The sequence below is a fragment of the Aedes aegypti genome, chromosome 3 (assembly GCF_002204515.2).
Source record: "Aedes aegypti strain LVP_AGWG chromosome 3, AaegL5.0 Primary Assembly, whole genome shotgun sequence".
Lineage (NCBI taxonomy): Eukaryota > Metazoa > Arthropoda > Insecta > Diptera > Culicidae > Aedes > Aedes aegypti.
In genome coordinates this window covers 362,597,139-362,662,914 of record NC_035109.1, presented here as the reverse complement: position 1 = coordinate 362,662,914, position 65,776 = coordinate 362,597,139, and the positions used below count along the sequence as shown (strand labels likewise).

The following is a 65,776-nucleotide window of genomic DNA, read 5'->3' as shown; positions in this document are numbered from 1 at the left end:
GGAGATAGATACAATTGTTTGAAGTGGCTTTGCACACTCCATGAGTTGCTTCTCCTGGGATGGGACACTGGTATTTCTCCCTTGTGCTCTGACTAAAGCGCCTTGGCTTAAGCGCCTTTCCTTGCTCTCTGGAAAGAGATCAAGGCTAACTCATTTGCAAAAAAAAAAAATGTTAGAATAACAGAAAATCAATCGACTGCTGGTCTTTATTGAAAAAAAATCAAAGAGTTATCGGGACCAACTCACTAAATTCATCAAATTGATTTTGCTATCCAACGAATAGCAAAAGTGACTTCCTTTTTATCAATTGTCATTGCCATTTGAACGGACATAAGTTTTTGTTATGTTTTCAACACTAAGAGGAACTACAGTCAACTCTCCCTGACTTGATATTGACGGAACCATCGAGTAAGGGAGGTATCGAGATACAGAACACATATTTTTCGAATATTTAAAAAATTTTAGGAAGGAAACTCAAACAGATCGCATCGAGTTAGAGAGGTATCAACTTACAGGGAGATCAAAGTATGCTAAATTGAAGGGATCGCGCATTCCATCGAGCTAGGAGAAATATCGAGTAAGGGACTGACTGTATCTAATTTTTCTCAGCTTTTTCTAGAATTATGATTCGAATAATGTCTACTTTCAGTACAATTTGATATGAAGCACAAGTAAAAATTTGACAAGAATTCTCCCAGGGTTTTTCTCCAAGAATTTCTCCTGGGACTTTCTCCAGGAATTCCTCCGGAGATTTCCTCCAGGAGTTCCTCAAGACATTTCGTCCATGAATTCCTTTGGAGACTTCATCCAGAAATTTATTAAGATATTTTTCTATGGATTTTCCTAAAGAATTCTTTCAGAGATTAACTCAGAAAATTTATCCTGAGATTTTCTCCAGGAACTTTTCTGGGGATTTGAAACAGGATTTTTTCCGGAGATTTTCACCAGGAATTCATCCGAGTATTCCTTCCTGGAATTCCTCCGGGATTTCCTACAAGAACTCCTCCAAGGATCTTCTCCCGGAATTCGCCAGAGGATTTCCAATAGCAATTTCTGTGTGGATTTAGTTCAGGAATTCATTCGGGGGTTTTATTAGGATATTCCTTCGAGGATTTTTTTGGAGGATCACAACGAGGATTTGAAGAATTCCTCTGGGAATTTTCTCCAGGAATTCCTCTGAAGATATTTTATATAAATTTTTCCGGAGATTTCAAACTCCTCCGGAAATTTTCTCCAGGAATTCCTCAGGGGATTTTAAATAGCAATTTCTCCGGAGATTTCATCCATCCGAAAATATCCTCCAGAAACTATTCAAGTGATTTGCTCCAAGAATTAATCCAGGGGTTTCCTTTAGTTATTTCTCCGAGGATTTTCTCCACAAAATTCCTCCGAAGATATTTTCCAAGTATTCCTCCGGGGATTTTCTCCGAGAACTCCTCTTAAAGTTTTCACAAGGAATTCCACCGGAGATTTCCTTCAGAGATTCCTCAGGTAACTCCAATAGCAATTCCTATGGAGATTTCGTCCAAAAAATTTTTCCGGATTTTTCTCCAACAATTGCTCCGTAATTTTTTTTTCCAAATTCTTCAAATTTGCTTCGGGCATTCCTCCATGAGTTTCTTCAGAGTTTCTCCAGGAATTTATTTAGAGTTCTTTCAGAATTTTTGCTGGAAATTCCTTTTAAGCTCCCCCTCTTTAGGAGTTCGTCCGAGAATTGTTGCGTAGTTACAACGAGAATTCCTTCGAATTTCCTTCATGATTTCTCCAGAAATTATTTCAAAGTTCCTTCAGGGATTCCTTTGGAGATCCACCAGGATTTTCTTCAGAGTTCCTCCGGGATTTCCTCCATACTTCTTTCAGGGATTTCTCCGGACTTTCTCTAAAAAATAGTCAGCAGTTCTACCTTCCAGCATTTTTTTTTTTCAGAGTCCCTTCAGGAATTACTTTGGAGGTTCTTCAAGAAGTTTTTCACAATTTCTCGTGGATTTTATTTTGAGTTATTCATGGAATTTCTTCGGATGTCCTCCGGGAATTCCCTCGGATTTACTCTGGGATTTTTTTTTGTGGAGATCCCCTGGGAATTCCTTTGGAATTCATGCATAGTTCCTTCTGGATATTTTCTCTAGGAATTCATTAGAAATCCTCTAAGATTCCATCAGGAATTCTTCTGGAGTTACTTCGAAAAATTCCCTAGATATACACCGTGAATTCCTCCAGAGTTCCTCAGAAGCTCCACCAGGATTTTTTTTAATTACTTCCAGAAATTGTGTTGGACTTCCTCCGTCAAATTCTTCTGGATTTCCTGCAATTCCACGGAACTTCCTCCGATTTTTTTGCGGAAATTCTTCCAGAGTTCTTCCTAAAATTCATTTGGAGTTCATCTAGAGGAAATTCATCATTAATTCCTGGAAAGTTCCTTCCTTCATCGGGAATTCCTTCGAATGTCCTCCATAAATTCTCCATTAATTTCTCCGAATTTCCTCAAGCAATCACCCCGGAGTTTTTCCGGAAACACATCCAAAGTACCTCCAGGAATGGGTCTAGAGTTTCTCCAGGAATCGCTCCGGAGTATTTTATCCAAAGTTCCTCAAGGAATTCGTCCGTAAATTCCTTCAGAGTTCCTCCAGCAACTCCTTCGGAGCTTCACCGGTAATTCCTACCGAATTTCTTTCAGCACATTTTCTGGATTTTATTCAGTATTTCCTCCGAAGTTCCTCCAGAGGTCCACGGGGAGTTTCTTTGGATTTTCTTCATATTTTCTTTTGGAGTTTTGCCGTAGCTCTTCCAGGAATTTATTCAGCGTTCATCGAGCATATTTTTTTTAGATTTCCATCATGAATTCCTTCGCAGCTCCTCCAGCACTTCGCTCCAGAGTTCCTGCAGGAATTTCTCTAGGATTTTATCCGGAGTTCCTCCATGAATTCGTCCGTAAAGTCTTTCAGAGTTCCTCCAGCTCCAAAGTAGCTTCATCGGTAATTCCTTACGAGTTTCTTTCAACAAATCTTCTTCTAGATTTTATTCAGTATTTCCTCCAGGACTTCTTTAGGAGCTCCTGAAAAAATTCCTCCAGGAATTATTTCAAAATGTTTGCCGGAAATTCCTTTGGAGCTCCACCGAGAATTCCTTCGGAGTTCCTCCATGGATCTGCCAGGAATACTTTCGGACTTCCTCCAGAAATTGCTCAAAGTACCTCCAGAAAATGCTCAAAGCCCCTCCAAAAATTCTTTTGGAGATCCTCCAGATAAATCTCCAAAGTTTCTTTGAGCTTTCTACTATAGTTCTTTCAGTATTTTCTCTGGTGTTTCACTCAAAAAAAGTCCACAAATCTTTTTGAGCTCCTGCAGCAACTCTTGGTCCTCCAAAAATATCTTCAGAGTTTCTCATGTAATTTTACGGAGCTCCTTGAAGAATATGAGCTTCACCTGGAATACCTGGAGTTTTAGTTCCTCCTTTCTCCAGGAATTTTAGTTTCTCCACGAATTCTTCAGAGTTCCTCCAATATTTCCTCGGAAATCCACCGGAGTTTTACTTCTGGAGATATTCTGATAATTCCTCTAGATTTCCTCCGGGAAATCCTACAGAGTTTCTCCGAGAAATCTCCCAGAGTTTTTTTTGGGAAGTTCTAGAGAGTTTCTCCTAGAATTGCTCCGAATCTCCTTCAGAGCTTCCAAGAAATCCTATTTTTTCATAAATTCATCTAGAGTTCCTCCAGCAATTCCTCAGATCATCCAATTATTTCAACCAACATTTCCTTGGAAGTTCCTTCCGAGCTCCACCTGGAATTTCTCCGAAATGTTCCCATAAATTCCTCCGGAGTTCCTCCAGCAATTCCTCGGTAGTTCCTTTAGAGCTCCAGCGGGAATTCTTTACGATTTCCTTCATACTTTCTCCAGGAATTTCTTCGAAGTTTCTCAAGAAATCACATTAAAGTTCCTACAAGATCGCCTCAGGAGTTCCTTTAGGACTTCTCAGCTGTCCTCCAGTAACTCTTTCAGAGCTCCTCCGGAAAGTCCTTCGGAGCTCTACCGATAATTCTTCTAGATTTTTTCGTGGGTCCTCCAGCAATTCCTCGGGAGTTCCTCCAGGAATTTCTTGGCAGCTCCTCCAGGAATTCTTATGGGGTTCCTCCAAAAATGTATCTGGTAATTCCTTCAGACTTTCACCGGGAAATACTCCAGAGTTCCTCCGGAAAATCCTCCAGAGCTAATCTGGGAATTCCTCCTGGAATTCTTTCGCATTTTTTAAGGAATCCTAGGTATTTTTTATGAATATCAAAGATTTTTAAAACGCAAACGCCTGTAGGAATCGTGAGTAGAATTGTTGAAATAATTGGAGATATCTCAAAAGTAAGTTCTGGAACATATTTCAGAAAATAACTAGAGAAATGACAGTTTAAATCTCTGAATGAAACTCTAACAAAAATCTAAGAGAAATTCTTAGAGCAAATTGTTGAAGAATTTCTCAAAGGATCAAAGGAACTCAAAGAAACTTTTGGAGAAACTTCTGTACAGATTCTTGTTAAAAAAAACAGTACGAATTATCGGTGGAATTTCTAAGAAAAAAAAACCCTAAAAAAGTCACTAGATCAATCTCTTCGAGAATACATGAAACGATTTCTCACAGAAACTCTGCTGTAATTCCTGCTAGACTTCTGAAGAAATCATGAGAAGAAAAAACCGGAGCAATCGCTTGAGGCATTTTTCCAGTAATACTTTGAGGCATTTATAAAGGAATGTAAGGGAAAGACTCTGGAAGTATTGCTGGAAACGTTTCTACAGGAACCTTGAAATAATATCTGGATGAATGTTTTGAAGAAATTATATAGTTATTCACGGATGAATTTCTGATGTGAATTCTAGAGAACCCTAGGGAGGATTTATGGTAATCTTTCTTTAAACATGCACGATTGGTTACCATTTCGGATTTTTTTTCCTTGGAACAACCATTGTCTCTGGTTACTACTCATTTGAGGCAAGTGAAAACTGAAATAATATTCCATCGCTGCTGTTTTTTTTAATGCTATACTTATTCCTATGGACATCTTGGTAGTCGTCGTTTTTTTACTTAACGTTTGTCCGTTAAGCATCGTTTACGAAGCTAGGCGATCATATGGTTATTTATCCAGGGAACCCTTTAGCAGGAATTCGTTCAAGGATTCCACCACAAATTTCTACGAGAATACATCTGAAGATTCCTCAACGAAATCAACGAATTTTCACCAGAAATTCCTCAGGGGATGTTCTCCAGGAATCTTTCCGGAAATTTGCTCCAATTTTTTTTCCGAAATTGCTCCGAAAATGTCCACAAGAAATTCTTCAGAGAATCTGCTCCAGTAATTCTCACAGGAACTCATCTAGTCCTCTTGAGTTTCTCATAAGGAATTCCTCCGGGGATGTCCTTCAGAAATTCCTCCGGGAATTTTTACAAGAATTCCTCCGTAGATTTCCTCCATAGTTACTCCATAGTTCTTACAAAGTTCCTCCAGAATCACGTCGAGTTTCCTTCAAAAATTTCTCGAAGCTTCTCCAGGAATTCTTTGAAGATCCTCCAAGATTTTCTACAGAGTTCCGCTGGGATTTCCTCCATAGTTCCTTAATAACAGTTCGCACAACTACACAACTACACTCGGAAAGAAAATCAAAACGCATCAGATGCGTCAGCCTTGACAATTTTCATAGTTTAGAACCGCTTCAGCGTTTTTAGTACATTTAGAACATGCGTGCATTTGTCGCAACGTATTGACTGTTTAAAGATAAACTTGTGACGATCGACGCGCCACCATATTTCATGTAACGGAGGTTATTAGAACTAACTTGGAGGTGATGATTGTTACCTCTGAGATTGGTCCCAATATTAATTTTCTTCTTTTTCTTATGTAAATATTTATTCTTTGTTTATATTTTGTCTTTTTTGTAAATAATTATCCCCTTACTATAAAATTTGTAAATACTTATATATAACTATTCCCTAACTATAAAATTTGTATATATGAAATCTGTAAATAAAATTTGAATTCAAATTCCCTCCCATAAAACCCTACATCGTTATCCTTCCTCTTGCACTAAAATGACATGGCGCGCATTACCAACTGCGCAAAAACAAACTGCTCCCGGGAAATGTTCCGCGAACACAGATTTTTGCAGCATCATGAATTTGCTTAACGTGAAGATTTTATTTATTTCTTTATTAACGTGAAGATGCATCGAAGCCAAACCTCGAATTTTCAAGAGCACAAATCTAGAGAACCAGACAACCGTTTGTGCTGAAAATGCTACTCACTGGTCACTCGCTGGTGGTGACCAATCGATTAGATATTCAGCACGAACGGTTGTCTGGTTCTCTAGATTTGTGCTCTTGAAAATTCGAGGTTTGGCTTCGATGCATCTTCACCTTAAAAGCCAATGTTGGAGAAGGCAAAGGCCTCTTTTCGGTAACAAAGTTTGAATCGTTAAAACCGTACGTTGTCTACAACCAAGTTAATCCTCTTCGTTAGAAGTATTGTGAGACGCGAGTGGTACAAAGTTGCTGCCTTCGCGGGTTTATACCGACAGTGAGTGTGCCAATTTGTCAGCCCTGGGATACAGTGGATAAAGTATCGACGAAGCCGCTTACCACCCCTCGACCGTGCGCGACGAAAGGCCGTTCGCTACCCCTCGCCCGTCTAGAAGTGCGAAGTGCGCCCGGACACCAGCTCGAGAGTCGACATCGAAGTGAGAAATTCAGCGGGTCATCACGGAGTGTCCGAACTGCGAGTCGCCCGACAAAACCGACCGACCGGCTAACGACAAATGATCCGCCAACCGGCGCCAGGTGTAGTGCAAAACCTATTCCTATTAACCCTATTCCCCTTTCGTTGAAATTAAATAAATCTAACAATTGAATTCGAATTTTATAAGCCTTTGGTAATTATTTATTTTTGCTACGATTCCCTTATTTTCTATCTTTGTTGAATTTCATTTTGCTGAATTAGTGTGGGAAGTGTGTCCGCCCAGAAGATAAACGATTCTCCCGGATAGACCCTGAGAGGGCTTAAATGTAAATAATTCTGTAAATTTCTTAGTGTTAATTTTTATTATTGTATTTTTCTTTTTGAACTTTTTTCTTAGCTTTAATTGAATCAATTTAATCTGAATTTGAAAAGTAATGTGTGAATTAGATAATTGTCTTACATGATTTGGAGGTTATTTAGCAGTTTGGAGGTTAAAATCACCTCCAAACACTTGCCATTTTGCGGTGGGATGTTGACGTTTGATCACGAACCATTTGTGGGTTGCTTGAAAATCATTGCTTCAAACCGAGCTGTCAGTTGAAGTTGACGGACCATTGTGGCTCACGCTTTAGCCCCCCTCAGAGTTGAAGGGCTCCTCTCAAATTTTCCAAATAAACAATTTTTTAGGTGTATAACTTAACATTTTTTATAGTTTGATCATTATGGGCCATCCTAATGTAGATACTCCACATATTTGAAGGTGCCACTCACTACACTATCGGGGTGTGTGATAATTCTGGGCAAGCTTATCAGGCGAATGTCTACGGAATGGGACTCTTGGACGCACCGAGATGATAACGGGTTCCGGACCGAAAATTGCAACAGGGGATTGGTTGCGGGCGCTCGTAGGAAATGTTTGATCGACGATTGCATGTTCATATGATGGAATATGATTGCTTTTATGTCAAAGTGGATGAATGTTGAATGTTGAAGCAGAAAATAGTGTATGACTGTATGCCGCCGCATGGAAGTCATGTTGCAATTATTGGTGTGGCGCGAAATGCCGATTAGTCATAAGGCATTGGTGCATTATAAAAGTAAGTCCTTCTATTTTTGGCTTCTTGACTGATTTGAAGCGGAATTATCATTGAAAATATAGTGAATCAACTGGGACATCTCGTAGCCTTGTGATAATTTCCGCCAATGTCATGCTAAAGATGTGTGGGGCAATTCCCAAATTCAGACAAGGCAAAGAATCCTCCCATGACTTAACACAACCTACAGTATCGGACATATAAAATGCACCAAAGCCGTTTTCCCATTCAAAATGGTCAACTTCAGATAGCTATATTTCCACCGTTTCTCAGCCGATTTTTTTCTGTAATAAAAACTACATTCCTCAATTTTTTTAAACCATTTTGGCAAATTTTCTTGCTCAAAACATTAATTAAAAAAAAATGTTCCAAATTTGAACCTTGATACTTTTGATCATGTTTGTCATTCACTTTGCCTACAAATTTCCACTGGGGTTTTACTTTTTACCACTGGGGTTTTTCTAATCTGACATTAAAAAAAGGACACGAAAAACATATTACACTCAAGTTTTGAGTTGAAACAACTTTTCAGTTGGTGTGACAACATCTCAAAAACCAGAGAAAAACATATTTTGGGCAAAAACCAAATAAAAACATTTAAAAATTGAGTAGACATGTATTTCTGTCCTGAGTTGTCTTATTCTATGGAAACCTATTGACAAGTTTGTGGGAAAACTAATGAACCAAAAGTTACAGATAGGTTGAATTTCGACAAAAAATAATGCACCAAGACAAAAAGTATCCAGGCTTTTAAAAGCGCTAATGGCTGCCGCAAACAGGCTTACTTTTTGATAGGAACATGTCGATTTGACGTTTGGCTTGGGTCGTTTTCAATTGATCCACAATGATAAAATTTCGAATGAGGAATAATTTTTAAAAGGAAATAAAGCAATACGACTTTCTGCAAAAATGTTTGATTTGATAAGACAAAAGTTTTCAAAATATTTCCAAAACCAATTTATACTTTTCTTCACAAAATGGGAGATTTTAAACAACACAAAAAGTCATGTTTCAAATAAGTATTTATTTCCAGTTAATTGAAATTTGTGTTATTTCTAATCATTTTGTATAAAAAACAGTCAATGCGTACTTTATTCTGTTCAGTACTGTATATATACATAAAACTGAGCGTCAATGTCATGCTCGGAATGCAATTTGAAATGCTGCTAGGATTATTCTCCAATTAGAGTGTTCAACTCAATTGACCAAAAGTCGTGCCTTTCGACAGCTTGGTCATAAACCCCTTGAATGCCTAATTACTAGTCGAAAAAGTATACAACCAAAACGGATCGCCACAGCGTGAAACTGTGAATATATAAAATCAATTATTGATTATTTGATTATTGAATAAGTGATACTTCTGTGAATTTGAGCAGTATGATTTGATGAGCTGGAATAAAGATTGCAAATTTTTGTATACGTGCAGATGTTCAGCAAGACCATGCTGAGGGTAGGGGCCTTCATTAGCCGAGTAGCTAGTCTCCGCGGCTACAAAGCCAAGCAAAAGGGGTCTTGGTTCGATTCCCGGTCGGTCGATGATATTTTCGTAATGGAAATTTCCTTGACTTCCATGGGCATAGAGTGTCATCGTACCTGCCACAAGCTATGAAAAATGTGAAAATGGCAACTTTAGCAAAAAAAGCTCGCAGTTAATAACTGTGAAAGCTGCTCAGCTGAGAAGCAGGCTGTCCCAGTGAGGCCGTAATGTCAAGAAGAAGAAGAAAATGTTGAGGGTCATGGGCATGAATGCCACCGGTCGTAAATCTTTTTCTTATGCAGACTATCTCAACTTCTTAGACATAGAGTATTTTTGACCTCGTACATGATATACTACGGTAAAATTGTTGATTGGCAAAGAAAGCTCCCAGTTAATAACTGTGGATCCCCGTTTAAACTGAGAAAAATCCACTGCTTCATTTGGAACATAGCACCAGAAAGTAAAAGAGAAAAGGATTGCTTCATTTTTCAATATTTTAGTCCAAGGGTTTGACATCAAATATACAAGTAATCGACTTTCGCGGAAAAGAACTTATTTTTAGAAATGGGAGAATGATGCTGTCGGTTTGATAAATTCTAGCGAGGTTTTTCGTCTGGATGATTGTATGATATTTATGGTGCAAGATTCCTTATCAAACCTAATCCCCCAATCTGTCGATAACGAGAAAGCTATCCGTATGGTAGGTCAAAGCAAATATTTGGTAGGATATGTCGAATCTGTTAGAGCACTGTTTCTCAACCTTGATAACAGCGAAAAAACGGCTCGTTGAGAAACGTGGTGTTAGAGGATTAGGTGCATGCAAATATGCAAATCAGTCATCCCATTCAAAACGTCTATAATAAAGAAAATAGTTTTTTATTTTATTTTAAGTTTTTAGCCAAAAGCATAACCATCCATTTCTGAGGGCATAAGGGAATCGTATCCAAACTATCCACGCCTTCTTGTACCTACCAGATTTGCAGCGTTGCTGATCGGCATTCTTGCTGCATGCCCAGAGCATCGTATCCTTCCAGCTTCGGCTATCTTCTGGACACTAGGTTCTTCGTAGAGTTGGGCGAGCTCGTGGTTCATCCTTCGCCGCCACACACCATTTTCCTGCACACCGCCAAAGATCGTCCTAAGCACCCGAAGTTCGAAGACTCCAAGTGCTTGCAGGTCCTCCTCGAGCATCGTCCACGTTTCATGCTCGTAGAGGACTACTGGCCTTAAGAGCGCTTTGTACATGGTACATTTTGTGCGGGCGTGAATCTTTTTTGATCGCAGCTTCTTCTGGAGGCCATAGTAGGCCCGACTTCCACTGATGATGCGCCTCTGTATTTCACGGCTAACGTTATTGTCAGCTGTCGGCAAGGATCCAAGATAGACGAACTCGTCGACCTCCTTGAACGTATCCCCGTCTATCGTAACGCTGCTACCTGGGCGAGCCCTGTCGCATTTGGTCCCACCAGCTAGCATGTACTTTGTCTTAGTCGCATTCACCACCAGTCCAACTTTTGCTGCCTCGCGTTTCAGGCGGGTGTACAGATCTACTACCTTTTCAAATGTTCGGACGATACTGTCCCTCATCATCCGCGAAGCAAACAAATTGACTGGATCTCGTAAAAATCGTACCCCGGCAGTTAAGCTCGGCTCTCCGCATGACAACAGATACGGGAGTCCATGACCATGTCGTAGTTCCCGGTGAGACCCAAACGAACTGGAGTGTTCGCCTGAAGCTTTCACACAATTTTACACACCTTCCATCGTCGCTCTTATCAGTCTCGTAAGCTTCCTGGGAAAGCTGTTCTCATCCATGATTTTCCAAAGCTTTACGCGGTCGACCCTATCGTATGCCGCCTTGAAATCGATGAAAAGGTGATGCCTTGGGAACTGGTATTCACGACATTTTTGGAGGATTTGCCGTACAATAAAGATCTGGTCCGTTGTCGATCGGCCGTCAATGAAGCCGGCTCGCTAACTTCTCACGAACTCGTTCACTACAGATGACAGACGAGTGATAATGATTTTGGAAAATACTTTGTAGGCCACATTTAGCATGGTGATCGCTCGAAAGTTCTCACAGTGTTTCCCAGATTGTGCCTATCAGCCGGTGCAGACAAAAGGCCAGCCTTCCGGGCCCATCTTTATGAGTTCCTCTCCTCCAATACCATCCTTACCAGAAGGTTTCCTAGTACCCGACGTTGTTCTCGGCTGCATCGTTGATGGCTGCCTCCACTGTTCTCCAGCAGTCCTCAAGAGGGGCTTAATCCAACTCACCCTCTATCGGTAATGCAGCCACGAGTTGTTAACGACCACTATAGGTCCTGACGTCGATAGTGTTGGAGAAGTGCCGTCCTGTTCACGCACAACGCGAACAGTGTGCAACATTTCAACCCTGATCAGTTCAGTCATCGTTTTCATCATCTTGTTGATCCTTTCTATGTACAGGTATACCTCGATTTAGTGGACCCTCGATTATATAGACCCTCGATTTTATGTACTTCGATTTTATGTACATTTTACCTCGATTTTATTGACATTAACATTTCATGTTAATTTTTTTAATGTTCATCCAATTCTTAACATGCATTATGTAAACTTAAACAATGTAAGGGATTTAGGCTATGCTTTTAGAAGGGTTGGGTTATGTTTTGTTGTAAAATATTTAAAAAAAAATAATAATAAATATATAACAAAGTTTTTACAAGATGGGAGAAGCTTAAAAATGAGAAGACTTCAGTTCGACTTACTCAACCCGTTTTTTTTTGGCTTTCGAGTGCTTTTAATTTAGATTTTGGGATTTTGTCCCAACTTTTAAAATGTTGCCATTCACGACTTGCTTCAACTAAGTTTATAGTGATTTGTGCGAATTTTAATTATCAATAATAAAGTTACCTCTTGTTTTAGGTTTGTTCCAATAATCCCACAAATTGGCATTCTCATTTATACTTTTCAGAGATTGATTCAAGTGCTCTTCCAGAGTTTTATCGAAAAAGGAAGAGTTGTTAAATCAAGCAAAAATTTATCAACAAATTACTCAAACGACTATTTATTTTTTTTCAGGATTATTTAGACGAACCTGCTGAAATTATTGCAGTAGTTTCTTTTTTTCTATATGTTCGATTTGAAGCACGACAATGAGGATAGATTTTGTTCAATTATTGGTGCACGATCACTCCAATCGGTATATACGTTAAGTTTTTCAGAGGGTTCAATCAAAAGTTTTCCACAGTTCCAGGAGTTTTTTTAGGACAACAATTTCTCAATGAAGTCGTTGGAAAATTGTTGAAGAAAACTTTATAGTGATTTATCTAGAAGTTATTTGAAAATTTCAAAAATGAATTCCCTCTATTATTTTATACGTTTGTTACTTGACACACACCGAGGAAACTGGTCATACTGGAACATCTCAAAATTAAAATATGAAATTTTGCTACAAGAAAAAGTTTTGCTTACATACGATATTCCAATGAAAACCTTTCCCAGAAATAAAAGAGTTATGAGTTTACTGTTGTAATATATTTGCTTTAGGTAGAAAAATATTTTCCGTATATTTTTTGAAATAGGTATATCAAGAAAATTGTCGTTTCGCCGGTCGTTTCGTTTCTCCTCAATTCGTTCTTTTTATTGCGTAACAGGTCATCCTTGGGTCCGCTCAACGTTGATCAGCAGCAAAACCGCCAGAATATTATGCAGTTGAATGTCTAGGAAAGATAGTTAATCATTCTTACCTAAAAGATTTTAATTTTCAACCTTGTTCAAACCGCGATTTTACGGTGCAATAAAGTCAACATTAGATAGAAAACAGCGGAACTTTTTTTGTCTCATGCACCAGTTTTTTTTTATTTAGAGTTATTGCAAAAGATATTTTTACATGTTTTAGAAACGCATTGTATCTTACAATATAGAATAAACCAAGAATTTGGTGTGAAGACGGTACGCATGTTGATGATACCGATTTAATACAAATTTAATCATGCAATTCTTACCAAATCATATTGTACATGGAAGTTTAACTCTTATTCTTCATGCTAGTTGGATTAGATCACTAAAAATTTGATAAATCATACACGCGGAGAAATAGATTGTACGGTCAACGAAAAATTGGATCAAACTCTCAGGGCTAACAAACATTTTTGTTGATTTCAACCCGAAATGTTTGTTGGTTCTACAACCATGATTGTTGTCACTCAGTTTGACATGTTTGATAATCCAACAATCATTTTTGTCATGTTGACAAGTTTGTTGAACCGATAATGTTAGGTTAAGTATTGTTTTGATTCCATTTCAAAAATGTGAAAAAAAAGTTTTCGAAAAGAATTCTTCACAAATGTATTGAATAATCGTTAATATGGAAAACTCATTATGTTTTGGATCAAATAGAAGTCAAATCTTATTTCCCAGTCTCATATTCTTATAATATTAAGCAACTTTTACGACGGCGAGTTAAACGCATTTTTCTAATATACCATTTTGATTTTTTTTAATGCAATATGTCCGCTTGATAGGATGCCGTTTATGGAACCATAGCATTGGCAATAAATTCACTGGAATTTTTGAACCTATTCCTTGATTGAAATTTTACCGAGTCTCTCATCCCTTCGACACTACAACCTAGAGTACAAACGCGCGTGCACATAATATAACAAACATCAAATGTTATAAATGATTTTGCATTCAATAAAACCAATTGTATCATTTTTAAATTATGAAAATAACAATGTTTTGATTGGTATGTACAAGGTGCAGTTTTTCTAAGCGTGTAGAAAATACATCGTTTTATTAAAATAACATTGTTAATTTGAAAAACCTTGATTATTAAAGTGACATAATATAAGTGTTGTTATGACGAATTTGTGGATTTGAACACAACAGACAGTTTTGCTAATTAAACCTTGCAAAATTTTCTATGCGTGATAATTTTATTTCATGTAAACATTAATAAAACCGGTATTTTGTACAAGTTTGATGATCTGTAGCTCAAAATTGTGACATGCTGGAAAACTTCCAAGAGTGGCATCAGATTCAGCAATCCCTAGTTCACTGGAGACATATAATTTGATCCTTGAGATACGCAGAAATGTTATTTTTTTACGCTGTGTAAGGAATTGTAAATAAAATTTCAAATGAGTTTGGCTCCGTAATGCCTGATAGTGCTTGAGTCTTTTGAAAAAACAAAAAAGTATAACAGTTTTTGTCGTTTTTTTAATCATATTCTTATGAAAAACATGTATAATTTGAATTAGAATGCAATACTTCATTGACAGACTGATTTCATCAAGAATTTGTTAACTCAAGCCAACCTTGGAACATTGACCCTAGTATCGAAAATTAGTTTTTCAGCGATAATGATACATTCTAATGAAGCTTTAACTGAATAGAAAGCAAAAAATATGAAAAAGCAAAAAGCAAAAAACATAAAAATTTTTGCTTCGATTTTATGTACAATTCGATTTTATAGACAATTTTGAAATCAAAATGTCTACTAAATCGAGGTATACCTGTAATCCCTTTCGCACCTATTCCCATTCATGTAAAGCAAACACATAACTAACCTCGAGTCGCCGCGAGTATTTCGGCTACCACCACTAACAAACACCCTTTCCTACCTGAACCTCACACACACAAACTACTTTACGCAACCCTACCGACAAACTTGAGCTCTCCATCATCACATCACCCGATGCACCGCCAACTGTCTTGCGCTGATTGGATGGCGCCTCTTCCAATCACCAGTCAGACAGTAATACCAAGAAGAAAACGATCATTATAAATAGTGCACTCATTCTCGAAAAATTCATTCGTGATGTGACGCAGTGTGGCAACTGCCTCGCGCTCGGGCATGGGACCAGGAATTGCCATATGAAGCCCCGCTGTGGCAAATGTGCCGGTGCGCACGCCACTACGACCTGCCAGCCGATGGAGGGCACCGAACCGAAGTGTGCCAACTGCGATGCAAACCACGAGGGCAGCAGCCGCAACTGCCCCAAACGTGCGGAGTTTCTGGCAATCCGCCAGCAAGCGTCCGCCAAGAAGCTGGGACGGCAACGCCAGCGCCAACCACCCCCACCGCTGACTGAGGAGCACTTCCCGACGCCCCGCTACCAAGTGCCCAATCTGCCACCGCTTCAACCAACCCACCCGCTGCATACTACCCAACGTAAGCGAGCCTCAACGACGAGTCGGCAACGGCCCTGCGACAAGACATCACCAAGCTCACTCGGCGGCACGGGCGGTACATCATCGCTGGCGACCTCAACGCGAAGTACGAAGCCTGGGGGAACCCCCGAAGATATCGGAACGGAGTCATCCTGCAGCAAGGCTTGGAGGAGGGCCACTTCAACATCTTGGGCCCGGATACTCCCACCCGGTTGAGCAGATCGGGAGCCCACGCCTTCATCGACCTGTTTATCACCAACATGGTAAGCATCTCTCATCCGGTCGTCTACCAGGAACTCAGCTCGGACCACTATCCGGTGGTGGTGGAAGTTGGGTCCTCGGTCAACCGGCATCTCAAGACCCGGTGCAACTATCGACGCGTCAACTGGGACCAGTTCCGGCAGTGTGTCGACACCCACGTCGACTACGAGGTGCGACCCGAGTCAACCGATGACGTCGATCGGCAGCTGCAGGCCATCGAAGAAGCGATCTCCCAGGCCAGGGAGCAACACGTGCCGGCAACCAGTCAGGTGAGCAATAACATACCAATTTATAGACTTACTAAAGATTTGATCAGACTTCGCAACACCATCCGCAGGCAGTACCAGCGAACTGGGCTGCCTGCCCTTAAATCCGATGTCAATCGGATGAACAAAATTATCAAGGCCAGAATGTTGGACCTCAGAAATCAAAATTTTTCAAACAAAATCCGCGCTCTCCCAGACTGTGCTCAGCCGTTCTGGAAGCTCACAAAAATTTTAAAAACCAAGCCTAGACCAATTCCACAGCTGGTTCCACAAGATAACAATAGCCCCGTAGTTCGCTTGATAACGCCTGCTGAGAAGGCAGCCGAAATAGGTCGACATTTCGTCAGCTCACATAATCTTGGACACAATATCATCAGTTCGCATGAAGCTGCCGTGAATGATCATGCAAACAACCACCATCTGATTCCCAACGACTTCTCGGAGGAGTTGGAAATCACAGCTGACGAACTCTCGACCTATTTAAAACACTCCAAAAACATGAAGGCCCCAGGTTTCGACAACATCATGAACTTGGAACTCAAGCACTTAAGCGTCCAGTTCTATGATCAACTCGCAGTGATCTTCAACCAGTGCCTCCGGCTTAGCTACTTCCCATCGTCCTGGAAGTCAGCCAAAGTCGTCCCCATCAGGAAACCTGGGAAAGATCCTTCCTCGCCTAAAAGCTATCGCCCCATCAGCCTTCTCTCAGCGTTATCAAAGCTTTTCGAAAGGGCAGTTTATCGCTGACTTCTTGCTTCCGTAGAGCAAAACAACATCCTGCTCGATGAACAGTTTGGTTTTCGACGCGGTCGTTCAACCGTGCACCAACTGTCCCGAGTCACCAACATCCTCAGACGGAACAAGTCTCTATCCAAAACCTCTGCCATGGCCCTGCTCGACGTCGAAAAAGCGTTCGACAATGTCTGGCATGATGGCCTGGTGTTCAAGCTTCAACGATATAATCTTCCCAGCTACCTGGTGAAAATAGTACACAACTATCTGTCGGCGAGGACATTCCGGGTCTCACTAAACGGAGCAATTTCCGATGCGCACGACATCATCGCAGGCGTCCCCAGGGTAGTATCCTCGGGCCCCTGCTATTCAACCTGTTCACCTCCGATATGCCCGCACTCCCAGGAGGCGGCGCACTGTCTCTGTTCGCAGATGACACCTCCATCGTCTACAGTGGTAGAAGAATCAGAGCGCTCACGGCAAAACTCCAACGGGGCCTGGATGTCCTGACAGAATACCTCACCAGCTGGAAGATATGTATTAACGCGGCGAAGACCCAGGTCATCCTCTTCCCCCACTCAAGATCCCCCAGACTTGTTCCGGCTGATGATTGCGAAATCACCCTAAACGGCACAGCGGTGGAATGGTCCAACGAGGCCGATTATCTAGGCTTGACTTTGGACAGCAAGCTGATCTTTCGACAACAAGTCGACAAAACGGTCACGAGGTGCAGCACGATGCTGCGAATGTTGTATCCCCTCACAAACCGTAGGTCGACACTGTCCCAAAAGAACAAGCTTGCTGTCTACAAACAAATTATCCGTCCCGTGATCGAGTACGGCATTCCGGTCTGGGAGATCTGCGCTAAATCACACCATCTCAAACTCCAGAGGGTTCAGAACAAGTTCCTGAGAATGGCACTGAACGCCCCAAGGAGAATGCGAAACTCTGAGGTCCTCCGTCTGGCCGAGATACAAACCCTTGAAGATCGCTTTAGTGAGTCTATCGAAAGGTACAGGGCTCGTTGCCGCACGTCAGACCAGCAGGTCGTCCGCGCTATAGTCGCACCCACCTAGGTTATCAAATTTTGTTTTGCTTGTGAATATAGTAGTTAGGTTATCAAATTTTTAATAATTGTCAAACTAGAATAATCAAATTTAAATTCCACAACACCATATCAAAACGACCAAGATTGAAAGGCCCTTGGCCGACCAATTTAGATGTAAGAATAATTGTACCCCCCCAAATCGAACATGAAAATAAATATGAATTTAATCGAATCGAAAAATTCATCCGTATTTAGCCGTTGTATGGCACGCGTAATAAACCGTCATAGTTCGAAAACCGATACCCAAAGCGTTTCTCTCACCGAAGCAGCCCAGCTAGTAGTCCTTTTCAGGACTGTTGTTAGAAATCATATTCACAGTCTGAGCTATTGACAGCCCAGGCATTCCTTCAGGAGAAGGAATTGGCCGATCACCCCTGGCATTTCGAAGAGGAATTGGCCACCGAAGCAGGTATCCTCCATTCCGGAAGGATTGCCCTCGTCAACTACTGCCCGTGATCGGACACGTTTATCGATCGGAACGTGGTCGATTTGTGATTCGGTCTGCTGTGGTGAACTTCAGGTGTATCGGTATAGAAGGCTGTGCAGGAAATAGGTGCTGCGAATCTAAGACAAGACGTGACAGGTCAAAGTATAAAAACGGAACCAATTGCCTGTCAAAAAAGACTACTTCTCATTGGTGGTTTTGGCAAAGGCCTACTTTCACATCGTTGAGTTGGATTGCAACAGGGCACTTTGTTGCTAGCCCGGCCGTGGTGCTAGTTCATAAATTAGCGTTTTCATCAAAAGTTTGGAAATTTTTCATGAAATCTTTTTCTCTCAAATCTATGTATATTCGATGTTAAGTTCAAAGCATGTACTCCTACAATGACAACATAAATAAAACAATCCTAATTGAGCTGAATAACGCAGGATTTGAATTTTAACATGACATTTTAAAAATGTAGCATCCTCTGTTGCACTAGATGGATGAAGCATGCAAGAAACAATCAAATTATAAACCTTGATATTTGAATTTGTGCACCAGATTTGCTTAAAAAGGATACTGGTAACACTGGCTTTTGTATCGTCAAAGTTATCGACTGAAAAACAACGGGGCAGTCTTAGTTGAGCTGTCACGTCCTGTCCTAGCTGCGAATAGCCATGTTCTTGGAGGCGGCGAAACCAATTAGTCGTAAGCCGTTTTTGTTCGTCAGCCGGTGGGCGCTGAACTTTCCTATAGTCGGTCTGAATTCCTCCTCCTGGCCAACCTGAGCGTTTAGATCTCCTATGACGGTTTTGACGTCGTGACTTGGGCAGCTGTCGTACTCGCGTTCGAGCTGCGCTACCGGAGTGAGGGCTGTGCACGTTCATTATGATGAAGTTGGAGAACCGGCCTTTGAGCTTCAACTTGCTCATTCTCTCATTGATCGGCAACCATCCAATCGTGTGCCTCTGCATTTCACCCATTACTATGGAAGTTGTTCGCATCGTGTGATTGCCGCTGCTTGGGTAGATGGTATGGTTATCTCTAAACGTAAAGTAACGCAAGGAAAATTGTTCCAGCTTTGTTTAAGCTTCAAATAATCAAGTCTTGAATTTCTTTCTCATTAATTGATATCTAATTCACATTAACGCTTCTGTCAAATTTAATACCTCATCTAGTCGACATTAGGTTTAGTCATGCGTTAAAAGAATAACGGACTCATTCAATACTACAGCAAGAATAATACAAACAGTTCCTTTCTAAAACTACTCAAACTCGAATAAGCGTACCGTTAAAACTGGTAAACCACAACAAACTCGTATTCGGTTGTCCTTAATTACTAAATAAATACGCAGTCGATTCGCACTCCCGAGCACATGCACCTCCTTCATTGCGCCGTGTTCCTACGACTCTATCACAGCCTTCCGTTCCATGGTTCGCATCTCCCGTTCCATTTCCACCGCGTGCAGATCAATCGATCCGGAGTAGCTCCAGCACTCCCGGATGATGGTCCACTTCTTGCTGCCGCCCACGAACAGCACCCCGATGAGCATGCCCTGGAAGATAACGGCAAAGGCCGCCCCTAGCCGGAAGATGTCGTACTGACTGTCCAGCTGTTGTTCCATCGAGCTAAGCACCACCCAGCAGATGCAGGTGTAGATGGCTTCGATCGTGCAGAGTCGATTACTGGAGGGATAAAAAAGGAAGAGGGTTAAATGGGTGTTGAGGTTCGGTTTCTTCGAGCGATCATCTACTCACGTGTTCTTAACATCGTCCAAGCGTTCCTGGTTGATTCGAGGCTGAGCGTTGACCGCCTCCGTGTAGGTCAACTCGTGGTAGTTTTGCTGGGAAACGGTAAACCTGATGAATTTACTGTTCGCCAGCGTTCGTATGGCACGGTGGCTGAGGTAGAGGATTACAGCAATTGCTGCGTAGAATATGTATAAGGCGATGTGAAAGATGAGAGCATCTGCAAGAGAAAGCTTAGTTTAGCTGACGAATCATTCGTGAACAAAAGACGTTTATACTTTTCCATGGCAGGAACATAGGAATCACCGTGATGGTGTAGAGTACAGCTACGAAGAAGAACACATCTGATTTGTTTTTGGTATCGAACTCCAATCCGTTCGGAAGATAGTACGCAGCGTAGACGTAGTTGTAAACGTTCATCAAGACGAAGGCGTAAACGGACGATATCAGGAACACATGACCGAATATTGCGAGTCCATCTAGAAATAATTATTCTGTAAGACAATCTGTTTAAAATATTGGTATCACAGCAATCACTTACTAATCCCAGCGTTATGGATACAGCGATCCCCGCAAGCTGCCAGAGATATCAGTATCATTCCTACCAGGAACGAACCCGCATGCCCGACCAACAAATATCCGAACACGTCATTCAGTTTGGGAACGAACGCATAGGCCACGCAAGTCAATATCAATCCCAACGAGGCAATCGCAATGCCAACGTAGATCAAAACGGCCGTAGACCTGAGCACGATAGGTTCCACCTCATCGCAAGCTTTGGCCAGCAGCTTCCCGTGGGTGTCCACTTCGACGCAGTAATGGTCGAACACTGCCATGAACTGACCATCGGTAATCACCAGCAACGATCCGTTCTGGATGACGAACATCTCGTCGCCCTGATCTTTGCTGTACTGAAATGTCACATTGTTCGCGTAGCAGGCGTTGACCGATTCGTAGTCAAAGTGAATCAGGTGGTCTTTGTCCTCGATACACTCCGCATCACCGTAGAATACGGCGTAGATGGTTTCGATGTCCAGCTTGCGATCGCCCGGAGTGCAGCGCAGTCGACCTCCTCCCACATCCTCGAATATCTCCCCCTGAGGGCAGCACTTGTTGATGTGAGAGTCTTTGTCGTAAACCGGTTGGTGTGGAGATTTCTGAGGGAGAGAAGAGAAACAGTTCATTAGGGTTTATTCACAAATTTCATAACGCCAAAAATGGCCATTTTTGACACCCACCCACCCCCTCGTAACGCATTTTGTATGAATATTTTACAAATTTTGTATGAGCCGTAACACCACGAGGACACCCACCCACCCCCTTTAGCGTTATGAAATTTGTGAATGGGCCCTTAGTTTTTTGAAACAAAATCTCAAAGAAATGTAAAACATCAAAGATCAAATTGGCTTTAAATTCATACATGTAAATGGGGCAGGGGATTAGCTTTTCGTGACTTCTCAAATAATTCTAATGTTAACCCTCTAATACCCAACCCCGCCTTTAGACGGGGTACACTTTGGAATTTTGTGTATTTTTTCGTAGCTCGGAAATTAAAATGATTTTATTTTTGGCCTAAACCTTGACTCATAATACGCACATAAGAAAAGTTGTTTATGCTTTTTGAAACTTTTTTGTATTATTGAAAATTGTTTGAAAAATGGTATTCTTATATAACCTACAAATGCCTGGGATTCATTTAACGTGTATTATAAAAATTCGTACCTTTTATATTTTTCTACGATCAACCTATCACAGAAGAAGAGCCTGATAGCATTGAAATGATTTCAAATCTGTATTTCCGTTAGTTACACGGAAAATGAAAAATGTTCCAGAAAAAAATTAAAAAATTCATATTTTCAAAAGTATAGTAAAAACTCAAATTTTTATTATTGTCAAAAATCAGTAACCAGAAGAGGCTTCAAGAAAAAATTGAAAAGGATAGGGATGTTCAAAAATAAAAATAATAAAAATCAAAAACCAAAATTCATAAATTTGCGAAGAAAAATAAATCATTGCCCAAACCGTGTTTAGAATGATTTTAGATAACGAAAAATAATATTTAGATCGAAAACAAAAATTTGGGTTTTAGAGGGTTAAACAAGCCCATGAGCAATTCTTGACAGGCAATTACCCTTGGCCTCAGACCCTTATCTCCCCGGAACCATCTTACGGTATTTCTTCTGGGAGGTGCAGTGCATATAGCACAACACGTGTAGCAGAAGTAGCCTAGGCAAACTGCTTCTCCTAGCCGACTTAAACAATGTTACAAGGGACCAGTCTCGGCAGGGCTAATCCTTTGCAGCCAACTCTTGGTCGGCGCGCTATAGGCGCTGCAATTCTAGCATAATGAGAGTTACATCCGTAGGTAATGCACTCCAGCACTTGGCATCCGCACTCATTCTCTGGATTATATTGTCGGGGGAAGTGTACCCTCCGCATGTAGCGAGCGGTCGAAAGACAAAAGGTCGAAGGAACAAAAGGTCGAAAATGTTTTGCTTGGTGGAAAATTTTTCCTTCTTTGAAAAAAGATTTTCGACCTTTTGTCCCTTCTTTTTTGTTCTTCGACCTCTTGTCCTTTCGACCTTTTGTCTTTCGACCTTCTGTCCTTTCGACCTTTTTGTCATAGATTCGTAACGAGCATGCGATCTCTCGATCTGTTTCCTCTACACCAGCGCAATCGGGGCACGCAGGAGATTCTGAGTACCCTAACCTATGCAGGTACTGCCTATAGCAATCATATCCTGACATAAACTGCGTCAGGTGGAAGTTTCCGACCAGTGGATTACAACAAAATTGCAGCACAATTATATCCAGATTTGTTACGAATAACAACTTTTGTTTTATTTTTGTAAGTAGCTGTTTGAGTTGATGAAGGAAATTATAAGATAATTAAATCAACATAAGTTATAATAACAAATACTGTTTCAAATTTGTATCAATTCAAAACATAATTGTAACACAATTTGTTATAAAAAATGAGGACAATTGCTTCTAACAAATTTTGTTATTTTCCAGTTTTGGATAGTAACAATTTGAGTTATACCCAACTAACATTTAGTGCATTCTCTAGGCCCTCTTTATACGGCTTTATGCTGAGTAAAGGCGCTGTACATACGAACGAAAGCTTCTATGCGATCCTTTTACCTACAAATCTGGCGAATCTACTCAGCTACTTTTAAGCTGTGTTGGCAGCTTTTATTCATACAGATCATTGCTCTATCTCGACAGTTATACGACAAGTAGCTGTGTAACATATCTTCGGAAGGCGCTTTCTCAACCATTTCGCAACTGTTGAATAATTATTATACAGCTTCGCTGTATTATCGATTAAATATTATTTTCAAGCTGTTTCACAGCTTCCGGAATTCATATCATAAGTATCTGAATGTTCCCAACGTTACCTGCCACCGCTTGGAATCGAACTCACGATCTCTGCATCCACAAGTCTCGACGCTGTCCTTGTTGCCACCACAGTCTATATCGAAAGGTAAAGAAAACACACCGTTTTGTTCTACATCGAAAACGGTTCACACAATATTTTATAATGATCGTAAAAGATGCCAAAGCCGCGCTTACACCACTTCATCAGGCTGTAAAAGGGTGCGAAACGTCAAACGCAATGTTTACATTCAACAAGCTGAGTAGATGCGCCACAAGTTGTTGTTTTACAGCATACTGCTGTATGCTCGCTGTATAACTAACGACAAAGCGCTTCTTAAATATACATTGAGCAGCATAACAAATCATATTGTATAGAAGCAGCCGGATTGATGATGGCGAGTTTTATTCCACTTCATTAGGTTGCTATCTTTTACGGTGTTGAGTTACAGCTTAGTGAAAGCAGCAAAAGCGATAACTGACGAAATTTATCCAGCTAAGATTTGTAGCAGCAAAACGTTTGCGTTACAGCTGTATTAACGCTAATCGTTCTATTTTTGACAGCTTTCATTTTTTGCTGCGTTCGCTGCTTCATTTCAACTGTTATACAGCACAGAGCAAATAATCTTGGCTTATAGCGCTAAAATTGTTAGTTGGGTATTTTTGTTTGATTTGAAACATAATGAGTCACATTTTTGTTTAAATAATAACATATTTTGTTTCAATTTGGTTTAGCGTAGAGAAAATTGTGGTACAATTTTTGTTATTTTAACAACTAATAAGCCAAAATTATAGCATAATTTTTTAAAAAACGCGCTAACTAAGTAACAGAATCTGTTACAACTCGGTAATCCACTGGTCGGGTTCACATCCCCATGGTTTCGTTTTTACCAAGCCGACACATTTGGTATTAGCCGATGGGTCCATGATTTTTCAATTTTTCGACGTTGTCCAGTATTGGATGCTGTCTGGTTCTGAGGGATCTCCCCGGACATTCAGCTTCGATAATAGTCATAGTTTTGACACCACCGTGCCTCATAAACGCAAACGAAAACTCGAATCAAGTAATAAACTCTCCAAGTAATCGTTTAGTCATTTGGCGTGAAACGAACATACTTCGACAATTCCGTGTCTGTGCTATTTTGAATCATGCTAATTCAATTCGCACCAATTATTATTTCCAATCCTTAAGCTCCAAAATGTCGCAGATGACACCGGATATTCCCAGGAAATCCTGCTTTAATTCAGATCATGTCACACCGTCGCGACGGTCGAGTTCACAGCCGAAAAAATCGTGCCCCCACTTCTCAGGTAGCGCTCATTATCTGTGCCGATGATCCGTTAACTTGCAAGCTGCCTGCATTGCATGACGAAGACAACGTTGCAAAGTGGACGCAGTGCATTCAAATGATGGTCAAAAGTAGTACACATTTCATTTAAGTTGTTCGAAATTCTTAATTCATTAACAAAACATGATTTTTCACGGCAAATTTGGTGGAAGGAGCCGTTGAAGCAAAACATCTCGAAAAACAATTTCAAATCAAGTTTGACGTAGCTCCCGAAAGCAGGATTTTTGACATTGGTCGATAAAGTTCATGTGAATACGTTTTAAATTCTATTGAAGTGGGATAGAAGTTCAAGTTTTCGACTTTTTCTGTAGGGGCGCTCCTTGGCCTATTTGAGGGTGTGTTGCCATATACTGTTTCGAGCCATATATTATCTCGCGGAAAAGTTGCATATTGCACGAAATCTACAAATAACCTATAATTCCATCGACATATGCCTGATCGCACGAAAAAAAGTTCAAAATTTCACTTCTAACTTATTTTTGCTTATCTGTTATTATTTTTATCTGGCATAATTCCTGAAGAAATACATATAGGAATCCTAGTAAGAATTCCGAAAAATTTTACTTAGATTCTTGGAAAAAATCCATACTTGCTACAAACTCTGGAAAAAATCTTGAATTCATTGTTTTTGAAACCCTTGTACAGTTTTTTGGAGGACTTTTGACGGAAAGAACTCATGAACATATTCTTTAAAAACAATGAAGAAAACTGGGAAAATTCTTTGGAAAATCCTTGGCGTATACCCTGGAGAAATATTTGCAAAATTTATTTGAAGAATTCCTGAAGTAATTGTTGGAGCAATTCCTCGACGAGTTCTTAGAAAATGTCTTTCATTATTCCCTAAAGAATTGACAGAAAATGTCTCTGTATTTATTTTTCAAGAAATTACCAGAGTAATTTTTAAATGTAAATCTCTTCCAAGAAGATTACAGAGGAAATCATGTCAAGGAATCTTTTGTAGAAATACTTGAAGCCAAAAGTTCTGTAAAATATTAGGCGAATTTCTTAGAAGTTTCTTCGAGGTGAGAAATCTCGAGAGAAATTCGTTAAAACTTGATGGGTTGCCAACAAACATGTTTGCTGAATAAGAGTTTAACAAATCACTCTTAAGCTTATTTCAGTTCAAAAAACTATTGTTCCGCTACTAATGTTACTTGGGGTCCTTGGAAATGTTTTTTGTTGAATAAATTATGTAAAATAAAGAATAATCTTTGGTCGGAATTACTGTGAAAAGCTCTGGGTGTATATTTGGGACGCATTCTTGTAAGAATCCCTGAAGGAATTCCTACAATAATCAATTGAGAGTTTTTTGTTCAAAATAATAGAGGATTAAAGCTATCCTCTAGACAATTTCTGGATGAATTTCTAGAAAAACGTATAGGGTAACGGTCGTATTTTGGACCCCCTAAGGAAGTGATTTTAGTTTTTTGTCCCAATTAATTAATTGCACGGCGAAACCAAGAGAAAAAAAAAATGCCCATACGGTCATGTAGGATCCAAAAACCGTCGAAAATAATTGAATTGTGAAGCACTGTTATCCATTACTTTGGACACGCCAATACATTTTGGACCCTCGAAAGTATATATTTTGGACACCCGTTATGTTTTATCGTTTGGCAATAAAGCCCACAACACTGGTTGTATGATATGCTTGGCCAAAGTCTAATTAATCGATAGACAATGGAAAACCGAAGAAACTCTACGCTTTTAGTTCAGAAACTTGAAAAAAAATGTTCACATTTTAAAAACATCTGACGGCTCCAATTTGTTTGTGTAACGTGTTGTAGCGGTTGCATGGATGATCTGATTAAATTAAATTATTTAAAAAAAAAAACACATACTCTATGTACAAACGGTTGAAACAAATGGGGAATAGTCCTATCTTTCCAAATGGCATGCGTATTGAATTGGTCTTTCGATTTAAATTGGGAAATTTGCAGGAAAACGGCACAGGGGGTCCAAAATATGTTAATTACCCTACAATGATTCCTGAAGGATTTTTAAGAATGTTAGATTTTGTTTTTCAACACTTTCTTAGATAAAAGATTGCAGAAATTCTTGCGTGTTTTGAAAGAATTAATGAATCTTATGGAAAAAAAAATCCGTAGGCTGTTTTTTAAAGAGACCACTGGACGAATTTATTCAACAGGGAAGGGATCATTGGATAAACTCAATAAGAAAGTCCGGAAAAAACGAAAGAAATGCAGGGAGCTATTACTTGGAGAATTCATATATGAATTCTTTTAAAATCCTTAAATAAATTGCTGAAAAAGTGTCCAGTGGAATTATTAGAAATATCTGTAAAGCTCTTCTTGACGAAGTACTGCAGGAATCCCCAAAGGAGTTGAGAAATCCTTGAAGAGTTCATTGGAAAAAGTTTTTTGGGCCTACTTGTTAGAATAACAAGTCTCTTTCTAGAGATTTCCCAACAAACATTTTCACGGAATTAGAGCTGAACCAACCACTCTCAAACATATAAACTGTTATTTAGCTACTAATGTTTGTTAGGTAGGTCTCTATTTTAATGAAAGTCTCTAAATAGTCTCTATTATTAATGGAAGATCTCTAAAATCTCTATTATAACCAAAATGCTCTCTAGAGTATCTTTAATCCCTAACAGTGAATCCTGATGCAGAATTCTAAGGGTGCCAGAGAAAAAAAAAATCAAAAACTTCAATGCAGCTTTTCAGCAGGTTCTTCAAGAATTTCCTCTCACATGTCTCATGGAAAAACTTCAACAAATCTTCTAGTGATTTGTCCAAAGATTTCATCTGAAATACTTCCAGAGAATCATACTGGAATCTTTCTAGATTTTTTTTCTAGAGATTCCTCTACCAATACTCTCAGAAGGATGCTTAGGACATTCTCCAAGAAAACCTTAAGCACTCCGACGATTAGCCTCCAGTTATTTCCTCAGGGATTACTCCGATTTTTTTTCCAAAAGACTATACTAGGAGTTCCTCCAGATTTTTTTTTCACTAATCCTTCAACCGAATTCTACAATTGTTACTAAGGAAATCGTTGGAAGAATCACGTGATACAATTATGGAGGACTTAGGCGTCCCTTGAAAAATATCTAAAAGAATGTTTGTAGAAATTCCTGGGTAAATTGTATTGTTATCTTTTTTTAAAATCCAGGTTATATTTTTCAGATACCCGAAACAAATTCTTGGAGGAATTCCTTAGAAAAATTCTTGAAGGAATTCAACAGGAAATAATGACTTTATCTTCGGAATCATCTCTGAATACCCATATTCTCACGAAATTTCTAGAAAAATCATAAAAAATACATACAGTAATAAGAACTGTAGCACTGTCGTAATGGAGCATTACAAAAAAAAAGAAAAATGTCTGGACTGATTCTCTTTTCATCTGGTTCATATTAGGTTACATTTTGTTTTTTTTTTATTCCTGTTTAGTCTCTTTTTGACCCATTTTTCAAGCTAGAAATCTCTAAAGTTCCTATGAAGTTATTTAAGGAACTTGCACACTACCAGGTCTGCATTGTGATCAATAGAATAATTTTCAAAATACATATTTAATAATTAAGTCCTATTACTTGATCTGCAAATATATAAATAGTATTCGAACCTATCGTTAAACTTCGTTGAGAAAGCTTTAATTGTAGTTGGAAAACTCAAGCGAAAGGATGACACTCCACTTGTTTATCCGAATCGTTTTTGAATCTTCCTTGATCTTTGTTTGAATATTTTGTTGTAGCAATTTTACATATTAGAATTTATTTCTAGAAGTTACGCCCATTATTTCAGATTAAAAAAAAACTTTCAAATCATATGATGCGATACCGAAAATTATGTACTATTGCATTGGATTTTAATTATTCGTGAAAGTTTAACCATACATAATTTTTGTCGAGATTTTGCGGGACTATAAAATGTGGAGGCCGTTGCCGTTGCCCTCTCGGCCCCCCGTAAATGCGGCCCTGGTTTAGGGCAAAAGGGCATCTAAGAGAAACCTTTTCAGCAATTTCAAATGCTATTCCTCAAAGAATCTTTTGGGGAATTCCGATGCGAAATAACATATGTTCTCTGGATGAATTCCTGGTGGAATCCCTACAATCATTTTCATAATTTGTAACAGTTCGTAGTACCCCCTCAGCAGGTTATCGAGGTTTTGTCGCGGTTAGTGTAGTTTTCGTGTCATGTGAATGTTAATAATTCAGGAAAGTGTTTGTGTTGTGTGTTTCGCCTCTATGTTTGGTCACCCGATCGCAGCCTACCTAATGCTACCAAAAACTACAAGGCACTGACAAACAGAGGGCTCTGCACGTATCCCACTGGTAGCAACCGTTGGTAACATGGCCATGTTGAACATACGTGTTCTTGAGCTCTGCAATGGACAATATCGGCCATTTTGCCCAAGTATTCCCACCAGTGATAGAGGTGGGACAGTGAGTGTGGTGTTTGGAGGACACAGAACCTCGCGGTTATACCACAGAGCCGTGGTTTACCTCAAAATTGGGCAACAGATCCGGCCAATCGCTACAACAGGCCGAAGACCAGGAGTCAATCTGGTGGTCACCTCAGGCGCTCATCTCGTGGTCCAGCAATGGCGGCAAAGGTCGCAGGAAGGACACGAATCGAGCAGGAACAGCGAGGACATCGGAAGAGGGGCCCCAAAGGAGTAAGGAGCAAGAAAAGGTCAGAATAGTCCTTAAGAAAGTGGGTGAAGTAGAGTTGAAGATAGATAGTGAAGTTAGAGAAGGGAACAGTGAGAGAGAGAGAGAGAAGAAGTAGAAGAAGAAGAAGAATAAACAAGAGTGTGAAAAAGATAACTCAAGTGTTTTCCTGAATTCCGCGAAACAGCAAGGATAAGCGTGCCGACCCTAGAGATGAGGGAAGAATACAGAGTCTCGTTAGCCGCTGGGAAGGGTCACCTTCTGTGAACCCTCCCTAAGCTGACTGTAGCTGCCGGTGAAGAGCAGTCAGTTACAAATTATAGGAATAACTGGAGAAATAAACGAATAAACTCTTGGGGCTTATGGACAAAAGGTCCAAAGACAAAACGTCGCAAGGATAAAAGGTCGAAAGCCAAAAGGTCGAACGAACAAAAGGACGAAAATGATTTGCATGGTAAAACAGTTTTCCTTCTTTGAAAATAGATTTTCGATCTTTCGTCCCTTCAGATTCCCAGTGAAGAAATTCCTGACTTATGAAGTAACCACCGGAGTAACTCATGGAGGAGTAATTATTATAATAACTTGCGTTGCGTGGAGTATTTTGTAGATTGATTGTTAGTTACTTTACCACTCTTATTCCAATTGCTCATGAAAAAGTAAGAGGTTGTTTCCGAGATACGACCGCCAAAGTGACGTTGGATAACTTTAGCTTCTTCTATTTCCTGGCTTGAGACCGTCACGAACTTATGAAAGATTTCTAAGAGAACAGCACCAATTTTCGACACAACACTAATTTTCGACCGACCGATTTTCGATACGGTTTCGGCCTACTTTGTATGAAAATTCGAAAATTGGCACAGAATTATTGTAGGTCAAAAATAAGTGCTCTTCTAATCAATTTTCACACTATTTGTTGCATGTCAATTCTGACCTATTATGAACATTTTGTTTTATTATTTGGTTGGTTCGATTAACACTTCAACCGGTCGATGGAAGAATAAGCATGAGCGGTAACTTTTGCTCAACAAACAAATATTCCGCTTGAAGGTCCACGCATGATCCACTAAGATTGATTGCTTAAGTGGGTTCCGAAGCCTTTCGATACTCGTCGTATCCGTGGCGAACGCGCTTAAATTGCATTGAAGCACAATTTCAAACAACTGCCCTTTTCAGAGCCACAATTGATGAAATAATGTATTTAGTTATCAATTATAGTTTCGGATGATTAGTTTTCAACGGTGATAAATGGCAAACAAAGTTTAACATAGGTTCCCGTCGTTCGGATCTGTGTGCGTATTTCCATTCGATCGACAATGTCTTACCAAATCGAAACGTCAACAAAGCTGTTTCTGATTAGCTCTGTGTTCGACGAGTTGATACTGATTGCTCTAGTATCATGTAGGTACACACTCAATCACGATTGGCTTGTTCGGTAATTTTTTATACTGGGTACGAATTGTAAATCATAAAAAATACCGAACTTTCAGATTTTTGATTGAAAACTTCTGAGGTTCAGTAATAATTTTTACTTTTTACTGAACTACGGTTGCTGTCAGACCCAATTTTCCAGCATTACCGAACAGTCCGAAAAGTCAGTAAAAACAATTACCGACTATTCAGTAGTTGGTGTTTTTTACTGACTTGTCGTCAAAATCAAATCAAAACAAACAATGCGGGGAAGTGTCAAATGAGAATCTCCTGCTGTAAAATCGTCCGGCGCCGGGAGACACGGCTATGGCAACCAATCTTTTCCTGCACTTATTTTGCGCTTTCTTGTGGTAAGTAGTCGAAATTTAGTGAGAAATTCAACCATTTTAAGCAACCAAAAAGGCTCAGGACTGCTTACGTTGGTAAATTCGGTTGGTTTACATACAAGAGGTAAATTCATCAGCATCATTGAGTTTGCCTCTTGTATGCAAACCTTCCAAATAATGATTTTGTCACACATTTTTCGATTACTTCCACTGAGATATGAGCATATCGTAGATGTTTATTCGTACGAAAAATGCATGTCGATGTCCATGTTCATGTCGATTGGGTTTTAATTTGTATTGATTTCTGAAAAAACAGTATCCGGAAAAGCAAAGCATGGAGCATGAGAAACTGGAAAGCCAGTAAAAACGCTCTACAATTTTACTGACTAAGTCAGTAATTTCCATCAATCAAAACATATTGTGATTTACTGGGTTTTTTCGGTAATCCTAAAAATTACCGAAAAAACCGTAGTTCCAAAACCCAGTAAAATTTTACTGGGGTCGGTAATCTGAATTGGCTGTGTAGCGACGGCAACAACGGCATTATGCGATCATCTCTAAATGCGAAACAAACCGGGAGGGATTCTTCATTCAAGTGCCGTTCGCAATTTATCCGACTCATGCACACACTGTCGACGATTGCACCGCGCGCGCACAATGGGAAATTTATTTCCCATTTAGGGTTGATGTACCAATAGCCGCATAGCTAAGAACAAATATTCGTATAAAATCGAAAAATAACGCTAGCGTCATTATTTTTACATCATCTGAAAGCTTTTTATCTTGGTTTTGTGGGAAAAATATGAAAACTGCGAAAATTCATATGTTTGCATATATTATCACTTGTGCCACTATAGGAATACATGTGCCTATAGTAGCACTATTTCTAATTTCTGTTCCTATAGTAGCACTAGCATCACGGCGTTGGCAAAATACTAATCAAAACCGTATTTTTACAAAGCTTTTATGTTTTTCCTTCAAAGTGTGGATCAAAAGCTTCCGTTTGATGTAAAAAAAGTACTTAATTCATTAATTATTTCGTATAATAAAAAATAGTTTCCCTCAGTAGTGCTACTATAGGAACAATAGGTTAACTGTAGGCGCAAGGGAGCTCAAATTTTAAGCAAAACTAATTATTTCAATCATTTCTGAACAAAATCAAGCTGTGTATCAATGGTACTTAGATAAATAGCTCCTGACCTTCATGTCAAAAAATATTTTGAAAAGATTCATAGCAAAACGGCCGTAAAAAGCCACTAGTGCGACTATAGGGGACTGTCCACTAAGGGAACACTGACCCTATGGTTGCGTGCAAATGACTGACCAAAATCTGAATCAATCACTTATAATCATCAGTAATGTTGCTCTTCACGGTGGAAAATTCTCACAACTCTTTTAAAATGAAATTGTCGTCCTGAAAAGGACGGTTGGTGGTAGTCACCGTCGATCAAACTGGGTTTTCAGAATGACATTACCAAGACATTGTTTTGAGAATGACATTACCAAGACAATCTTGGTAGTGTCATTCTCAAAACACACCCAAGCCGTTCCCATAGGGGACGTTAGCCACAAGGAAGTGACGTTTCAAGTAATACTGTTTCATATGGAATGCCGTCTTCAACATCTAATCCAATTTCTCTCGCCGTTCCCTTACGGTACCTATCCATCTAGTATTCATTGCTTTATTTATTTATCAATTATAATTTTGGTTGATTAGTTTTCAACGGAGATAAATGGCAAACAAAGTTTTACCTAGGTTCCCGTCGCTCGGGTTGGGCGGCGGTAGCATTTTTGCAGTCTTCTCTGTGTGCGTATTTCGATTCGATCGACAATATATTACCAAATCAAAACATCAACAAAGCTGTTGCTGATTAGTTTTAGCTCTTTGTTTGACAATTTGATACTCTGATCGCTCTAGCATGCATTTACATGTAAGTAGCGACGACGACAACTGCATTATTCAAAGAGAGTAAAGTTTGTAAGGATGCTTAAAATATATCTCCCAGCCGAGCCCGATTTCATCTTCTAAACTCGTACCAAATAGCTAATACGGTTGAAATAAATAAATTTCTGTTAGATAGTATCAGGAATTTCCTTAGGAACTTGCCTACAATTAGGCGTTTATTGCATTATTAAGAATTTAGCAAGCATATTCGGACTCAGGAAGCTCATATTCATTATGTAGAGTCGTTTCAAAAAAATAACAATATTCGCATTGACAAGTGATCAGTTTCACCCCGAAATGGGATTCCCCGATTTTATATTTAAAGGATGATTTCTAGCACTAAAATTACATTTGTTAGAAAATTTTGGCACATGAGGCTGGCCGTCGTACTTGTTTTCCTGCATTCAGTTGTTTGGCATTTTCAACATTATTGAAAATAGACAAGGGAAACCATGAAAAATGATCAATTTCAAATTACGGTACATGTAAACCTCAACACGTCAAAGCCTTATAACAGCAAGAAAAATGTGCTTTTCTATGAAAGATAAGACATGCCTCGATATTTACACATTTTTCAATAGTTTAGTCATGAAAATCAATAGTTTGCCTTATTGGAGTAGATTCGTAGAAAGATTTCCAATCGATTGGTGCAAGAAGCTTGAAAATCTATGCGAGCGTTAGTAAGTTATTAACAGTCAAAATCTAACCACTTTTCGTGACGCGAGCGATTTTTCGTTTTTCGAAATTGTACCCCAGTATGTTGCCGTAAGACGTTATCCAACGTCAAAACTATTTGGGATGAAATGGCTGTCCAATCGGAGTTCAGAGATGAAAAGACATGAAAATTTCCATTGTCGGTCACGTCCATCTTCTCCGTTACTAGGAAAGGAAAGGAAAATGATGATATGACACCTACTTGAAGAGAGGCCAGCAATTTATTGTCTAGGTTTAGGATTCACTATAAGCGAATGATTTGACCGGATCGAAATTTAGAGTAGTTTAGTATATTTTTTGTAATTGGGTGTAAGTGTGAATGTAATGTTTTCATCATCGTTGGGAGTGACACAGCTAGAGTAATTATTATAATAACTTCGTGGATAGTTTTTAAAGTAATTCAAGCGACATATTCTGGAGGATTTTAAGAAATATTCTTGCGGTATTTGAGGATAAATTCTTGGAGAAATTTCATGTAGCCTCGGAAGAATCTTTGGAAGGATTCTCGATGAAATCCATTGAAGAATACCTTACGGAAATTCCTTCAGTAATGTTTTAATTTTTCCTAGAGCTTTTTGTTCAAAAAATATTATTCGCTGTCGATAGCATCGGTGTTACGTAATATGAATTGGTTATGGTGGCACACATAACCTGAAAAGTTTCCCAATAATATATCTCTCTTCAAGGTTTGAAAAATTGCGAAATTTTCTACAAGGTTTCATGATATATATTTGATAGCATTTTCAAATAGAAACATGTTAAATACAATTCAAAACATCTTTCAAACTTTTTAAAACTCTTTGAAACTTCGAAACAACCTTCACGATATATGAAAAATAAAAAGGGTAATTTCAACAGACATCTCTTTAATTCACATGGTGTAAAAAATCGAAATATACACCAGTTGATTTGAAACTTTAGAATTGTTACTAAAGAACACAAAAATATATCAGCGACAGAACTAGAAAACTTCGGTTTTTCAGCTTTTAGCCAACTTTGAACCACTGTGCGTTGGGACAATCAAAATAATACCTTTAGTAGCGCATCGAACCGACGTCATTCCCTCTGTCTCACCGAGTAGTTCGTGATTCACATGTAAAATATTCCTCGTCACGCTACACGCTTTCGCTCGGGTTGCACCCCGAGATAAAAATATTCTGCCGTACGGACTTGCAACTAGACTACACCCAGCTACTTATCACAAGTAGATATAACAGAACAACAACCGCTTAAGTCAACTCTACTCACCTCAAATTCCGAACAGTTTGGTAACTGTTCGTGGCCGGTGGAAGTGCTGACATCCGGCACAAGGTTGGGCTTCCCTGTAGTGCTGCTGCTACCTATCAGCTCTTCTTTCCTGGTAGAACTTTGGCTAGTTGTCTCAGCGATTGTCGTTGTCATCAGTTGTTCCGTTGTACTTTCCTCAGTGGTCGTCGTTGCCGCAATCACTGTTGTTACAACAATCGGCACTTCAGTCTGCGGCGCCACTTCAACGGAATTTGTCACATTCGGCAATTTCGATGACCCAGTCACATTTACACCACCAGCAGCAGCAACAACGGTATCATTAGTCAGGTCAACCGCTTCCGATTGGGTCCCGTTGACCCCGAACGCAATCAACACCACCAGCAGTTTAATTCGACCACGTGAATGCATCGTTTTCCGTCTATCGCACACCTCGTTCCTATGAATGGACGTTTTTTAAAAACACCCTCGCAACTCGCTCGGCATGCAGCCGAAGTACTCCGGTGACTGATCGCGTACCTACTGACTGCTCGCACTTTGGCTTCGGCCGGCGCTTAGACTGTCAACAAAGCTCACGAAACCGTGCAATTAAGTCACCAACACACAGGCCATCACCTTCGTAGGCCGATCGTCATTACGCGAATCGAAGTTACTAACTCACGACGACGGTATAGGTACCTATTCTAGTCACCTATAAATGAGCTGCGCGCGCGAGCGATACGAACGTTGGAACGATAGAACAAAAGATATGGCTCATCAATGCGAAACGCCCAACATCGGGACAGTGCGTCATCAAAGTTAGAGACAAGAGAGGGAGAACACGCCGCCGTGATGGTTTTACCCATTTTACCCAATGACCTGTGCAATTCGAGGTGGATGGGCGATGTGGTCGTCCGTCATAGTCATCGTCGTCGTCATAGTTGCGATTTTTATCTGTCGTTGTGGTCCCTTCATTCATAACGGAGATTCATTAGAGGTAGGCTACCTTGGACGACCTCGACGCATTAGATGGCAGTGCTGTAGATAGGCATACAAGCCCCAAGCAGCTGTAGATGCGCAAAAAATGTTATTGTATCGTGACTTTTTTGCTAATCGAACTGTTAAAAAGAAATAGTCAATTTGTTGCTTCGGTATTGAGCTTAGCATTTTCAACACATGTTTCGAACCAACTCTATATAATAATATATGGATCATTTTTGATGGCCATGTATATTAGCCAACGCTTTCGAAGAACTTCATAAAAACTCCGCCCTACACGTTTTCTTACTGAATCAGTTTGGACAAACATCGAAGTAATTGACTCCGTCATCGAAGTTACGACGGAGTAAATCACTTCGAATGATAATTTGATAAATAAATTATCGAGAACAATCAATTGAAAATTTGTGCTTATCCTGTGTATCGCGTGTAGTGAGATGAGTCATCTTAGGTGACAAAAGTTGACTTGCCTCCATTTGACGTCAGTACGTCGTATTCAACTCGCAGAATAAGATTGCAAAAGAAAAAATGGCGTCAAGAAATGTCAACAACGCAAGGGGTCAATCGATTTTGTGGGGGAGACTGGGTGTTCAACCGGAATCTCAAAATATAGGGTGCAGGACCACTTGGGCACTTGCATGATTCACTTTGGCATGGGGGGGGTCTTTCTCGGCCGAATTGTCTGAAGCTTTGCAATAAGAAGCGCTTTAGTTCGACGCATATTGTGGCTAAATACGAGCTCGGTAGCTTTCAAAAATATTCGCTGCCAAAGTGAATCAAAAGTGCAAGAATAGGATCCGGCTTCCTATCTTGTCGTATATTCAAGGCTTGAAGTTTAACAAAAATACCAGTATACCAATGCTAGTACTGGATTGTAAATAGAAACTTATCATACCATATTGAAAACCCATTCTTCAAACCTTAATGAAGGATGTTGCTGAAGAAACAAATCCCTTTTGAGCTATTTATGTTTGAGATTTTTGTACATGTTTGCTGGGCTATAATCCCATAGCAAACAAACTCATGAACATCTCTTCTGCTATCCGTCGGATTGAATTTCTCTCTTCAGCAAATTTCTTCATTATGGTTTGAAGAATGAGTTTTTACTATAGGATAATAAGTTTGTACTTACATTACAGTACTAGCGTGTTTGAAACATATTTCAAAATTTCTCCATAGTAATTTCCATATAAATCTACATTGTCTTTGAGCCACCTTTGAATCACCACCTAGAAAGCTAAATATTTCACAGAACACTATTTTTATGGTAAGGATGGTAGGGAACATATTCTCGAACATTTTTAAATTTTGAACCACCCTACTCTGTCATGTTGTTCTAGCATATGATATATCAAGTAATAGCACGTACTAATATGCTTCCCCCTTTTTTAATAAACTTATTACCATGTATTAACGTCAAAATTTGACTCAGTATAAAAATTTGAAAAATCCCAATGGGACTAAGTTTTCAGATAAATGTCTTTTAGTCCATTCGAACAAATATCACTCGACCAAATGTCATATATTCACCAGAAAAATATGAGCTCAAGTAATAGTTGCAGTTTTCAATTCATTAATATGAGCTCTAAACGTAGTTTGGACGTTGACTGCGTTTGCAAAACACCGACAAAGGGTTACCTAAATGCCTAAAATTTCTTCTATTTGTGAGGAGTATTTTTTATGTTTCTAATCACGACCTTCGCAAAAAACTACCTGAGCTACTTTTTATGTTAGGGTTTATTCAAAATTTTCATAACGACGAAAATGATTCTTTGACACCCACCCTCTTATAACACTTTTTGTATGATTCTTTTTTAATTTTGTATGAGCTGTAACATCACTAGGACATTCGGCCACCTCTTTCAGCGTAATGAAATCTGTGAATGGGCCCTTATATAAGAGAATATATTCACTTTATCTATGTATACAGCCATTCCATGAAAACCCGATCTAGTGGGTCATCGAATTCCGTGAAAATTTGCTATTTGGGCCCATTCACAAATTTCATAATGCTAAAGGGGGTGGGTGGGTGTCGTCGTGGTGTTACGGCTCATACAAAATTTGTAAACTATTTATACAAAAAGCGTTACGAGGGGGTGGGTGGGTGTCGAAAATGGCCATTTTTGGCGTTATGAAATTTGTGAATAAACCCTTTTGTTCCTAATCCGAAATAAGGATACACGTGTTTTTGGACTTTTTGATTAGATTGACCATTTTGGAAATAGGGTGACCAGAAAAATCGCGATTTTGCAAAATTTTTATTTCAAAAATTATTATAGCTTTGAACCGTTTGACCGATTTTCAATCTTTTTGGACGAAATGAAAGCTAAAAATTTTAACTTTTCTGGAAAAATATAAAATTTCGCAATTTTTTTTTTTTCATGAAAATATATTAATAATTTCCGTTTTATCGTGTTTTGAAGGCCTCGGGACTATAGTCCCTATTGCTGTTCTCATTTTTTCTTGAAAGTTAAGAAAATTTTGCGTTTACTGTAAAATTTTCTGCGATGTATGTTTTTTAGTTTTTAAGATATATATTTTGAAAATAAAAAATCAGTCATTTTTCATCGGCACTCACTGTAGGTCTCAGTGCATTGGATTTTTTACTTAAAAAAATCATAGCTCAACCGATTTCCAATCTTTTTTTTATGGAAAAAAAGCTTAAGATTTCAATTTTTCAGAAAAAAAAAAAATTCAACCGATTGCCTAGGCTACATGAGGGGCCCACATCCAAGGGAGTGAGAGTGACATTCAGGTTCATATTTCATAACACCAAAAATTGTCATTTTCGACAAACACCCACCTTTTCCCATTCAATAAAAAAAATTAAATAATTAATTATTGCAACTTTATTCTCAATGAAAAACCATTCTATTTAGATATCTATCTTTTATATAAATAAAAATGGATTTGTGTTTGTATGTCACGAAATGACTCACGAACGGATCAACGGATTTGGGTGATTCTTTCTCCGTTTTGTTCGTCAAGGGTTCCGACGTGTTTGTGTGTATAGAAATCCCAGGATATTCACCGGGAAAGTCGGAAAAACGAGAGTGAACGGAACTATCATTCTGTATGGGACGATCCATAGCGTTTTTCAATAGCCTACTTGATGGCAAGACGAAGTTTGACGGGTCCACTAGTAATAAAATAAATAACACAAGTTGTATTTGATTGTTGTTTTTGTGTAGTTTACGTTTTGATAGTTGTTGAAATTTACTTAATGATTTTCATCATTTTCTTCTGCTGGCTTACTTTCTAATTTTTGCAAGTGTTTGACGGATGCCTTAGCAGCTTTTTTTCTCTTTAATTATACGATTGAATTTATTGATCCGTATATAAACTCGAAGACTAATGAAGTGCTCTATAATTTGAGCCGGAACATCAGGATGTTTAACTTTTAATGCATTGCTCAGTTTTGCGATAATTCCCTTTTCATTAGAAATGCTATCCTTATAGCCCTTGAAGAAAAATTTGAAAATCCTTGCTTGTTCCATCAACCTTTTTGATGATTTTGTTAGTCCACCTAACTATCTGGATAAGCATAGTCATGATCCAACAAAGTGTAAGTTTATAAATGGACATGGTTCTCTCGAAGTTTGTAGGTGAAATCTCCAACATAGGGATATTTCATACGGAACTTCCTAGCGACAGTGCCAACAACATACTCAAATCCATCTTCTTCAGTTTGGAAGTTCAAAACACCTTCTTCGTTTTAACAAGCACGTCATCGGAATCAGGATCATCTTCTTGAACGGAAAGCTCCCCAACGATAGAGTTCTCGTCAGAATTCGTTGCCTTATAACCCTCCAATACATCCATAATAAGGTATTCTTCACCGGAGCATCTATCTTCCGTTGACTGACCGGATGATACTGACTGCAAACTTTTACCCTGTATGATCACTAGTGGTTCAAAAAATCGTTTTTGCCGCTCATTCGATTCTAGATCAAATTCCGGGTGTCCTCCCTAAATTTGAGCTCATTTGGACGAAAACTGAGACTGCACAAGCCTCAGTTTATATGGGAATTACTTCGGGAAAAGCAAGTAATTCTTCAATCGGTCATAGTATTTGCCCATGTGCTCTTGGGGATTAGAGCTACGTTTATACTGTGAGATACATTCATCAGCTACAACTTTGCCGAAGACCGTTTTCAAATCGGACGCCTCAGTAATTAGTTATTGATTTTTGAATGAGTTGTTAAACTTTGGATTTTTTGAACACTGATCATACAGAGTAAAAGTTTGCAGTCAGTATCATCCGGTCAGTCAACGGAAGATAGATGCTCCGGTGAAGAATACCTTATTATGGATGTATTGGAGGGTTATAAGGCAACGAATTCTGACGAGAACTCTATCGTTGGGGAGTTTTCCGTTCAAGACTCATTGATCACCCTTAATCGCCGAAGAAACTGCATTGGAGAAGGATGAACATTTCCTCCACCTCGTGTGCGGATTAACGAAAATAGGTTTTCAAGGTCATCCTGGTTCAATTTGGCAGTCATGATGTATTTGATTCCAATCTGTTCTTTCATGTCATCAGATAAACCTCGCAGCAAATAGATCGACATCAGAAGAGTCTTTCGAAAAAACTGCAAGTAAATCAAATACTTAGAATTATTTTAGTTTCATAATAAATTTATCTGCATAACCGACTTATTTTTGGGAAGCGCTGTCTTCATAAGCTCAATTACATATCGAAAGCATCATCCTGGTCACGACGACATAATCCGTATGGCCGCTTCAACACCTGGCTCTCTTTCGGATTCCGTGAGTCATAGCATCCCACCAATTGTTCACGACGAGAATGAAATTTGCTAATCGCTTCGCATCCACTGTCCCTACCCTACGCTGCAACGCTACTGCACATTTCCACGATAACAACTTTGCCACAACCCAAGCAACATTTTGGCATTGACTTCTCTGGCACGTCAAGTGCTTTTCTTTGAGAAAGAAGGTATCGGGAATTTCTGATGAACCGCTAGTTACTAGGTTCCATAACAGATCGTGCTTAATGAACCACCATCGGAAAGCGAGAATCCGGTGTCGATCAGCCAATTACGGGTTAATATCAAGCCAGGGGGGCATCCACGAAAAGATATAACTTTCGATGCGTTTGTGGATGCAAAATAATGTTTTTCTTTCTTCCAGATTAACATATGACTAAATACCAGTACTTCCACCTCCACAATCGGATACGGCAGCTACGACTTCAAACCCGGCTTCGTAAGCCTTGCCGACTACCTCTATCAATAATTGTTTTGTCATCGCTGTATCAAAGGAGCATAAATGGGTTGCTTTAATCTCCAAAGAGACCCCTGATCATCATGACCTAGAATAAACAATCAGTAACAATTAGTGAAGGATCGACTAGAATTTGATTATTCAAGGAATTCTTGGCTTGCAGTCTTCAATTCTTAATCAAAACATTAATTAATTACTGTCTGACAGTTGTCGAAACGTTGGGCAGTAGAAAAGGATTGTTTTAGTTAAGGATTGAAGCAAAGATTTTCTTCAGTAAAAGTTGACAAAAGTTTTTAATTTACGGATTAAATTACCTGTACTTTTGTATGAGGCCCCAACACATCATCATGATTCCGGTCGTGCTCATACACCTCACTGACCGACATTTCGTCGTAGAGTAGCACTTAGCTTAGCTTAGCTTAGCTTAGCTTAGACTGACTACACATATCAATGGTTGCTATTCCGTGATTGATCGAAGTCAGTGAAAATGCACAAAGAATCAACTAGAAGTTCGGCTGGGATTGGCCATAATCTTCTTCAGTGTGCATAATTCAGTGCCTCTATTTATACAGGGTCAATAACGGCGCCGGCCACGTCCTTGCAGTCAGGTGGGATTGGGGGAAGGAATGTTAGTGTGTAACCTTTGCTTTTTGGAGACCGTGTTTGCCTCTGCATCTCCACAAAGGTTACTGGGAGGGATGTTTGTTAATGGGGAGGATCGTTGGGTCATAGGATTCACTTTGATAAGCGATTAGACCATGATAAACAATGATTTGTGAGATATATACATGCTTAAACGTAAATATAATTGTTCATATAATTTCTATGTAGAGGAAAATTATGCCGACACTTGAGGTGACGAACCATTCAAAGTTTGTTGAACAAATACCTAAATGTAACATTCCTACAGCTGTCAGGACGAAAGCATGTGTTATTATATTTTACTCATTTGAAAAAAAAAACAAAAAACTCGATTGGTTGGGACATCATAGAACACTCTTATTCTTATGCCGACACTTACAGTGGCGAACCATCCAAAGTTTGTTGAATAAAGTGAACCTTTCGCAAGTCTACACTTGTAGTGTCGAACCATTCAAAGTTTTTTTAATTACAAAAATAAAGGTATATAAGAGGTGTTCTGAAAAAAAAAAAATGTTAAACATAAATAAATCATGAATCAGAGTTTGTGTCGACACTCACAGTGACGAACCATCCATAGTTTGTTGAAAAATCATATTTACATCCCACCATTGTAACGATTGAATGTGCAGTCATACATATTTTATAGATTAGAAATAGTAGCATGAAACGAGCTCACCAATTGATCCGTTATCCTTGACTGAGCAGCCACAATCCACTTTCGGCTTCACTCGTTTGCTCGGCTAAAAAAAGCACTCAGGAAAAAAAAAATAAGCGCGCGACCCAAAAAGAATAAAAAAAAAACTGTTCGGGCTTTCTTGACGCACTGCCCAGGAGCAAGCGTCAAGGTCGAAGGATCAAACAGAACTAACCGATCGCGGCACTTTTTCAGTTACTCCAACCGAACTCACCGATCACGCCACTTTTTCACTTACTAGACCATCGCGCGACATGTTTGATCCTGCCCTCGTCGCTCGCCCCGGCAAAAGCAAGTGTCAAGGTCGAAAGATCAAACAGAACTCGACATTTCGTCGTAGAGTAGCACACAGACTTTCTCAAATTCGGACATGCTTTGTGATTTAGCTTTCAGCATCTGTAGTACTTCCTCTAAGAATCCGTACCGCATATTCATTCGAGATGCATATTGTCGAAGGCAGCTAGATCGAGGAAATGGCATACCAAGGTTTTTGGTCAGATAATCATATCCAGGCAAACCGAAGAATCGTAGGGTAAACCCTCATGACAGCTCCTTGCTATTCCAGTTAACTCGCTCCTTAACGCCCAGCAACAAATCCGACTGATTTCTGGTTCACTTGGACGACAGCATTTCTCGAGATTTTTCAATTATTTACTACTCACGAACATCCATAAGATCTCGGGAAAGTTTCTTTAAATCAGCCACACGATTTTTTGCCTGCTCGTTTTGCTGCTGTAGAACGGATATTGTGGTGTCTTTATTCTTCAGTTCTTCAATGAGTTCCTTGATCTGTAGTTCTATCTTCGTTTTCCAATCATCGGGATTACTTTTATTGGTCACAACATCGGTTGCCGATATTTCACCGCTAGGAGCTGACTCATCTAGAATGGAATAATCAACACTCATCGATACACCGGATACATCCGAATCGTTTATACAATTTTCTTGTACATTGATCTTCTCATGTGCTTTTTAGGTTACTCTTCCGATATTGGTTCTATTGCTTTTGTTGCTTTAAAGCAGTCGTTCTGACGCTGGGAACATCTAGAATTAACAACATTTTACTGTGTTGGACAAAACATTTGCAACTTTTTTTATTTTTCATACAAAATGGTCAACTTTGGATACTTTTCAATGAAATTTTCACAGCACATAAGACATAACTAGTTTTTTATTTGAGTGATTTTTCCTAACACGAGTTCAAAAGCAACAACGGTTTAACTAAATATAACTAAACAAAATAAAAAATATCTTTATGTCATCTTCAGCGATGCTGCAGATTTTGATACAAGTAACAAGTTTGCTGTAGACAATTTTTGTGAAGAGATTAAGATTTTCAGATGAATTATGTACAATCTTTTGTCCTAAATTTCACTTTAGTCAAACCGATATTACTTTTTAACTCGTAGTTTGAAAATTTTCTCAAAAATATATGTTGAAATTCAAGTTATGTCTTCATAACTGGCTGTTCATTCATGGCTGTAAAAACTTCATTCAAATCGTTTCTTTAAAAATTGAGATCTGGATTACCAAAGTTGACCATTTTGTATGAAAAATCTATAAAGTTGCGAATGTTTTCTCCAATACTGTATTTATTGAATGATATTTTGTTTGCATATACAAATCAATCAATACAAACCTCCAGCCTTCAGTCGCTTTCTTTGCATTGGCGTAGGAACAGGGGGGCCAGGGGGGCCTGGCCCCCTCCAGAATCATCCAGGCCCCCCCCAGAATTTTTTATGATAATAAAAAAAAAATAACATGAAGCAAAATCTTCTGAAACAATGTAATGACTCTTGTTATTGACAAAAATCTCTTCAGAAGTTACGTTATTTTATATTGTACTCCTATAGTGAGAAAACCTCGCTTGTCTTACACAGCATCAGCGTGGTGGTTCTGTCTTCGGTGAATCGCGCTACAACCGAAAGCTAAACCGTCCTTTGGTTACTGTTAGAAATGGCTTCTTGTAGTGTGTGATTAGCGCAACTTTTCGACATCTCCGTTACAAAAAATACCGTGTACAAATAAGTGCCAATATCCAGGAAGTTTGATTCCCAAAATTCTTTTTTTTAATAATCCAAATAATGCTATTTCAGCATAAAACAGCATATTCACAGCATTCTGATTTATCATGTTTTTGAAGGAAACCCTGCTCGAAGTGTCCGGTGATGATGATTTCCCTTATGAGAATTCACTTATGAAATCCATACATTAACTTAAACTCGTATAACATAAGAATATATAATTGAAAAAAAAACAGACAAAATTACTAAAGGAATTTCTTAGATAATAAATAGTGGAAATTTTTGTCGAAAAATCAGGCTTAACATTCAACTTTGGCATGGCTAAGTCTTTTGTAAAGATGAATGTCAGAAATTTAACCTGGTGTGAAAAAATGTATCAAAATCGACCGTAATGCTTTATTTCAGCAATAAATTCTCGCTTTAATTTTGATTCATTTTTTGAAGTATTTTTGTATGAATAAATTTATTGCTTAAGCTTTATTTTTACAATGAAACTTATTATTTCATAAATTATTTGAGTAATATCCAACAGATTTGTAGCAAATTTTTCAAAAAACGTTTCCATATTCTGGTATTTTTAAATTCTAGTATAATCAAATTCCTCAAGGAATATTGAAGGGTAGCTTCGGAAGTTTTGCAAATCTCTTGGAAATTAGGAAATAAGGAAATAATATTGTGGGACTTGCTCATACTTTTGCAGCGAATTCCTCCTGGTAAACATAAATTCCTTCTATGTCTACTTTTTATTAGCAAATTGATTCCGGAAGATGTTCCCGGATTTACCTAAAAAATGTTACTTACATGCATCAAAAGTTCAGTTTTCACACGCAATTCCTCCAAAAAAATAATTGATTCTGCCAAATCTAATACTGAGATCTGTGAATTTATTAAAATAGTTTTTTCCAAAAATGTTACTAATTTTTTTCCGCAAAGTTTAACAAAAGACCTTAATAAATATTTCCAAAACACTTCACAAATTGCTTAGCTTAGCTTAGCTTAGCTTAGACTGACTACACATATCAATGGTTGCTATTCCGTGATTGACCGAAGTCAGTGAAAATGCACAAAGAATCAACTAGAAGTTCAGCTGGGATTGGCCATAATCTTCTTCAGTGTGCATAATTCAGTGCCTCTATTTATACAAGGTCAATAACGGCGCCGGCCACGTCCTTGCAGTCAGGTGGGATTGAGGGAAGGAATGTTAGTGTGTAACCTTTGCTATTTGGAGACCGTGTTTGCCTCTGCATCTCCACAAAGGTTACTGGGAGGGATGTTTGTCAATGGGGAGGATCGTTGGGTCAAAGGATTCACTTTGATAAGCGATTAGACCATGATAAACAATGATTTGTGAGATATATACATGCTTATACGTAAATATAATTGTTCATATAATTTCTATGTAGAGGAAAATTATGCCGACACTTGAGGTGACGAACCATTCAAAGTTTGTTGGACAAATACCTAAATGTAACATTGCTACAGCTGTCAGTACGAAAGCATGTGTTATTATATTTTACTCATTTGAAAAGAAACAAAAAACTTGATTGGGTGGGACATCATCAGAAGGCCGGCTCCAAAGGCACGTTCCCCACCAGTTGGGAGATTTGTGAATAAAGTGAACCTTTCGCAAGTCTACACTTGTAGTGTCGAACCATTCAAAGTTTTTTTAATTACAAAAATAAAGGTATATAAGGGGTGTTCTGACAAAAAAATGTTAAACATAAATAAATCATGAATCAGAGTTTGTGTCGACACTCACAGTGACGAACCATCCATAGTTTGTTGAAACATCATATTTACATCCCACCATTGTAACGATTAAATGTGCAGTCATACATTTTATAGATTAGAAATAGTAGCATGAAACGAGCTCACCAATTGATCCGTTATCCTTGACTGAGCAGCCACAATCCACTTTCAGCTTCACTCGTTTGCTCGGCTAGCACTCAGAAAAAAAAAAAAATAAAAAAATAGGCGCGTGACCCGAAAAAAAACACGGACGACAGCTCGGGCTTTCTTGACGCACTGCCCAGGAGCAAGCGTCAAGGTCGTCGAAAGATCAAAATGAACGAACCGATCGCGGCACTTTTTAACTTACTCCAACCGAACTCCCCGATCACGCCACTTTTTCACTTACGAGATCGACGCGCGACATGTTTGATCCTGCCCTCGTCGCTCGCTCCGGCAAAAGCAAGCGTCAAGGTCGAAAGATCAAACAGAACTCCCCAGCAAAACGCGCGAAAACGAAACACAAACCCCGGCGTCCCGAGAACAAACTGTCTTGCTTGGGCTTTCCGAAACACTGCCCAGCAAAACGCGCGAGAACGAAATACAAACTCCCGGCGTCCCGCAAACGCGCGAAACTAAAAACAAAAACAAACTCCTGGCGTCCTGAAAACAAACTGTCTTGCTTTGGCTCTTCCAAGCACTGCCCAGCAAAACGTGCGAGAACGAAACACAAACTCCCGGCGTCCCGAAAACAAACTGTCTTGCTTGGGCTTTCCGAAACACTGCCCAGCAAAACGCGCGAGAACGAAATACAAACTCCCGGCGTCCCGCAAACGCGCGAAACTAAAAACAAAAACAAACTCCTGGCGTCCTGAAAACAAACTGTCTTGCTTGGGCTCTCCGAAGCACTGCCCAGCAAAACGCGCGAAAACGAAACACAAACTCCCGGCGTCCCGAAAACAAACTGTCTTGCTTGGGCTTTCCGAAACACTGCCCAGCAAAACACGCGAAAACGAAATACAAACTCCCGGCGTCCCGCAAACGCGCGAAACTAAAAACAAAAACAAACTCCTGGCGTCCTGAAAACAAACTGTCTTGCTTTGGCTCTTCCAAGCACTGCCCAGCAAAACGTGCGAGAACGAAACACAAACTCCCGGCGTCCCGAAAACAAACTGTCTTGCTTCATTTCCAAAACACTTCACAAATTGTATCAAAAACTCTTCTATGTTTTGTTTTTTTTTTCTAGAAATTTTTCTTCAAATCCCCGGATTATTCAAGAATTGGAAAGAATATTGTTTTTGAAATATCTTTTGCCTTTGAATCTTCAGAGGAAATTTGTTGAAACTCAACTCATTTGTAATTTTATTAGGGAGGTTTTAAATATCTTGTAAATTATCGTTAGAGAAAAGATTATAAATTATCTTTTATTGTACCGTTGCTCATCTATTTTTCTACCTGCTTCAACATTTTGTTGTTTCTCCTTCCTTCGCATGACGTTTTGAGGAACTTCGTACAAAAATTTTTTCATACTCCAAAAAGCAACATTTCCATGATTCTAAATAAAGGTAAATTGAAAGAATTTTGAAAAATTGCAGAATTTTTATACGTATAGTTCCAGATTCTTAAAAGTCTATCAGGAATTCCTTAAAAAAAATTCAGAGTAATGCAAAAGTTTCCCATATGATTCAAATTCATTAAAATCTTGATCAAGAATTTTACCACAATAGATCTTCGGTAACGTTCTTAAAAATACCGGCAATATTTTTGCGTTCAACTCCTACAATACTACAAAATATTCGATGATCTACAAATTTGGAATTTCAAATGGTAAGAAAAATGAGTTCTGCATCAATATGTTCAACATAGTATCATGAAACTTCGGAGTTCATATTATTTAAGATTTTAGTTACAAATACTTTCAGTGAAAATTCTATCCATCCAAATGATTGGTGTTAAAAATAATTTTCTATTATAAATGACACAGAAAAAAGAACAAGAATTTTTGTAGTAAATCCTACAAGGACCACCTAAGACTTTCTGTGAGGTACATGGTCAACAAGCTTCAGAAATTCTACGATTTGTTTCTTAAATTTGACGACAGGAATACAGTATTTTTTTTTCAAATTATACTTACGCTGCAATTTAAAAAAAAAATACCGACAAGGTTCTTTTTTTGTATGTGTTTAAATTTTCAAAAGAGTCAATCAATTTTTCAAATCTGATATGGGGTGATTCGTAGAGGAATTGGTGAAGCAATCTCCTTAACAATATTGAGATATTCCAGGAGTAGTTTTGAACCTAAAACTGTAGAGTGGATAAATTTTTGAATTTTATTTATGAAAAAATCCTGAGATTCCCATTCGCAAAAAAAATTGGATTATTTTTAAAACCTTAAACAATACTTGATGTAACTCCTAAAGAAAGTTCAGGAATAAATTGCAAAATCTTAGTAAATTTGGTGAAAATTTTCTTCAAATAAATCCCAAAAGAAACGTTAGTGCGGTTCAAAGAAAAAAAAAATCTCTGGAAAATACTTAGATGAATCTCCGGTAAATTTTTCGGAAGAAAATGAGGGAAACAATCATATAATTCTCTAAGAAACCCCTCAACGAATTACTCGGTAAATCTTTGAGTATTTTCGCGGAAGAGTTTTTAAAAGAACAGTTGAATGTATTATGCTAGAAACTTTATTGAAATATTTTTTGAACATTAATCATGAATGAGAAATCATGAATGACATATTTTTAATTGAAATAATTTTAATTGCTCATGAAATTCTTGTGAAATATTACGAGGAATTCTTACAGCAACACATGGAACCGCCAATTATTTTTTTTTAATTTGGATAATTTTTGCTGTGACTTTATCAAACAATCCTGTAGATATATTTTAGGATGAACTTCACAAGCAAAGTTGGAAAAACTATTGGCAAACTCTCTGAACAATTCGTGGAATGAATCCTTGCTTGGTGATCTTGAAGACATTTTTGGTGAGACTCCTAGAATTTTTTGTACTATAAAAAAACATATCCTCAGCAATTCCAGGAAATCCTAAACAAATTGTTAATGAACACAGGTGGATTCTTTAAACTAACAATTGGAATTATATAATAACTACGTAGAAGACCTTTCAGGATAAACGATTGTAAGAATGCATTATCTAGCGGAATCCTTCAAACGATTTTTTTAACCAATTCGTTAGAGATTCGTCGAGATTTTTTTTGGTGAAATCAGAATGTCTGGGAATGATTTTGCGTGGCAAATCCAGGACGAAGTCAGTGAAAACTGGTACAGAAGATCTTGGATAAAGCACTGAAAGGTACGAAAATAATTCATGAAGGAATTCCCGTATGATTTCTCAGAGGAGAGGAGAGGAGAAGAATCTCTTCATATCACATGGTTGAATACCTTAAAAATTTCGTGGAAGAATCACAAAGGATATTCTGAGTTTTTTCGATAAATTTTTGACAGAATTACAAAAAGAATGCATTCTATTTCGTAGCGAAAATTAAAATTTACAAATATCACGGATGTGCCACGAAATGAGACTAGATAACAAGTTAATAAAATCAATGCAAATCTGATAACACTACGAAATCTGTAAAACAAGTATTTCGTAGGCCCCCCCTAGGCCCCCTCCAGCAAAAAATCCTAGCTACGCCAATGTTTCTTTGATTTGACGATGAATGGAAAGTATCGGTAAAATCTGATTCTCGGAAGTGCTTGGAGCAGACGAAGAGATTTCTGGTATTCGTTTTAAGGTTTTGGTCTAAAAATTTCAGCCATCGCTTCCTCTGAACATCGTTTGTTGGAAACCTATGGAACGTAACCGGTAACTAGTTCCGCTCTAGGTTTCTTCGAAAATAATTTGCTGCTGCACTTCGGAACGTGGCACTTCGACATTTTGATGTTGAATTGAATGAACTTTTCACGAACTAATCCAGTGGAAACTTGCACTGCGGAAATCGACTGTTTCGACTTCAGTACAAATCTGATTGAATTTCATAACTATTTTATCTGTGTGAGTATGTTCGAGCACGATCAAAAAAATGCAGCGTACCTTTAGTAGCTGTCAAAATACGTTGACCTAAATGTACGATGTCCAACTGAATCGCCATCCTCTCGCCTACACACGTCACCGCCCAGATTTTGAACATAACAACAACATATACAATAACAACTAACGCTTATGGCACACTTCCACATCGCTCTCAGGTAAAACTAACGATCAATATTGTGTGAGACCGGTGTGGCAAGCTGACTTTGTTTTTCTCAATTTGGTTGTTATTGGACCGTCTCCGTATGTCTCTCGTTCACCTTCATCAGCCTTGCGCACCCGCGCACCAAACAACAATTTTATCGAAACTGCTGGAATGCGCGAATCGAATACCGGCGACCACGGCTTCCACAATGTGCCTCATCTTCCTGCTTCACTCCAGGAGGGAACCATTGGGACCGCGTTCAGGTAGACAATGTGTGCTCAATAGGGTGGCCAATAATTATCAAAAAACAAATCTCGAAAACTTATTTAAACAGTCTCAAGTCAGAAAAGGTAACAAACTTACTTTATCAATCCTACGTGTTTCGCAGACGTTCTACATGTTCCGCTCTAAACCAACTCGATTTTACACTTTTAGAACGTTTAATTCCCGAATTTACAAAACGACGAAAGTAAGATTCTCCACTTTCGCAACCTACTTGGTACTTTCGCCGCTCCGTTGTATGGGAGACAAAGTGACTTAACCACGAATCAAAACAAAACACTACTTGAGTCGATTTTACACTGGTACAAAAACGTCGTAAGTAACTGATTGAAACGGCTTAACATTTTGTCATACATTTTTTGTGGGAAATGATAGGAACTACCTAGTGTTTTAACGCGAGCTGATTGCATGCAAAATTTGAGCGATATACACGGTAAAAAAATATTAAAAGAGGATTCATAGTAAAACAGTTAAATAAGAAAGGTTGTGATTATTCTTAATTAACTTTCTCAAAACCGTACGAAAGTTACTTACGTCGATTTGAAAAAGTAATCGAGAAATACCTTGAGTTACACTCCATTTTTTTTTTCCTGTGAGCCCCATGAAGATTCCGCTCAACCTTTCTGAGGTCAAAAATGGATGAAGGATGTAACTTCAGTCTTATAAAGTATGATTTTGATCTTATTCAAATGGACCACCTTAGTGCTCAATAATTACGGTACTGAATCGATTTTTTTTGTTTTGATTTGGAATCACAAGTTAACGTTGAGTCGACACAAGCAAACACCAATCTTACCGATTCGTGGCTCCAACGATTAGTCACGTAGAATTTTTATCCATCGATCGATCACCTAGACGGTTGGGTGGTGGGTCATAAATTCTAAATGAATAATTTTCAAATTTATGACTTTCGGAAATCGGCTTTTTTGGGCGTAATTTGCAAGCCTAATGACGCCGAGCACAACAACAAAGTTGTGCACTGTGGCATTTGGTACGAATCGTAAACGTTGTGGTTCTGATATGCTATCAGTTGAGCGCACTGTTTCTGTGGGGAGTGGTAGAGATACCTGTGTGTCGAAACTTGGCCGTGTAGTCGCACTTGTGTTGAAACTCCTGGTGTTAGATAAGAAACAAACGTCATGTGAAAAGGGTTGTTTTAATGTTTGAAGCTTGATTCAAGGTTGTTTCAGCACTATAATTTAGGTATGAAAGCCAAACATTGTAATCTAAATAATTTATACAAAAAGTACGAATTACAGAACTGTTCATCGGCTTAGTTAGGGTAAGGTAGGGGGATCCATTTCATTTGCTTCTTGTCCAGTATCAGCGTAGTTCTAATACCAAAGAGCACATCGGTGAACATTACGATCAATTGAATAATTTACTCTCTTTTCCCATGCAAACTTTGAAGAGCTTGTGTAAAGGGTGTACGGAATCAAATTGCACCACTTTCAAATGGCTGTAACTTTTCACCCGTTGGGTATTTTCTATTGAAATTTTGGGTGTAGTTTGTTCACGGTGTATTTGTTTATGAAATTGAGATACATATCCTTTTCTTTTAGTTACTTGTCTATTATTGTAAAAATAACATCTGAATAAAAAATGTCGAACACAAAACATTTGAGCTTAATTTACTAATATTAAAAATTGATGTAACTTTAGCAAATTCGAAACGTATACGAACAATTTGTTCTATTAGTACTGTTTGATGTTGTTTTGAAACTAGCTATAATATAACTTGAATATGGTCTCAAATCTCTTAGTGAAAACCAGTTTTACAAACTAGGACCATTTTTGTAATCTAAGTCATTTGTTGTCATTTATTATAAAGTTATGAAAACCTAAATGACCATTTTGGAAAATTCTCAATCCATTCTTCAACTTTGCTAAATATCTCGGATCAGTATTTCCACAGGTAGACGTTGCCACGATGCTCCACTGACCGTTATTGTAAGGAAAAAATCTCCATCAAATCTGTGCTCACCAGCCGTTTTTTATAGCTAAGCAAAAATTAAAAAAAATCGTAGGACCCGTTTTGAAGTTACACCCTTTTGATTGTTTGAGTCCACAAATTTAAAGGAAATCTGAAATATTTGAACGGGCCGTGATTATCAGAAGAAATATACCATTAAAATTTGATTCTAAGTTGTTTTTTTTTATCTATTTTTAACGTATGCGCAGAGTTTTTAATGGGAAAACAATCAAAATATGGAGTTACGCCCTTTTGGAGGTGGTGACTTTTCTCTTGATGCCTCCCATCGGGTTATGCACAACTTTGTTCGTAACTTTTCTTTGTGTTGCTTACCACATATTCTTCAAAAAATCCATGGAACTTGCTTATCTTCCATCCTTCTTAAGATGTTGTTTGATTATTGCCCAATATTTCCAAATGGGGCGTAGTTATGGGCAATTTGTTTCAACAAATTCGACTTTTTCCTTCTTGATCATCTCCAAAGTAGCTGAAGCATAGTGAGTCGATGTCAGGCCTGGCCAAAACAATGGAGGCTTGTTATACTTTCGGTAGATGGGCAGAAGACGATTTTAAATGCATTCAGTTCTGTAATTTTCGCCGTTGATTGAACCCGTTGTGAAAAATGTAGTACTTTTCATACCGCAGGAGCAAATTGCTTGCCATAAAAAAACTTTTTTCCCAATTTTTTCTGTTCGGATGTATTGCTCGTCGTCATAAACATCTGTTTTCGATACAGTGTTGAAAAATTGGAATTTGGACACTTCGCGATTTAAGCCAAATCTCGGAACGACAGCTTTTCTGAACACCATTTGTGCAGAATAAATCTGCGAGTCGCCATGTTAAACCGATCTATCGCTTGGAATTTACAACTGTTTGATGTCAACTTTCTTCTGCTGTCAAAATAAACACTTCACTACACACTGAAACAAAATTTGATTTTTTTTCCTTGGAATTTTCACACCAAAATGTTAACATTCAGGTGTCCACTTTCTTTAATGACAGTCCTTAGTGCTACAAATGATAACAAAAGTATTGACAGTGGTCTTGAGTGACATAGTTTGGTCAATACAGAATTACTCAGCAATTGAAGTTTATATTCTGGTGTAGTTTAAAGTTATCCGGAAACCCAAGTAACCATAAGCACTAATAATAAGCCCTTAATCAGCATCATAGATGCGTACATGCATTATAATAGCACCACAAATGCTTACACACCTTATAACAGCGCTTCCGCTGCATAGAAACCCTATTACAGCATCATTAATGCTTCTAAGCCTGATGCATACAGGCATTAAATAAGCACTATATTAGCTTTATATTCGAATACAGGGCATGTTTAAATGCCGTCTAGTGTTTTGACAGATATACCACGTGCTTTGTGTTTGCATATAGTGGTAAGAGGGAGTCAAACATAAATCTTCTCACTACTACAATTGCAGGTTTTATAACGGGGAAAAGTGATGGTTTAAATTGGTCACTTTTCTTTCCAATACTATTCATCTTATGTGGCCGTAGGAGCAAAGGAGCAGGACAACAACTTAACAATACAGGTGTCGCAGGTTCGAGACGCAAAATGATGTATTTCATCATCATAAAACGAGGATCAAAATGTGGAAATTGCAAGTCCTCAAAAGGATGAAAACTACCAAAACGAATATGTCTGATACGGAGAAGTACTATCTGTATCATTTTATTACATTTTTTGCATACTATTAAAGGTTTCCTTTCCCATTAATTCATTTATTTACCTCGTGTACCAGTTGCTTGGCCGCATACGCGAAAGCTCTCTGGCTGCGTACGCGAAAGCACAACATATTCGCCCTAAAAACCTGGCGAAAACAACTGACGTTTCTCACGTGGTCTTATATCAGCATTAGTGGTGCAGAGATAAGCACGGTTATATCTTGGCACTATAATGGCACGCTATTTCGCCTTTTCGGGCATTATAATAGCATAATATGCGTATATAAAACTGACATACATCAAATGATTACCCTATATGCGCATATAATGCTGTTACCGTGCCGCTTTATCGTGCTTACTGGTTATTTGGGAAAGCCGAGGGGGTAGCTAGTTGGGCTATAGCAGTTCTTGAATAATAGTACATAATTGGCTCCGTAATGCCTTATAGCCCTTGAGCTTGTGAAAAATCAGTTGATGGTAAAACACTTTTGCTGCATATAAGTGCAATGTGTCATTGAAAACATTTGAACATACCTAACTGTATTATAATGCCTAACTATTGTACTTACAATTAGTTTTTTTAATGGTTACACCTCCAAAAGGGCGTAACTCCATATTTTGTTGATTTTCTCATTAAAAACTCAGATTTCTTTTAAATTTGTGGACTTGAACAATCAAAAGGGCGTAACTTCAAAACGGGCCCTACGATTTTTTTTTTTTAATTTTGCCCAGACATGCAGCTTAGCTATAGAAAACGACTGGTGAGCACAGATTTGATGGAGATTATTTTTTCTGATAATAACGGTCAAGGGAGCATTACGTTTCTGAATGCCATATTCCTGTAGCACCATCGCATAGATAACTTATGTTGCATCTATCGTTAAGTGAAAAATATACACTCTAACACAGTTTTGCAGTTGCTATTTGAGTTGAAAGATCATATAGAAACTGTCATGCCTTTATTATTCAATATGGAACTGCATCAACATCATATTTGTCCACAACATTTTAAAAATAGGTGTGCAAATTTGTATATGCTCATTGAAATATACAGTTGTGTTCAGAATAATAGTAGTGAAAGCCGATTTTCATACAAAATGTTCAACTTTGACATGCTGTAACTTTGTTTCCATATGAGCAATCGGCATGAAATTTTGGCAGTGACTACAAATCTCGCGGAACATTACTAAAGGACCTATGTACAAATGAGAGATTCTCTCCTCTCTCGTTCTCTTTCGATTATAACAGTGGAATACTAATGATTTTGGGAAGTTTTTCACTGTAGATCGAAAGTCAATTCCCTTGACTAGCGTTTCATACAAAAAAACGCAACAGAAGAGATTAATGTGACTCAGTTATTAATGAAAGAGAAAGTAAACAAAGAGAGCCTCTCAATGTTAGATAGGTCCTTAAGTAATGTTCCGCGAGAAATATGCTCAATTTCATTATCACAAAATTTGAAAATTTTCACACTACCGGCAAAAAAGTTAAGCACCAGGTGAAATCGCTCAAAATAATAGTAGTTTTTCTTTTGTAAATTTTTGTTCAGCAACAATTTTGTAAAAAAAATGTATTGTTCATACATTTAAAGTTTGGGTGCAAATGGTTGAAACGATGAGTAAAGGAAAATTCAAAAACTCAAAATACAGCAAATATTTAAATTATTAAAACTACTATTATTTTGAGCTATTTCACCTGGTGCTTAACTTTTTAGCCGGTAGTGTGAAAATTTTCAAATCTTGTGATAATGAAATTGAGTATATTTGTAGTTCACTGTTAAAATTTCATGCCGATTGCTCATATGAAAACAAAGTTACAGCATGCCAAAGTTGAGCATTTTGTATGAAAATCGGCATTCACTACTATTATTCTGAACACAACTGTATATTAAAACTCGAAAGTTGCGACGATAAAAGTTGTTTGTTCGAAAATTTTTATGGGACAGTTAAACTTTAATGGGCAGTATAACGGTCGTAAAAAGAGTTCGGCGTGTATCTTTCAGAATTCAAGAAACCTTTCTCATCGTTTGTCCCTTGACCAGCACAGCTCATTGGTGTTCTCCCTTCAAGATCTTGGCTCTGTCATGGATTATTCCCGGTTGATTCTTATGTTTTGAGTAGTCTTATTTTTGAACGATTTTGAAAAGATAAAGGGGTTTTGCGCACTTTTGAAAAGTATTTTGGAAGAATATTACTCGAAAGGGCTTTTCCCTCTTTTGAACTGTTCATTAAAATAAATAAATTACATTGACAGTACCCTGCAATAAATCATAGAAGAATTCCGAGATAGAAACAAAAGCAACATACTTGAAGACATCTGTTAGAAAATAGTATATTACATAAGCTTAACTTTTAGAACAATGCTTAATTGAATGCAGAAAACATTTTTTTTAGTATTTTACGGAGGTATAAAATATAATGTCTTGTGTTCTAAGAGTTTCTGGACAAGTATCCTAAAATAATGAAATGTAGCCAGAAGTAAAACTGTAATCAAATGGTGGAGAAATAATTGCAGGAATCCTGGTTCAAATTCCTTAAAGAATTTCCTTCAGTTTTCTTTTCGGAAAACTTCAAAAAGTTATATGAGGGATGCTTACAGAAAGGTTAGAATTCCTGCAAAAAGTTTTGGTGGAATCTATATTAACTGCCCTACCAACAGCTTCAGTTTTTTTTTTACCACAAGAAATATTCAAATCGCTTAACCTTCTTGGTTTCTCGATATTTTGCACCATTTTCTCAAGAGTTCTTGAAAAATTATTTGTTTGAATCTGTATTGAATCTGATCATTGGTCACCTAGTTCGGAAGATATTCCGATGTTCTTTAGGAGACCGACTTTAGTTTGACTGCCATTTTGCTATTACTCCATTTAAAAAAAATATTATGAGCTCTAAAATTGTCAGATAACAAGATGTTTCTTTCAAGTCAAGTTGTCAAGTTGTCTCCAAAAAATCTCAAAATTTCTAAATATTGGTTTTAAAAATTGTCAAGATCTATATAAGGCCAGAGACATAAATGATAATTACTCGAAAACGATTGCACCAACATGCTTCAATACTTCACCACAGACTCTCATTAAAATTTGGTTGAGTATGAACATGAGAAACATTCTGTAGCTTGAGATATTTACGAAGGTAAAGAATTTCGGAAAACCTACGAAACCAAAGGACCAGTGGTCAAAAACAGAACAGATGTGCAAAAATATCGAAAACAAAAAAAAATAGTATAATTCACATACTTTTATTTTTGGTCAGAAATGATGCTGCTTTAAGAGAGGAACTGGCACAACACCAAATCTTATTTTCTCTAGGTATATATTTTTTCGATTTTAAGGTGAAAATGAATCGAAGCCAAAGTTAAAATTTTCAAGAGCATGGATCTGGAGAACCAAACTTCCGGTTAAGCTGAAAACTTAATCGATTGGCCACAAGCTGGTGGTGACCAATCGATTAAGTTTTTAGCTCAAACGGATTTTTGGTTCTCCAGATCCGTGCTCTTGAAAATTTGAACTTTGGCTTCGATTCATCTTCACCTCAAACGAAAATATTTCCGGTATTTATCGTTTCTCCTCCATTGCTTGGAGAATCTTCAAGTTAACAATGAAAGACATTCATCGACAACAGCGTCATCTAAATTGGAAAATATAATTAGAATCCTTTTCTCCCATATACCACCATTCCATGAAAAACCAATATAGTGGGTCACCGAATTCCGTGAAAATTTGCTATTTTGTTCCTTATCTGAAATAAGGATACACGTGTTTTTGGATTTTTTGGTAAGGGTGACCATTTCCGAAATAAGATGACCAAAAAATAGCGATTTTGCAAAATTTTTATTTTCTGAAAAATTATAACTTTTGAACTGCTTGATCGATTTCCAATTTTCTTGGACGAAATAAAAACTAAAAATTTTAGCTATTCAAGAAAAATATACAATTTCAGAACAATTATTTAAAAAATATAATGCGCTGAAATCTACAGTGAGTGCAGATGAAAAATAACTGATTTTTTATTTTCAAAAAAATAAATCTCAACAACTAAAAAACATACATCGCAGAAAATTTGACAGTAAACGTAAAATTTTCTGAACTTTCAAGAATAAATGAGAACAGCAATAGCCCCTTTTGTCCAGAGGCCTTCAAAACACAATGAAACGAAATTTTTAGATTTGTTTCATGCAAAAAAACAATTTTTGTGAAATTTTCCATTTTTCTTGAAAAGTTAAAATTTTTAATTTTCATTTCGTCCAAGAAAGTTGGAATTCGGTCAAGCAGTTTAAAAGTTATAATTTTTCAAAAAAAAAATTATTTTGCAAAATCCCGATTTTTTTGGTTACCCTATTTCTAAAATGGTCACCCTAATCAAAAAATCCAAAACACGTGTATCCTTATTTTAGATAAGGAACAAAATAGCAAATTTTCACGGAATTCAATGACCAACTAGATCGGTTTTTCATGGAATGGCTGTATATTTGGTCGATTTTCTTCATACCACCTCGCTTAGCCACCACCCCGACCCCGCTTAAGTTGAGATTCCGCTCAAATTTGCACAGTGCTTCTGAGGAATCAAACAAATCTGGGGGGTGTTACTTAAGATTTTTGTAGTTTGATCAGTATGGGTCACCTTAGTGATTGTCTTACATTAACGTTCCATACAAAATTGTGCAGAGATTGTGTAAAATGATTTTCGAGAATGGATTTTTGAAGTCGCTCAAAATTGCCCCCCTCCTCATTGAAAATCTGGCAACGCTCATGGAACTGTTCGACAAGGTCCTCCAGCAATGAAAGTATTTTACATATCAAAATATTAGACAACCAGCCATTAGCATCGAGATATATTCAACCTCACTCCATCTAACCAAATCTAATCGAATCAATTGACCTTTTCGGTGCACTATGTCCGTCGATGTCAAATTCCATGCAGTATTCGTTTCACCGTTGGCTTGTCAATCTGTGGTGGTACGCCCAATTTGCTCTTCACACAATCTCACAACACCTGCACGCCTTTTAAATACAGTCAACCGAGTTCTATCGTTTCGCGCCGATTATGATAAGCCACGATAACATCCACATCTACCGAAAAACGCACCGGCTTCCGAAAGACACGCTTCACTTAAGGTTAACCATGTCGGAATCCAAGCATGGCTGTCACAATGACGGACTTGTGTCCTTACTCACGGTTTCAAAGGTACTAAACTTCAGTCGATCTTATTATTTTAAACTTTTTGCTAGTGCACAAAGCTAGAAAAGAAATTGCACTGTTGTTTGATGCTTCTTTCTCGAGATTTGCGCCTTCAAAGTTTTGGTACATCATTAAATTTTGATTCCAACCTGTTCCACCTTAAGGTTTTGCGCTGCGCCGTTTCATAGTCCACTCTCTTGTTCTCCACACTTTGCTACAGACGACTCGGTGATCACATTGTCGTCACTCGCGGTTAGTCGTTCTCTGCCTTATGTAACTCTCTGTTGCACTTCCCAAATTTATGCAATCATTCGGAACAAGCCAATGAGTGCAATTCTCATCAGCAACAAGGCATCCGAATTTGAATATTCATTCAGTTTTAAGAGGAACCTACGCAAATACTTGAGAAGATTGTTGATTGAATACGACCAGAGCGATCGGGAGAGCTATTGTCGCGGCGCAAGGTTGTGTACTACTGTTGACCAGATAGCAGGTTGGGCGACACAGTGGCGTTAGAATGAAGGTGATAGTATACTTTGGATAAGCGAAATCGAGCGGTGGAGAGCGTTTCTGATATGGGTATTGTGGTGTTGGGCGCTTTACCAGTAGCGTTTTTATGACTGATTGTCATCGATAGTTGTAGACTTTGCTGATATAGATCGCCAAATGCACTATTTTCTAGTAGCAAAAATAAGTCAGTTACATTGTAATACAGGAGAGTATACTGAAACGTCTTTATAAACTAATGAGTCGGGGGTATGTACATAAATATAATTTTATGTCAATGGAATCATTCTTAAGCAATCAAAAATTATAATGAAAGGGTATCGTCTTCTTCTTTTTCTTCTTGACATTACGTTCTCACTGGGACAGAGCCTGCTCAGCTTAGTGTGCTTATGAGCACTAGACTGGCCCAGCTCAGTATGGGAGAAAAATAAAGTTGTATGATTCCACGGGGCACCCTCCAGGATTATTTCTTGGGATTAGACGAAGCCTTTCTGAAAAATTCAGCTCATTTGGTCGTTCCATGAGCTGGCGCAATTGAATTGAAGTTAATATGGGATTTTCAGCTCAAACATATGAGCAACAGCACATCATCTACTGTTTGGTTCAGGAACAATGATGATCGCGTTCAATTGGACCCAGAATGTCAAAAACACTACTTGATGTAAAAGCGAAGAATATTGTAGAAGATTGTACCATGATCAAAATTAATAAAGTTGGTGTTTTAACCATCTGAAGTATATCATGCAATACTGCTTGTATTTCTTCAACATAGCTTGGAGGTAGCCACTAAGCGCATCATAGCCACCTATGACGCTGAGCGAGCTAAGGCACATGTCGCATGCATATAAATGACTGTACGGGAGTGCTGATCTAAGCCTAACTTTCAACAACTGAAAGAGTAATGAAAATGAGATTGAATCCAGATACAATCTTCTGCAATTATGTTCATTAGGGTATCAAGAAGTGTATTTGTCATTCTGGGCTTATTTGAACGCGAACAATTAGTATACGGAACGAAACAGTGACATAGGATCAATTTTCAATATATTTGAGACGAATATCTCATACAAACTTCAAATCGAATGCGCCAGCTGGTGAAGCAACCAATTTAGTTGAAATTTTGAGAGAGTGTTTTTCTTACCGTAAGGCTCATATCTAGGGGGTGCCCCGTTGAGTTTTACAACTTTTTTGTTTAAGGGCCAGTCTAATGAGCACTTCCACAGTTATTAAATGAGAGCTTTCTTTGCCAATCTTCCCATTTTCGCATTCGTATATCGTGTGGCAGGTACGATGATACTCTATGCCCAGGGAAGCCAAGGAAATTTCCATTACGAAAAGATCCTGGACCAACCGGGATTTGAACCCAGACAACTTCAGCATGGTTTTGCTTTGTAGCCGCGAACTCTAATCACTCGGCTAAGGAAAGCCCTATGAAATTTTAATCAGATAGTTTATTATGTAGTTTATCGAACTTCAGTTTACACAAACTGCATGTAAGTTTGTTATGTAGAATGCTATTTACTTTCAAGTAAGAAAATAGTTAAATTCAAACTCATTCTAAACTTTCAAGTTTTTGATGAGCTCATGAGTTACTCTTCCAAGAATTAAATTCTGTTCTTATATATAGAGTCCTCTGATTCAGCAAAAAGATTCACTGAAACTATATTTAAACCAAAAGTGAACATTATAGTTCAATGCTTAATCAGGATTCAAACTATGGGTTGATTGGGTTACGTAAATGGTTGTTAAACGGAATTTTTGCCCTTAAAATACTCAAAATGTTGTACTATGAAAAAGCTATTTCCGCTATATTGCCTTGGAGTTCAAGGTCAGCCACGTACACTGTGGGAATCGGGACTTCATATCAACAAGCGTAGCTAGTGATCTTTTAGAAATTTAGGAACGGGAATAATATCTATACAGATTCATAGTTAAGTTAAGTTCTATAACATATGCTGCTGCTTTATGTTTTGGTTGACCCGTAGAGTCAATGAACTGTGCTATAATGTGGTCACAGTGTCCTTTGATGGCTGACGAAAATATATCCAACTAAAAATCAGACTTCTTCGTTTGATTCACCAAGTATTCTATTAATTTCTTCAAGGCTTCCTTCGAAGTTTTTCCAAGAAATAATTTAAATATAGCCCACCTGGAATTCTCCAGAAAATATACTCCTGAATATACTTCAGGAATAACAGTACTGTCTTAAAAGATATCTTTGAAAATTTCCTCCAAGAAATAATTCAGATATTTCCCAGAAATATGTCTTCTAAGGAATCCTCCAGTAACTCTCCCGAAGGTTTTTTCAAAGAATTCTCGACGGGATTCCTCCACAGATTTTCCCCGGAACTCCTGCAGAAGTTTCTCGAAATGATTCAAGCATTTCAATAATTTATTCGAAGATTTCGTCTGGACAGGTATCTTAATTCAATTTCTTAAAATGTCTTCAAGGATTCATCCAGAGATTCCTGCGAGAATCATTCATGGCATTCCTTCCGGGATCCTCAAGAGATTCCTATAGGAATTCTTTTCTGAAATTTTTCTAGGGATTCTTCCACGAATTCTTTTACGAATTTGTCCTAGAATTTTCTCAGAAATTACTCCAGAAGCTCCTGCAGGGAGTTCTCAACGATTTTTTTAGGAACATTTACACAGGAAATGATTCAGTGACTTTTTCAAAAACTCGTCCAGAGAATGCAGTAAATCGTTCTGAGAGTTTCTCAAAAACTTCACCATGAAATATATCAGATATTTTCGAAAAGAGTACACCTGTGTCTTTTCTGGGAGTTCTCTAGGAATTCTCCCGAAAAATCCCAAAGGGACTCCCCAGGGTACCTGCATTTTTTTCTGGAATTCCTTCACAGAATTCCTTGAATTTCTTCAGGAATTTTTCGAAGAATTGCCTTAGGGAAATTCACCGCTAAAGAATAAAGAGATTTTTTGCGAAAACTGCAGGAATTCCAGTAATTCTCCATATATTCCAACTTGATATTTCCAGAAACCTTCAAAAATTTTCTCCAGAGACTCTTCCAGGGGTTCCTCCGAGAATTCTCTGAAATTTTTCCAAGGATTTCCTCAGGAATTTCTCCATAAGCTACTTAATGTATTTCTCATAGAATGTCTCTAAGATCTTTTCGACAAGGAATAAGACTTTTTTGAAAACTTTTATATGGATTCCAGTATTTCTTTCAAGAATTTCTTCAGAGAAAGAAATTTAGATATTTCCCAGAAATACTACCGGAGACTCCTCCAAGAATTACCCTGGGATTTTTCCGAAAGTTTCACCAGTAATTCCGCCAGGGATTCCTTCCGAAAATACTCGACAGTGTCTCCAGAAATATACCAGAATGATTCTACCAGACATTCTTTCCCGAATTTCCTTTAAGTCTCGTCATAGAAATCAGCTATTTTTCCAGGAAGTAACTTAAATTTTACTAGAGAAATTAAGAAGTATAGTACCTTGTACGTTATAATTCCGCCCTAAATACTTATCTTTGACAAGTGGTAGTCGAAATACACGTATCTGTCGAAGATAAGCATTTAGCACGGTATTCCAATCTACTTTTTAGTTTCTCTATTGAGATTCTGCTCAGTGGATTCGAATACACTTCTTCGAATTTCTTCAGAGAACTTCTGGAGGAATCCCTCAAACAATTAATAGTAAAATCCTCTTACTATTAATTGTTTGAGGGATTCCTCCAGAAGTTCTCTGAAGAAATTCTACATATTTTCCAGTAAATACGCCAAAGATTCCTTTAGTTATTCTGCCCAAGAGTGGTCATTTAGTTTACCTGGGATTGCTTCAAGTATTCTGTCAGTGATTTTGTTTTAATTCTTCCCTAGTTTCCACAGGAGTTGCACCAGGGTTTCCAACATGATTTTTTTCATGGATTCTTTTGATGATTGCACCAGGCATTTCTCGAGGAATAGTACCAAGGAGTTCTCCAGGAATGCAGCAAGTGATTCCTACAGAAATTTGACCAAAAATGCTTCCAATGGTTTCTACAAAATGTTTTTGTTTAGATTTTTTCAGTAGTTAACCCCCTCCTGACACTGGTCCTGTACATCTTATATGGTATTTCTCAGAAATTTATCTTTGGATTTTTTCAGGATTTTGCACAGGAACTTTTCCACGAATTCCTTCAGTAGTATTTCCTAGGATACTTTCAGAACTTCTATTAAAATTTCCTTTCAAGGATTCCTACATTAATTCTTCAAGAGATTTCTCCAGGCAATATTCTATGGATTCTATCAAGATTTACTCCATTCTTCCAGAAACTGTAGATTCCTTCACCCAATGTTTCATGTGTTCTTCAAAGGACTTTTCAAGTTTTTTCTCTAAATATTCCTCCTGGGATTTTTCCAGAAATCCGTTCAGTTTCCTCCAGAAAAACCATCAGGATTTTTTTAAAAGGTTCTTAAACTACAGTCTACATACCCGAGCAGACGCCCGTTTTATTTTGTATCTCGGTTATTAATCTTGAATTAACGTTTAGAACCCGAATCCCTACCAAGAGTTACACCTAAAGTATTCTGCCAGGAAATCTTGAAGCTTCAAAAGTTTCTGAGTTCCTGAGATTCCTTCAATAATACATGCAAAGTTTTCTCCAAAAACTACGTTTCAAATTCGCATATCTATTCCTCTAGTCAATTATTCGGAAATTTCCTTTCTTTCTTTGCCAAAGTTGCCATTTTCGCATTCGTTTATCGTGTGGCAGATACGATGATGCTCTATGCCCAGGGAAGTCAAGGAAATCTCAATTAAGGACAGATCCCGGACCGACCGGGATTCAAACCCAGACAACTTCAGCATGGCTTTGCTATGTAGTCGCGGACTCTAACGACTCGGCTAAGGAAGGCACCCATTTTAATTATTAGTTTTTGCAAATATTGAGTTTTGTTTATGCGTAATTTAATTTTTATGGATGACACTATTGAAGATCCATGCCTCACATGTGTGCTACAAATATTATAAGCGACGAAAATGCTGTTTTTACTAAAAATAATAATCACGGCGGAAAACGAATCCGTTGTCAAAATTTGTATAAGTTCGTTCAATTTAGCGTAATCAATGCATTACTACAAAGAATCCAAAGTTTGCTTAGGAAAATGCCTACATTCAGGCGTATTTTACGGACATTGCTATTTCAAATGAAATGTTTATGAATTATTCAAAAAACTGATCAATATTATCACGGATTACGGCAGTGGTCCTCAGCCATACTGTCTATGCGGGCCTCTTCGATACTTTCAGAACATGGAGCGGGCCGCAAGACATGGAAGATTCATTTTTGACGGATTTGAAATATAATAAAATAAAAACCCTTCATTAATAACTCCAACATCTTTGAGTCTTTTATGGGTTTCCACATGCATATAACTTTTTTTTTAATAATTCGAATGTTTCTAGGTTTGTTATAAAAATCCGGTTCTCATTTAACATTTAATACATGAATTTAACAGAAAGAATTACGATTCCTCTTCAATGCTAAAATATCCCTCATATCTGTCTTCTAAGCCGGATCAATCCGCACAAGTTTTAAAAGATATTTGTGCCGATCATTTCATCTAATAAATCTTAGAAATGGGAAGGAAGCTTTCCCAGCTTCTGGAAGTAAACTTTTCCAGCTTCTGGAAGGAA

General features: G+C 38.2%; 1 protein-coding gene and 1 long non-coding RNA gene across 2 annotated transcripts; both read right to left on the bottom strand.

The window, feature by feature from the left end:
- Window positions 1-19,368: 19,368 nt before the first annotated feature.
- On the bottom strand, window positions 19,369-60,145 carry LOC5566892 (probable G-protein coupled receptor Mth-like 14). Its single transcript, XM_021848668.1, has 6 exons — window positions 60,023-60,145; window positions 35,007-35,442; window positions 20,521-21,136; window positions 20,258-20,458; window positions 19,989-20,199; window positions 19,369-19,916 (listed from the first exon to the last, which is right to left on the bottom strand). Exons 2-6 carry the CDS (start codon window positions 35,412-35,414, stop codon window positions 19,634-19,636), a joined length of 1,719 nt encoding a protein of 572 aa, XP_021704360.1. The 5' UTR covers window positions 35,415-35,442; window positions 60,023-60,145; the 3' UTR covers window positions 19,369-19,633.
- Window positions 57,923-60,016, bottom strand: LOC110677675. Its single transcript, XR_002501122.1, has 3 exons — window positions 59,778-60,016; window positions 58,942-59,687; window positions 57,923-58,077 (listed from the first exon to the last, which is right to left on the bottom strand). It is a non-coding gene; the product is annotated as an uncharacterized LOC110677675 (long non-coding RNA).
- Window positions 60,146-65,776: the final 5,631 nt, after the last annotated feature.

What these genes read in the sequence shown, in the direction of transcription:
- LOC5566892 (XM_021848668.1), bottom strand. Translation starts at nt 35,414, where the DNA reads ATGCATTCACGTGGTCGAATTAAACTGCTGGTGGTGTTGATTGCGTTC. An exon ending in CAAACTGTTCGGAATTTGAG is followed by an intron (nt 21,137 to 35,006) that starts GTGAGTAGAGTT and finishes TCTCTCCCTCAG; the next exon opens with AAATCTCCACACCAACCGGT. An exon ending in TATGTTCCTGCCATGGAAAA is followed by an intron (nt 20,200 to 20,257) that starts GTATAAACGTCT and finishes TTTCTCTTGCAG; the next exon opens with ATGCTCTCATCTTTCACATC.